This window comes from Saccostrea cucullata, unplaced genomic scaffold, assembly GCF_032062105.1.
Source record: "Saccostrea cucullata isolate Sc308-1 unplaced genomic scaffold, CSIRO_AGI_Scuc_v1 ctg2465, whole genome shotgun sequence".
In the NCBI taxonomy this organism is placed as follows: Eukaryota; Metazoa; Mollusca; class Bivalvia; order Ostreida; family Ostreidae; genus Saccostrea; species Saccostrea cuccullata.
The window spans coordinates 81,519-153,607 of NW_026922292.1; the positions used below are offsets into that span (position 1 = coordinate 81,519).

The following is a 72,089-nucleotide window of genomic DNA, read 5'->3' on the forward strand; positions in this document are numbered from 1 at the left end:
TTATTCCTATTCATTTGAATAAGAGTCTTGCATATTATTTCCTATGCAATGAATCTGTACGAATATGTAAGTAATATGTAAGTAATAAAGAAAGGCTAAATTTGAAAATTTCTTCCTATAAGTATTTGCACATTTTTGCAACATTAAGTTTTTTTAAGTGTAACTAAGCTTCATTCTTTAGCATTGCCTCATGCGCGCAAACAATGCAATCCAAATTCATATAGGGTCCTATCTTACTATAATTGACAAATGAAATGTGACATAGCTCACTCGATTTTCCATTTTAATATCAATTATGATTTATCCTACAAGCTGCTCGTCACGTCACGCACTTTGGATGTGTTATAAAGTATTGGGGACCACAATTTCATTACCGTAAATTTGAGATAATGGATATGGGACGTGAATGAGGATGTTCCCATTCAATGTCCTTATCTCTACATACAACAGACTTCTAATACATGTCTTGGTACCTCAATTAGGTAGTACTCAAGTGGCATAAAATTATAGCCAAATGTCATCATAATTTAATTTCAAAGTTCTGGGTCTTTTTTAACTCATGCTGTTTCAGATTTTTTCTTTGTAAAAAAAAAAACTTTTAGTATTGATTGTTAAGGTCAAGATGAAGTAAATGTCTTGAGACTAACATTTTGGTGCTAGATCCATTATGACGTCATAATCACTTTCAACTTTCTTTTTCCCATACTTTACGGCTTTAACAGAATTATGTAGAAAATTAAGTATTTTCAGGAACTTCAATTTGAAATTACATGAAATTTAGTCCCGTTACCTATATTAAAATTGACATTATTCTAAAGAAGAGGCCATGAACATACAAATTACCGTTTTCTGTAGGCTTGATACATTTTCTTTGTCTGATATGGAAAAAGGTCCCGTATTCATGACTTCATGTTTGGTATGTTTTTTCACTTAGGCTTATATGCAGACGCCACTACTTACCGGTAGTACTTACACGTACTGCGACACGGAACCTCGAAGGATTGGTCGATCTATACGTCTAACATTGGGGTTTGAACCCGCGACGTAAGGATCAACTTATTACTCTGCGACTCTTAGAGGAAACGCTCTTACCAATGAGCCTCGCGGGACACATGTACAAATGAAGCCTACCGTTACATAGTATTATAATTTGTTATATTATGTAAGGGTCTGTTGATCTGATAAATGTTAGCTAGAACGATAGTACCTAAGCACTAAACCACTTTCAACGTATGCATTATCTCTATTAGACAGTACAATGTATGATAAGATTTCAAATGAATACTAGAAATAGTTTATGTAGAAAAATATATGCTTGCACACTAAGTCAAAGCTACTTTTATAAGTTTCCTTCTTTTATTGTATTTTTTTTTTAAATAACCGGGTTATTTTGACAGTGCACAGAGTCTGGCAAAAAATATTTTGTTGCGTTGGCAGATAATGCTTGACAGATAAGAAATCTTGTAGGTCAAAGATCACTCTGTGGACAATATTCTGGCACGTGTCGGGGACTAATCCATTATATCATAACTCTTATGAATTAGATGTTTATTTTGTTAACAATGTACAAGCAATTTTTATTTCTGTTAATTGTGAAGACAGTGTATTGTCAGGACAATGTGTTAGACGTTGCAAAGAATTTGGGAGCAAACCAGCTAGTGAAATTACTTCAAGATGCTGAATTAAGTAGTGTTCTAAAAGGGAAAGGTATTTATGTACAATTTTGATGCCGTTAACCTTTTCTTGTTGTTGTTAATGCTGTTGTTGTTGTTGTTGATGTTGTTTTTGTTGTTCATGTTGTTGTTGTAAATCTTGTTGTTGTAAATCTTGTTCTTATTGTTGTTGTTGTTAATAGTTTTGTTGTTAATATGTTAATTTTGTTATTGTTGTTGTTAGCGTTGTTATTATTAATGTTGTTGTTGTTAATGTTGTTCTTCTTGTTCTTTATGTTGTTGGTGGTGTTGTTAATGTTCGTCTTTAATTGTTTAAGTTGAACAAAATCAACATTAAGACAAGGACATTATTATTCTTGAATGAAAATGGGTTTTTTTTTCTATTTCCAGGTCCATTTACACTTTTTGCCCCCACAGATAAAGGCTTCAGTGCCCTTCCGGCCGATGTTTTAGACAAATTGACAAAAGACAAGACACTCTTAAAACAGGTTCTGTCCTACCATGCAGCAAGCGGAGCCAAGCTATCATCTGACCTGACAAATGATCAGTTACTAGAGTCACTGGACAACTCACAAAAAATCAGAATCAACATATACGATGGCGTAAGACTTATTTTTTCCTATTACTGATTTAATTTGTGAACATGAATTAAGCTATCTGGAAATCAATTCTTCCTGAATTGTAACAAGCCAAGACGTGTAATTTCCTCTTGGAAAATTAATGCCGCAGAAAAAAACAAACTTTATGAGCTTTAAGGAAATCTGAAACTAGTGCGCTGTGTGTAAATTGCTTTATTAATTTTATTAATTAAAAGATAAAAATAAATCTTTTAATGCACCATAATGTTTTAGTGATTTTTTTTACTAAAAGATATGTGTTAAGCACGACACAAAGTCTTTAATTATATAACATCAACTTGTTACAATACTTTACTTGGAAAATGTAACATTGATAAATCATAGAAGCCATTGAATGTATTCGGCTAAAACTACACCTTTTTCATCATGAGACAGAAAAAATATATATGCCTTAAGAAAGATCAACACCGAGAATAATTCAGTTATGTTTTTATTAATATATAGATGTATCTATTGATAATCATCTGTTATCGACTAGGCCATTTAAAGTGCTCTTACAGAGAAGACTATGATTTAAAAATTTAAAATCATGTATTTTTTTAATTTTATACATTAATTGGTCAAAATGTTTTTAAAAATAATAAAAGTTATAAACTACTCAACAAAAAAACAACAATGACTTAATTATCGTTTTTGTGAAGATGATGAAAATGAGATATTTGGTTTATGCTAAAAAAAAACAGAAAACCAAATCACGCAATTTGACAAAACAATTTATTGTTCATCATTTTTTTTTCAGAAAGTGTTTGCCACGGGATCTCAAGTTATCTTACCAGATAAAAATGCTTCCAATGGCGTAGTTCATATGTTGAACAAAGTTATCTACCCTGTCCCTACGGAGAATGTGGTTGCACTGGCGTCAAAAACCCCGGAACTGAGCACCCTGGTATATGCCATTATTCGTGGAAAACTGGAGAAAACATTAACCGGTAAGCTAGGGTTTGACTTTTTAATTTCTCTGGCATTAAAATAAAAATGTCAATATGACCCCAGACCAAGTATCATTAGAAAACATTTCACTGAATTGTGTGAAAATTTTTGATATTTTTCCCCATAATTTGATTAAAACAAATAGATAATTATAATAAACAAGTTACCCAGCAACGCTTGTCACAAATCGCCCTTTTTCTTTTCTTTTCTTTATCGGCAAAGAATTATCGGTTTCACCATTTATTTAAATTGTTTCTTAGATATTCCTAGTGCGAAGAATTTTGTGTCTAAATGTGGCCCTTCCATTCCCGAGTAGGTTAAGATTTGCTAAATTTAATCTTCACTACCTGAGAATCCTCCCATAAAAATAATCATCACCTTGCTGCAATATTAATGTAACCCTCTCCGATTTTTTTTTAATCTGATAAAAAAAAAAGGAGAGGGCTACATTATGACAGCTAGTTCCTAAAAAGAATCAATTTTAAATGAAAATCTATGTAAGTATAAATTCATCATTTACTGTGCTCTCATCTCGTTCTTGAGAAGATGTATTTTTCAAATCTGTAATTTTTTATGTAAAATTTTTATGATCGCTCTCTGTAAACACATACCCTTAGGTTTGCGAAAAAACTTGAATTAACACACTTTGACAGAAAGTTTCATCTTTTCTAACCCCGTGCATATTAAGAAAAATTTAAAATGCCTACATCTAATGCAACATTTGATCATCCAATCTTGGAAAGGGTGTTGCCATTCATTTGAACAAAGATGCATCTTTATACTTACCCAAGAATACGATGTGTCTTCGGCTAAGGCAAGCTGAAAAGAAACATTACAAATATATTTAAATACTATAATAGTAATGTAATACATATAATATTTTATATGCAGAGGGACCATTTACAGTGTTCGCCCCAAATAATGCCGCATTCCAAAAACTTCCTCCCGGAAAACTGAGTGACTTGCTGAGCAATGAGACAGCTCTCGTGGGTAAGCGCCAAGTATATCTTATTTCCGAGTTTCTACTTCTTTTCATGAATTATCAATTTCAATCATTATCTGACCACTAACTTAAAATGTATTAAATCGATACATGTATAGTACAAAAAACATTGCATAGATATACATGTAAGTAACATTTCATTGAACATGTGGGTTGCTCTTCCATAAATAATAGAATGTTTGAGAAAACGAAACGTTTTACGTTAACTTGTGGAGTTTATATGTATTGTAATTCCATGTCCCCCTGCCACATTAAACATAAATATCATACGTTGAAATTTAGAAGGAAATTATTTTCTTTCTTCCATTTCTTGAATAAGTTAAATCGGTTGTAACAGCTATGGGGTTTTTGAGAGTTAATAATGTACATGAATGCAGTCAAAATATTATGAAATTTTCAGATACTATGAAATAAACGCATTTTAATCAATTTTAACAAATTTATATGGTTTATATGGTTTCTTTGGGCGACTTTAGAAGGTCAGCATCTCTGCTTCCATATATTGATTTTTAATTTATAGTATGTCCTTCTTATTTCAGTTGCTGTATATAATTGGAACAAAGTCTCTCAAAGACAACATCAGGGGACTACTTGTCTTCCATTCTGTAAATTACATTTGCATTCTAAGTTACAACCTTTGCATTATAAAAGGCGTAATTTTCAGGGACTGAAAATTGAATTATTTATGAACTGGGGTTTAGCTAAATAATAATTCTGATTTTTTATGACACCTTCTAAGGTTTAATGGAAAGAGAAGTAATTATATATATGCACTTAAATATTTGTTTGCACTCTTTTAAACTTATTGCAATTTGTTAATTATCGTGTGATTTCAAGAAACTTCCAATGAAAAAAAAAACCTTTAATTCCCTCGTCTCAATGATTAAACTGTAATTTTCTTTTTTTTTTTTTAAATAAAACAAACAAAAGAAAAACGTCATTAATTTCATAAATTTGTACCCTTTGATTCTTCCGTTCTGACAGTCGGGCTCATTTAATCTCGGATCTATACATACAAACTTCAATAATATGAAAGCGTTGTTTAATAATAATTATTTTTCTGAGAAGAAATGCATTTCCAATATCCGAAGCCGATACCTGTTTTCTACACAGTTTTGAAGGAAGATTTGTAATCATAGGACTGTGAGTTACATAAAAAACAATCATGACAATAGAATGAATATAATGTGAAGATGACAAACATTCCAAGTTGACACCATAAACAATATCATTAGTATACCAGCACGCAATTCCGAAAACAGAGATGTGATATCAGTTTTGATGAAGGAGTAGCATCCCCTCTCGACTAGTGACGCCTGCTTTGGGTTTCATTTTACAATCAGAGTTCCTATCACAGTCAGATATGTTAAATTGCCACTAATTCACATCGATGTCGACATGAGATACTTTCTCCCCTATGGCACCTGACCCAGCCTATGGTGATTTATATATAGGTCAGAGTTTGCTCTGCTTCCTATTTTTAGTGGGTTTTTTTATAAACTAGAATTTTCCTGAATAAAACAAGGTTTAACTAGATTATAAACTATAACCTATGGAGTACTTCGTGGGTTACGTTTGATGAAATATGGAGATAACGAACAATAATCAAGCTTAAACCTAGTACATTAAAACAATATAGAGATCAGAAGTAGAGCAAAAACAGACCTCTTAAACATCAGGTGGAATCAGATGCCATGGATCGAGTAGTTAACACATCCCTCATGTGGTCATTGTCATGTTGAGACAAACGGAAAAATCAGTAAACAATTTAGTTCGTTAATTATTGATTAACAATTAGTATTTCAAAAAATGTCAGTCAGCATTCGAGTTAATATTTAGATCGATGTAGCTGACACAAGGATGTATTGTTATGACCATAGAACTTGCGAGATTTTGACAATAAACGATACTGTTGATTTCCTTGTTTCATCAAATTGCTCGTCGATACCTACCTCTTTTAGAAATTGTTTGTACGTAGAGCATGCGCATGCGTTTTGAAATAAAGGCATCAATATGTAGTACGTAACAGGAAATTCGGGCAATGGCGCTATTCAGTCATTATATATTGTCTATAATGTGTTAAGAACCATAATGTCACATGATGATAATTATGTGATTCACTCTAATTGTAAATCAAGCCTAAAAATGTGTTTGTCTAAAATAGAATGGAATGATTTCTTTACCTTTAACATGCAACCTCTATTAAATACAAAAGAAAGAAAGGGGCCAATTAGTGACATTAAATGTGGGGGTTTTTTGATCGGAATAGTGAATCTTGTCAGAGTTATAGCTGTAACATTTTTCATTAAATTATTTAATATTTATTTATTTAATTATTTATTTTGTATATTCTGCATGTTTCTAAATCAATGTGCATACTAATACTGAACATTATGATACAAAGTTTGTTTGTTGAAACTAAGAACTTTGAAGTAGCGTCATATCCAGGCAATATTTTTCCTGCATCGTAAATATGAAGTGGGCAAGGGAATTAAGTGCCTGGGTTAGTTATACAAAGGGAAAAAAACATGCTTTTATGTCAATTCACAATTAACAATTAAGTATCTCTAATGCATTGTCAACCGGTATAAATAAACAATAATTATTGGCTGTTATTAATTAGATCTGCATTATATTTCCAGATCTCCTAACCTACCACGTAGTCTCGGGAACGGTTTACAGTGCTGGTCTAAAAGACGGAATGGAAGTTCCCACGGTTCAGAAATCAGAAGTCAGGATCAGCATAAATGGTTAGCCTAATTCAATAAATCTATGTTTCTCGGTCCCTGATCAAATTCCATTTACTTGGATTAGAAACCCTTTTTACGAAGCATAACTTCCTGGCATTATATTATGTTACGCCACTTTAACTTAAAATGATTATTGGATTTCTCCTATCCATTCCTGTCTAAGGAGAATCCATTTAGTCTTGCCTTGGAAAAAAATTCGTAGTGATGTAAACATATCTCAATATTCTCATAGCGCTACAGTTCTTGCTTTTAAATTATTTTTTTTCTTTAATTAATACAGTTTGTTTCTATTTCAAAATTAAAATAATCATTCCCGAAATAAACTTCAACTGAATATAAAGTGTTAATTTTGCGTGTATTAAAATATTTCTGATTGCACTGGAATAAAACCTCACAACTATTTTTGGAAAGGTTAATATCCTGTTTCAAAATTGATTTATTAAATAGAAGCAAAAATGTACTCGTGAGAATAATTTTAAGCTAGAAATACAATCGCAATGGCAAATTTGAAATATATATAACATTTTTAAACTGTCAATCAGTACTTGTATATATATCGTGCTATACTTAATAATCATCGTTCTATATTCCAGGAGGTACGGTTAAGGTAAATGATGCAACCGTTATACAGGCTGACGTCAGCGTTTCAAATGGCGTGATCCACGTCATCGATACTGTGCTTACGTTGCCATCCTAAAATACCGCCATTTTGTGATGCTGTTCTGTTACTTTAAATACATCTTTTTTCTTAATTTTCTGTTCGAGTTTTTTAAAAAAACATTAGTATGACTTCAAAAAACCGAATAGCTCTTTCATATGAAGGTATAAATGATATAGTTTGTGGCAAGGAACTTTGAAAAAATTACGCACTTTGAAAAATTTTTTCAAAGTGCGTTAAAATTGGGACAAAATCAACGCACTTTGAAAAAAATTCAAAGTGCGTTAAATTTTGGGCACACTCAACGCACTTTGAAAAAAATTTTCAAAGTGCGTTAAGAGTGTACATTAATATTTTTTACTATGGAGGCTTTAACGCACTTTGAAAAAAAATATGTATGAAACAAAAATATCTAGACTTAGATTTTAGTAATTAGGAGAATCAATTTGTAATAATTATATCTTTCGAAAAACTTTTTTTTAATTTTCATATACTCATTTAAAGCAATATGAGCTGCATTTTTGAGAATTTTATTTTTCTAGTAAAATGTGTTATTATGATTAATTTTTACGTTATTTAAACCTTTATGATCAATAAAAGCAAAATAAAGTTTAAAAATGTTTCAGAAGAAATATTTCTGTACGATCGAATATACAGTATTATATAAGAAGTCATTATTGTACAGGACGACAATAATGCAATTTTGCTTCAATCAAAGCTTATGAAAAGTCCTTCCAACGCAAATATGAACAACAGAATTTCATAAATTTTCTATTTTTCTGTCATTGAAATAGTTAATGATAAATTTGCAACAAAATTTTCCAATGTCAAACATGCAGCTCATATTGCTTTAACCTCATTGAGAACAAGGAGAAGACGAGTAGAAGGTCTCTCATCCCAACTCTTTTTTTTCTTATACATTGTACATAGCCGTCGGTAACAAATTGAAAGTTGACCCCCCCCCCCCCCCGGTAAGCCCCAATATTTAATGCATACATATTTTATGTATATCTTTGCAAAACATTTGTGTGCCTACAGTACATGTACCCCCCCCCCCCCCAGCCCGGTACCGATGCCTATGCAACACCCAAATAGATGTATTTATATAACTGGTATGACGTTGAAAACTTTCAATAAATTTAATTTTACATAAAATGCATGCAAAGTGGAAAAAATTAAGTACAGTAAAGTATTTAAGAGAGAAAGAATTTTCAAAGTATGAAAAAATCGAAATCGGTCACTTTCACATCCTGAAGTGACCTCATCACAGAAAAGTTATCAAACACTGAAACAGGTTCAATTATTTATCATACACATGTACCTAAGATTTGCAAGAATATTGACCAATCCATACACATTTTTTCAAAGTGCGTTGATTTGGTCCCAAATTTAACGCACTTTGAAATTTTTTGTCAAAGTGCGTAATTTTTCAAAGTGCGTTGTAACATAGTACGATATGATTAAATTCCCCCCCCCCCCCTCAAGGTAAACAACAAATGCATGCAAACTGTAAAAAATTAAGTACAGTAAAACATTTAAGAGAGAAAATTTTTTTCAAAATATGGGAAAATTAAAATCGCTCACTTTCACATCCTGAAGTGATCTTATCACCGAAAAGTTATCCAACAGGTTCAATTATTTATATTGACCAAGCCATACACATTTTTTTTCAAAGTACTTTACTATGGTCGATACTAACGCACTTTAAAAAGAAATTTTATTTTTTCCAAAGTGCATTGTTACAACGCGAAATGTAATAACAACGCGAAATGTAATAAACTGGGAAAATCACATTTTGCTTTATTACATTTTGCATCGTAATCTATGCAAAATGTAATAATGCAATTTTTGGATTATTAGATTTTGCGTTATTACATTTTGCGTCGAAATCAACGCAAAATGTCATAACGCAAAATGTAATAATCCATCAAATGTATCATTACATTTTGTATTGTTACATTTAGCGTTGATTTCAACGCAAAATGTAATAACGCAAAATGTATTAATCCCAATTTATTACATTTCGCGTTGTAACAGTGCATTGATTCGTTCCCAAATTTAACGCACTGCTACAACGCACTTTGAAAAATTACGCACTTTGAAAAAAAATTTCAAAGTGCGTCAAATTTGGGACCAAATCAACGCACTTTGAAAAAATAAAATTTCTTTTCAAAGTGCGTTAATATCGACCATATTAACGCACTTTGAAAAAATGTGTATGGATTTGTCAATATTCTTGCAAATCTTAGGTACATTGTACATGTGTATGATAAATAATTGAACCTGTTTCAGTGTTTGATAACTCGTCTGTGATGAGGTCACTTCAGGATGTGAAAGTGACCGATTTCGATTTTTTCAAACTTTGAAAATTCTTTCTCTCTTAAATACTTTACTGTACTTAATTTTTTCCACTTTGCATGCATTTTATGTAAAATTAAATTTATTGAAAGTTTTCAACGTCACTCCAGTTATGTAAATACATCTATTTGGGTGTTGCATAGGCATCGGTACCGGGAAGGGGGGGGGGGGGGTACATGTAGGCACACAAATGTTTTGCAAAGATATACATAAAATATGTATGCATTAAATATTGGGGCTTACCGGGGGGGTCAACTTTCAATTTGCTACCTACGGCTTTGTACAATGTATAAGAAAAAAGAGTTGGGATGAGAAACCTTCTACTCGTCTTTTCCTTGTTCTCAATGAGGTTAAATGAGTACAGTGCAGGGAAATAATTTTGTTACATAAACCAGCATCAGGATCAGCATAAGTAGGATCAGGATAGAGCTAGCATCAGCATCAGCATTTAAAAAAAGCATTACTTGGATCAGCATCAGCAAGCAAAAGATAGAACTAGCATTGACCTATTTTAAAACCAGCACTGACCTACTTAAAATCAGGATTATCCTGGTTTATTAAAACTACAGATTTGATTTTCACGAAACGAAACCGCAAATAGCCATTCCTATTTCAGTCGGAAATAAATACAAAGAATGTATTTCTTGCTCATAAATTGGCCAATATAATCCTAAGATTATTATTAAATTAATTCAATAGCAATAACCCCGTGATATTTTCAAATCTGAATCAGCTGATCACCAAACGCTATGGAGTCTACTGGTGAGCACAGGGGCTTGTGTAGAGAAAATAAATTTGTTTAAAAAATTAGTACCTAGGAGAAAAAAACACGTGTTTTTTTCTCCTAGGTACTAATTTTTTAAACTGATTTATTTTCTCTACACAAGCCCCTGTGCTTCATCATGTTCATTGTCCATCACGTTTCCATGCTTACACGTTGCACACACTAGCCTAAGGGCTATTCCACCTACTGAAATCGCATCACAAAAAGGATAAATCATCGCATTTTAGCTGCAATCAATATCAAATAACTATGTTACGATAACTTCGCAAGATGAAGATTTACTTCCAACTTCCACTATGTCGCCATTTTGTTTCTTTACGATTGCAATACGACAAAACGAAATTCGTTAAAAATCGCAAAATTTTTCGGTAATAAAGGAAAGTCATTTAATACAAATTACAAGTAAAAATTACCCCAAAAATTATTTTTAATGGCTTAAATTGGCGATGCTGTTTTTGAATTATCCACTTCCGGCAGGATAATCCTACTTCCGGTAGCATTACTAGCATTGACCTAGTTTCAAACCAGCATCAGGATAAGGATCAAACCAGGATCAGGATAAGGATAACTAGCATCAAAATCAGCAAGCAAAGGAAGCATCAAAATCAGCAAGCATAGGAAGCACCAAAATCAGCATTGATGCTGTAACAAAATTATTTCCCTGCACTGTATATGAAAATTTAAAAAAAGTTTTTCGAAAGATATATAATTATCACAAATTGATTCTCTCTATTAATAAAATATAAGTCTAGATATTTTTGTTTCATACATATTTTATTCAAAGTGCGTTAAATGCCTCCATAGTAAAAAATGTTAAGGTTTCGTCAAAGGTCAACATGTCTAAAAAATTATTTTTACAATAACTCCAAAACTATATGTGGTATAAAGTCAAAATGTTTACAGTTTATAAATATGTCATTGATTAATAGATAGAAAGTATCACTTGATAAAAAATATTTTAAAAAATATTCTTTTTCGAGAAAATTGTATCAGAAAATGTGCATGTTTAAAGAGAAATGCACCTGCTTAATTCTGTCCTTTTTGTGAAAACCATCATTGCAGAAACAATATATGTTTATCATTGAAGAGCAAGTTGGACATGGATGGTCTCTGAAAGGCTGTTATTGAAAGCGTGACAGTATAAAGACAAGACCCCTGTGGAACCCGCCATTTGCAATGTACTTTCGCTTTCAAGTCTTAAGGGGAGACAGGGCACATGTCACATGACTAAAAAGACATATTACGTCATAATCGGTGATGATATACATGTTAAACGTTGTTAAAATCAACAGTTCTTGTGGAATTTTATTCTAAATTCTAAAATTGTTGTTTAAACATTTAACATGTTTAATTTTAGAAATTATTATTCATAAAATTTTTAAAGGTCTTGCCATCATTTAGATATTGTGAAGTTGCCCAATCCACACATTTATTTCTCTTTACCCTGCAGTTTGACGTCAGTGACGTCATAGACGTAGTGTTTGAATTTTCAGATTAATCAAGTACACACACCCGTCATGATCAGTTTAATTTCATAATAAACAGGTCACAGTCAATGTATCGTGATAAATTTCTGAAGCAGATTTTTTAAAATTAATATTTTTTCGTGTTTAGTAGCAGAGATTCTCTCTATTTAGATAATTTTGAATGTTTATGTTTTCGTGTGACGTAACAATTGATTTCCCGCACTCGGAAAATACAAACGTGTTCAGCGTTTTTATCATGCTTACGTCTAATTCAACGATGTCCTGTGCGAAATTGAGGTAAGGTTCACCCTGTGATATTTATGCAATAAATAATTACGATAAAGGACTGACATTCAATCGTAAATTTAGAAATATTTATTGACAGAATTTTTTCCCAATGAGGTTTTTGTCGTTGAAGCTGCCTTGAAAAATGCAGAAATTATCCCACCCAAATTCTATATAAAATTAAAACAATTGCTTTCAGATAATTTGAACACTATGAATATTCTGAAATATTTGAGTATATAGTGTTATCCATAATATTTATCGTTTGTGCGTAAAAATTCGCATGATGGACTCCGTTATGGGCCCGTAAACATGAAGTATCTAAACTCCATACAAACTCTACACAGGGCGGTATTTGTGGGGCGATATCTTTTAAATTAGTCAAGAAATCCCATGACAGGACCGTTTTAAAATGTAAAGTACTTATTAAATTAGTAATATAAACAAGAGGCCCATGGGCCTTATAGGTCACCTGAGCATTATGCAACAACTTTCCATTGATTGAATTTGATTCATGTTTTAAGCCAGATGCCATGGCATTCACAATTTTGAAAGAGGCACGATTGATCATCATAACAATACATTTAGCAGTTGCTTAGTTTGTTAACTTAATACCCATATGCAGGGTAAAGGAACAAAAAATGCATTTCAACTAATCAGTAATATTCAGCAATAATCAGTAGTGCCCCTACCACACATGAACCCCTGACCCTTAGGCCTTGATATTTGATTAATACCAAGGAGCAGATTTCAAACCATTCATTCATTTTCAGTATATAAGTACAGCCCCCCCTTCTATGGTACCCCTGACCCTGGGGCCAAACAAATTCACAATTCTGGAAGATGTGGGCCCTTGTCCAGCATAACTATATAGGTAGTTCATCTGCTTAATACCCTGGAGCAGAGAAGAAAATTTTCAAAGATTTAATGTATTTTCACTATATAATCAATAGAGCCCCGCCCTAACACCAGAACCCCTGACCCTGGGGCCATAAAATTCACAATTTTGGTAGAGGCACTCTTGCTCATCATAACTATGCACTTAGTTAGTTTATTTAATACCCAGGAGCAGAGAAGAAGATTTTCAAAGAATTCATGTATTTTCACTATATAATCAATAGAGCCCCGCCCTAACACCAGAACCCCTGACCCTGGGGCCATAAAATTCACAATTTTGGTAGAGGCACTCTTGCTCATCATAACTATGCACTTAGTTAGTTTATTTAATACCCAGGAGCAGAGAAGATTTTCAATGAATTAATGCATTTTCACTATATAAATAAAAGAGCCCCGCCCTAACACTAGAACCTCTGACCCTGGGGCCATAAAATTCACAATTTTGGTAGAGGCACTCTTGCTCATCATAACTATGTACTTAGTTGGTTTATTTAATACCCAGGAGCAGAGAAGAAGATTTTCAAAGAATTCATATATTTTCACTATATATTCAATAGAGCCCCGCCCTAACACCAGAACCCCTGACCCTGGGGCCATAAAATTCACAATTTTGGTAGAGGCACTCTTGCTCATCATAACTATGCACTTATTAGTTTATTTAATACCCAGGAGCAGAGAAGAAGATTTTCAAAGAATTCATGTATTTTCACTATATAATCAATAGAGCCCCGCCCTAACACCAGAACCCCTGACCCTGGGGCCATAAAATTCACAATTTTGGTAGTGGCACTCTTGCTCATCATAACTATGTGCTTAGTTGGTTTATTTAATACCCAGGAGCAGAGAAGAAGATTTTCAAAGAAATAATGCATTTTCACTACCTACTTATTTAGCCCCGCCCTAGCACTAGAACCCCTGACCCCAGGGCCATGAATTTCACAATTTTGGTAGAGGACTCATTGCTAATTACAATCATGCAAACAGTTTGACTGCTTGATGTCCAGGAGTAAAGAAGAAGATTTTTAAAGATTGCATTAATTTTAGTGGTTTTGGCCCCACCCCTCAGGCCCCAGGGGGGCAGGGATCATGAAATTCACAATTTTTGTTCCCCTTCACCCATAGATGCTTTAGGCCAAATTTGGTTGAAATTGGTTCAGTGGTTGCAGAGAAGAAGCTGAAAATGTTCAAATGTTAACGCACGACGCACAACGCACAACGCACGACGCACGACGACGGACGAAAACAGATAGCAATAGGTCACCTGAGTTTACTCAGGTGACCTAAAAATACGAAAAAAAAAATTCATTGACAGAAATGTTTTAAGCTAAAAGTCCTGTTCCTCCTTAACATTTGGACAAAATAAACAGGAAAAACAACTTTCCAGAGGCTATCCATGTCCAACATGCCCTTCATTGATAAACATATTTTGTTTCTGCAGTGATGGTTTTCACTAAAAGCACAGAATTAATTAGGTGCATTGTCTGAAAATATATGCATTTTTAAAAAGATTTTTTCTCAATTTAAATATTTTTTCCAAATATTTTTTATCAAGTGATGCTTTCTATGTTAATTAATGGAAAATTTATAAACTGTAAAAGTTTTAACTTTATACCCCACATAGTTTTGGAGTTATTGTAAAAATAAATTTTTGGACATGTTGACTTTTGACGAAACCTTAATGTACACTCTTAACGCACTTTGAAAATTTTTTTCAAAGTGCGTTGATTTTGTCTCAATTTTAAAGCACTCTGAAAAAAATTTTCAAAGTGCGTTGCCACAACGTACTTTGAAATTTATTTTTTTTTTCAAAGTGCGTAATTTTTCAAAGTGCATGCGTTGTAACACTAGAGCCAAGTTGATGAGAAGTTGATTTCATAAAAAATTTAAATCACAATTCCTTTTCAACATCAATTAAAACGCGTTTTTTATTGACAATATAGAAAGCTGATTTTTAATAAATGGGAATTTTCACATCTAGTTAATTGCTGGGTGCAAATTACTTTGTTAAAAATCAAGTAAACTGTCTAATAGATTTTCTTCTTTTCAAAGCTGGAATTCTCCATCCAAAATATTTACATGTATATAGCCTTTGGAGATATGGTCTTTAGACAATCGATATATATTCTAATGAACTTTTATTTTGCTTTATATGTCAAACATTTTTTTCTCAATTGTTATTTAACTCCCACTTGAATGGGTCTATGTTGAATGCAATTGTTTGAAGCCAATGACTGTTAATTACTAGTAGAGCAAAAAGGAAAAACGAACATGTTTACAATTTATTAAATTTATTTTCTTTTTCAATTTTGCAACATAAAACAGTTTTTTCTTGTGGTTTTCTTCCCTAAACATTTTATTACCCATATGCATCATTGTATAATAATAGCAATTCTTTTAATCATGAGGATAATTTTATGTACATGAAACAATAGCTCTTTAATTTAAAAAGTGAAAAAAGAACAAAGATCTGACATGACTAAGTGAATATATGAAAAGCCAACTTAATTATGTATCATGTTGACTGTTTTGATCATGATTTAATAGTGTGCCCAAAAAAAATAATTTTTCAATATGTATTGAGATTTAAAGTATTTGAGCAAAATTTAAATCTAAGATTTTTAATACTACAAATAAGTCTTTAGTCAATCCACTTCATAATATAAATTGCTTAAGTAAAAACATTTAGAAATACAGCAAAACTGAATTGAAAATATTAAGTTATTTATTGCATGAATTAAATATATCATCATGCAATAACCACTCCAAACATGTATCAAAAAATTGTTTAATTATCTAAAAGTCAATTAATTCAATTTCAAAATTGTTTGGGGTAGTAAGAGGAACAAAATATTCTGCAAATTAATAACTACAATAAAATACATAAAGCATATAAGTAAACAAGAAATTAGTAACAAAAGTGTATGTAATAAAACAAAATCCCTCACATTCATTACCGGTATATAAAATTCTATCAATGTACAATCATGTATGCATACATGTATTATGGCATTTATCAACTGAAATAATTTTATGCATTACAATTCTTTTTCTTATCACAAAACTAATGCTTAAATAGGAAGAAGAAGATTCAGCAGAGACCCCAAGACATTAAAGTGAGAACGAACTTAAATCAAAATTTACATTTCCAATATCGAAATTTTAATTTAACTTCTTTTTTTGAAGTTGCCTAGGTGTATGACATTTTAAAAAAAAAATCATTCATTCCCTGATTTGTTTTTATTTCAAAAATTATCTAAATTGTGAAACTAATTTGAAAGGTTAATATTAGATTAGAGTTCCGTGGGTATTTCTGACATTTGATTGTACAATTTGATATCAACCTGACAAATTCTTTACAAATGAAGTCATACATCTATATACGTATATATACGTATATAACAACTTATTTAATTTTAAAAAATTGCACATATGTCTCTCATAAGGTACACAATAAACAAACAACTTATAAAAATATTTTGAGACAAAAAACAAGATTCTTCATCCCTCAAAATTGAGATATAAAATGTCTTTCTTGTTCTTAATACTTTTGACAACTAGTCAAATGCATCATTAAGATATATATGATTTTACTGTAGTTTTAAAAAATTATACAAATTTTATATGGTATAAAACTGAGAAATGTGTTATGATTGACTAAATATTGTCAAATCCATGTATTTGTAATAATTTTTTATACACAGTCTACTTGAAGAAATTTAAATGATTAACCAAGTAAACAATATACACTACTTTAAGAATAATTCAAATTTAAAAAAATCAAACAAGGAAAAAATACACTAATTTTATAATAAGTAATATTTATACATGTAATGCCATTTTGTATTAAAAGAACTGAACCAAAAAAATGGATATCTAAAAACATGTCTACAGTAGTCAAAAAAAATAGATATAAAAAAAAATATTTTTTCATTTCAAAGGAATTAAGAAATATACCCATCTGATCAAGAAAAAAGCTAAGATATTCAGTTAAATGTAAAATCGATGGAGGGGAGGGGGGGGTCATTAAATAGAGTAATCCCCCTTCCCTCGTTGAGTTCATTAACAATTACATGTATATTATAAGTACTGTTTTTTTTTAATACATCCTTTAATCAACAATACTTTATTCAACAACAAAAACAATAAAGTTTAACATTAGATTTGAGGATTAGCTCTTCAAATGGCATAAAAATATAAATATACATTGTATATTTGATAGAAGTATTACAATTTGAATCAATTGACAACATTAATAACATATTTTTCAAATAGTTCACAAATCTGCTCATAACATTTTGTTGTTACAGGAAAGAAGAAAAAAATATGAGTTAAATACTGAGTATTATATATCAAAAAAGTTATGTATGGTAAATATATTCATTTAATATTTTTCTAATATATTAGAAAATCAATCAATTTCAGAGTCTATTAATATTTGAGCATTAAAAGGAAATTGTTCAAAATTTCAGACCTTATGTGTCTTTGTGTCAAGTATGAAGGAATAAAAATACTTGAGCAGAAATATACTACAGGTTATAACTAAATAAAGTACACAAATCAATAAATGGAGGGAAAGAAATAAAAATTAAATACATGTCTACATACTTAAAAATAATCATGACAATTAAATCTACATGTAAATGTTCCATTTTTTAACTTTTTTTTATTAAAACAATACAAAAAATGACTCTTTCCAAAAACATATCACAAATGGGCAGATCTTGAAAACAAACCTTTGCCCTCCTTTCTAGTTGCCGGGGTAGGGTGGGGGTTGCTGGGGGTTTGCTGGGTAAGGGGGGTAATCATCATCCGCCGGAGGTGCTACAAAAAATTTAATTATACAATAGAGCTGTGTTTTTAAATGAACATAATCTACTACATTAATTTGACATTGGCCTACAATAGATCTTCTTCGGTGGTATTCTGCTTATGAAAGCCTCCTTTCATATATACATAGTACAGTAAATATTTACATACAATTTGCATACGATGTTTACTTTACACCAGAGAATTTTAACACTCAGGTATCTTTGTTTATGTCAGTCATTTTAGTTTCTTCTACATGTACATACAGAAAAAAAAGTTGCACTAAATTTATATGTACTTTTCACATTAGTATCTGTATGTACAAACCTGTGGGTAAGGCTTTATTTTCCTGTGGGGGATAGCCCGACCCCGTCATGGGGGGTGCTTGCTGGACAGGTGGGTATCCCATCTGGGGTGGGGGTGGGTACTGTACATAGCCCTGAGGGGGGTACTGATTCTGGACCGGGGGGTACTGATTGTAGGGCTGAGGTGGAGGATACTGCCCGAGGTAGGACTGCTGAGCAGTGGTGGTGACAGTCATCTGATTTCCTGGTTGTCTGTATACATGACCAGCTGATCGTCGTCCTAAATAAAATCATCATCAGACTGAGTACATTTGTTAAGGTAAAAAAATACAGGAGAAAAAGAAATATATATAATTTCAAAAAATGTTGTTTATGTCTATATTTGGTCATCTGTCATAAACAAGAGGCCCAAGGGCCTTAAAGCCTACCTCAGTATCATGAAACAACTTTCCAACAATTGAATTTAGTTCATGTTTTAAACCAAAGGTCATATAATTCAAAATTTTGAAAGAGACACTATTGCTCATCATAAATACATAGCAATCACACTTAGCAATTGCCTAGTTTGATTACTTAATACCCAGAGGCAGAGTAGGGGAACAAAAGTTTAATACTAACCTAGCCAGAAAGCTTTTTTAAAATCATATGATTAAAAGAAATTGTCACTGACCTTTCATACAGCAACAGCAAATAACAATAATGGCAATGACAATCACCAGAAATATCAGTCCCGTTATAATCCCAATAATAGAAGCAATGGAGATGGTCGCATTCCTTACTGAATTGAAGCTGGACTCAGACTCAGAGTTTGACCACTCAAAATCTGAAAGAAAAGATATGTAAGTATCAAACAATGAAGCAGACTCCTAGAAAACAATAACAACAAGAGGCCCATGGGCCTTATAGGTCACCTGAGCATTATTCAACAACTTTCCAGTGATTTAATTTGATTCATGTTTTAAGCCAGATGCTATGGCGTTCACAATTTTGAAAGAGGCACCATTGATCATCATAACAATACACTTAGCAGTTGCTTAGTTTGTTTACTTCATACCCATAGGCAGGGTGGGGGAACAAAAAATGCATTTCAAGTAATCAGTAATATTTAGCAATAATCAGTAATGCCCATATCACACATGAACCCCTGACCCTTAGGCCTTGATCCACACATTGCACAATTTTTGAAAAGGCACCCTTGCTTTCCAAAAATATTTGATTAATACCAAGGAGCAGATCTCAAACAATTTATCCAGTTTCAGTATATAAGTACACCCCCTTATGGTACCCCTGACCCTGGGGTCTTGAAATTCACAATTCTGGAAGATTAGGGTCCTTGCTCATCATAACTACAAAGGTAGTTCATCTGCTTAATATCCAAGAGCAGAGAAGAAAATTTTTAAGGCTTTAATGTATTTTCACTATATAATCAATAGAGCCCCGCCCTATCACTAGAACCCCTGACCCTAGGGCCATAAAATTCACAATTTTGGTAGAGGCACTCTTGCACATTATAACTATGCACTTAGTTAGTTTATTTAATACCCAGGAGCAGAGAAGAAGATTTTCAAAGAATTCATGTATTTTCACTATATAATCTATAAAGCCCCACCCTAACACCAGAACCCCTGACCCTGGGGCCATAAAATTCATAATTTTGGTAGAGGTACTCTTGCTCATCATAACTATGCACTTAGTTAGTTTATTTAATACCCAGGAGCAGAGAAGAAGATTTTCAAAGAATTCATGTATTTTCACTGTATAATCTATAGAGCCCCACCCTAACACCAGAACCCCTGACCCTGGGGCCATAAAATTCACAATTTTGGTAGATGTACTCTTGCTCATCATAACTATGCACTTAGTTAGTTTATTTAATACCCAGGAGCAGAGAAGAAGATTTTCAAAGAATTCATGTATTTTCACTGTATAATCTATAGAGCCCCACCCTAACACCAGAACCCCTGACCCTGCAGCCATAAAATTCACAATTTTGGTAGAAGCAATCTTGCTCATCTAAACTATGCACTTAGTTAGTTTATTTAATACCCAGGAGCAGAGAAGAAGATTTTCAAAGAAATAATGCATTTTCACTATATACTTATTTAGCCCCGCCCTAGCAATAGAACCCCTGATCCCAGGGCCATGAATTTCATAATTTTGGTAGAGGACTCAATGCTGATTACAATCATGCAAACAGTTTGACTGCTTGATGTCCAGCAGTAAAGAAGATGATTTTTAAAGATTGCATTAATTTTAGTGGTTTTTGCCCCACCCCCCAGGGGGGCAGGGACCATGAAATTCAAAATTTTTGTTCCCCTTCACCCATAAATGCTTTGTGCCAAATTTGGTTGAAATTGGTTCAGTGGTTGCAGAGAAGAAGCTGAAAATGTTCAAATGTTAACGGACGACGCACAACGACAGACAAAAACAGATAGCAATAGGTCACCTGAGTTTACTCAGGTGACCTAAAAATACATGCCAAAAGAGCATTTTCTCATCAGTAACTTAATTGCTTAAAGTTAAAAATTATTTCATGTACATTGTGCAGTGACATTTATCTCAGTGAATAAATCAAATAATTTGATGTATTTATAAATTTAAATGATAAAAACAATTTTTGATTTACAAAATGATGCATTCTGAAACAATTAATGGTGAAAAAAATTTCTTATTTTATTATACTTTCATGTTAAATACTAAAATCTGATTGGTTTAGACGCAGTTAACAATCCGTTCTATTACCCTCAGCCTTAGCAACGCAAGTGACAACGGGTAACACAACGGTAATGCCACATGCGTAGATATTATGCACGTACAGTTCACCATAGAATTCTCAAAACGTCAGTTGCGCGTTTGAAAGAACTGGAATAAACTTGACGTCAATAAAAGCTTGCGTCCGATGTAGCTTACTTGAAAACAACAAACGACAGACGAAACATGCTTGCGAGTGCAGAAATAACGAAACTTTATATGATAAAAAAGACTCTTAGAGTATCAAACAAACAATAAAAAGGACAGTAAATCTTTTTAGAAGTAGCGAGGAGTTTGAAAGCTTTCTAAACGTGAACGTAAAGATGATCGACAATTTTTTTTTTTTTTTGCTGACTTAATTTAAGAAGACATCCAGTATAATAAAATAAATGGTGCCTGTTTTGGAGGGTAACAGTTGAAATTGACACCCCACGGAAAACCATTGTCAACGCTGACGCGTCGGTTGACAATGGTTTTCCTTGGGGTGTCAATTTCAACTGTTACCCTCCAAAACAGGCACCATTTATATAATATCATCCTGCTAAATCAACAAAAAGTTTCTCAATTTAGCCCTTACCATCCGAGTCACAGAACACATGGGCAAACCAACATGTCATCAAGACCATACACACTTGAAATAACTGGATCCTCCACATTGTGGCTGTTATCTATCTAATGGACCAAAAAATACAGTGATAGACAATGACACAAATGGAATAAATTAAGTATTATTTCCTATGTAGCTTGTAACACGAGCTTTATCTGTGCACCCGACTTGAGCCGGGTGTAAATAAAACGTGACGTCACAATGCATACATTCTCTATGATAAAAACCAAATAACATGATGTCACGATGTATTGTAGTACGTAGTTTTCTAATCGACAGCTTGAGACACACTCTGAAGTTTACAAAGCATTTTTATGGGTACAAAGGAAATAAATTTGTTATCCAGGTCCAATCAAGGGTGTACGGGGATTTACCCCAGGTTGTATTCAATATTGTATGGAATAGTTCAGTTCAGTTCTTCATTCCGTGGGACGTACATCCCATAAGCATCATAAGTACAACATTGTATTTATCAATTACATACATAGTACAATAACATGTTATAAACTTACCAACTAGTGATACATACATTTTATTATATAGCTAATTGATTTAAACATTCCATTCGTAATTTATTAGCATGATATATAAATTTCCCTAACTGAATTACATTTTTGGTATTTGTACTACAGAATAATTGTATTAACTTGAAGACACTTAGAATAAAACCCGGGGTAAATCCCAGTACACACTTGATTGGACCTGGATAACTAATATTATCAACATGATCAAAAAAATACACGTAATAAGAGCACATTCAAATTACAATATAATCATTTTAAATGAAAATTATTTGAAAAGGAAAAGATAAATTTTATGAATTTAAGCATTTTCCCCTTACTTTTATTTGCAGCATTGCCATGCTAATGAACAACAATCATTTTCACTGTCCTTCAGATTACAGAGCATGTGATTGTCAAATGCAAGGAAACAGTTTATGATGTCTCCCTCATCTGTAGGGTGACAACTGCTTCAAATGACAATAAAACCACACACACAAATTCAACTGTGTTAACACTAATATAATAAAGGTTTTATTTTTTTGCTACATCATATTTCCATACATGAGTTTTTAAAACAAAAATTACATAATTTTTTTATTTAAGCATACTTTTTCCCTAATAAAATACTTCCTTGTAAGAAATGACAATGGAAAATCCTGTGCCCAGAAGGCTTTGAGAATATTAATTTTTGGGAAAATTCTATCAATTAGCCAAATAGGGCATAACAAAATTTAATCAAGAAAAAATGATAAACTGAAAATTATGTTTTAGAAATTGTTGAAAAGGTTTACATATTTTGGGATTATATATCATGTATATCGTTATACAATGTTATTAAATATACACACAGTAGGGCTGTCACGGGTACCCGAAATGACCCAGAACCACGGAAAAATTAATTCGGGTCGGGTACGGTTCCGTTTTTCCGGAATTCGGTTCGGTTCCGATTTGTATAATAGAGTAGATTTTACAATAAAAATGGCGTAAAAAACGAGAGACTGGTTAGTACATTGTCGTTATAAGGTGATTTAAATAATTTGGTACAATTGTTGTCTAGTCAGGAGGCTACTTTAAACTGGTTATAATGTTGCAATTTCTAAGATTAAATGAAAATATTCTTTTTATTGTTGAAAATAATGCAAATCATGAGCTTTTTTCCATTACCTACACGACCCGAGAAACCCGAAACCGAACCTAAAACAAGAGGCCCAGGGGCCACAGCGCTCACCTGAGCACATCGGGCTTGAATTTACTCTCCCCCTCCAGGCATTCATCATTTGAACAAACTAGAATCTACACTACCTGAGGATGATTCCATATAAATATCACTAATCATAGCTTTGAAGTACTTGAAAAGAAGATTTTAAAAGGTTTCCCTATATATCCCTATGTAAATCTTGGGTCAGCCATTTTGGCCCCACCCTAACCATGGGGGTCATGATTTGAACAAACTTGAATCTACACTACCTGAGGATGATTGCACACAAGTTTCATCTTTCCTGGCCCAGTGGTACTGGAGAAGATTTTTAAAAATTTTTCCTATATATTCCTATGTAAAACTTGGGTCGGCCATTTTGGCCCCATCCTTGCCCCGGGGGTCATGATTTGAACAAACTTAAATCTACACCAACTGAGGATGATTCCACATGAGTTTCATCTTTCCTGGCCCAGTGGTTCTGGAGAAGAAGATTTTTAAAGATTTTTCCTATATATTCCTATGTAAAACTTGGGTCGGCCATTTTGGCCCCACCCTTGCCCCGGGGGTCATGATTTGAACAAACTTAAATCTACACTACCTGAGGATGATTCCACATGAGTTTCATCTTTCCTGGCCCAGTGGTTCTGGAGAAGAAGATTTTTAAAGATTTTTTCCTATATATTCCTATGTAAAACTTGGGTCGGCCATTTTGGCCCCACCCTTGCCCCGGGGGTCATGATTTGAACAAACTTAAATCTACACTACCTGAGGATGATTCCACATGAGTTTCATCTTTCCTGGCCCAGTGGTTCTGGAGAAGAAGATTTTTAAAGATTTTTTCCTATATATTCCTATGTAAAACTTGGGTCGGCCATTTTGGCCCCACCCTTGCCCCGGGGGTCATGATTTGAACAAACTTGAATCTACACTACCTGAGGATGCTTCCACATGAGTTTCATCTTTCCTGGCCCAGTGGTTCTGGAGAAGAAGATTTTTAAAGATTTTTCCTATATATTCCTATGTAAAACTTGGGTCGGCCATTTTGGCCCCACCCTTGCCCCGGGGGTCATGATTTGAACAAACTTAAATCTACACTACCTGAGGATGCTTCCACATGAGTTTCATCTTTCCTGGCCCATCGGTTCTGGAGAAGAAGATTTTTTAACAAATTTATGATTATCTCCCCTTGGAAAAGGGCGTGGCCCTTCATTTGAACAAACTTGAATCCCCTTCATCCAAGGATACTTTGTGCCAAGTTTGGTTGAAATCGGCCCAGTGGTTCTTGAGAATAAGATGAAAATGTGAAAAGTTTACGACAACAACGACAACGACAACGACAACGACGACAACGACAGACGACGGACAAATTTTGATCAGAAAAGCTCACTTGAGCCTTCGGCTCAGGTGAGCTAAAAATCAAAACCGACCCGACCCGAAAAATTTTGGAACCGTGACAGCCCTAATATATATAGTAATCGTGAAAACTTAACTGACGAAAGGTAGAACTGTAGAAAAGAACTAGTTGGGTGTACATACGTACGTCACTTATTGACTTAATCATCTGATCATCATGAAACTTCAGTATCAATTTTTTTATCGATGGTTTTGTTAATTAAGCATCAGAGAGTTGGGAAAACCATAAATGTGAAAAGCTGAAAACTTTTTCAAGGGATTGGCCCGCTGTGGAGACAGGAAACAAATAACCCTCCATACGTCAACACAATGTTAAACCATTCAAAAAATAAGATAAAAGATTGCTGTATATGTTTACCTAGAAACTGATTTTAGTTCAGCAAAATGAAAAAGAGATCTGTATTCTCTGGTCACCCCAAAATGTTGAAAATTCCTTTGTCAGTTCTCTCTTCACATCTTGTTTTGGAAATTTTTATTTTTTCGTACTTCGAGCCCGTGCCTTTTTTGGAATAATTCGCATGCGCGGATCTAGCGGCAGGGATGTTCAGGGCTTCGCTTTTCACAAGTATTTTAAAATATTAACTTGCATTAGGAAACATAGACCCCTTGTAAATTTTTATGAGTAGTACAAATGTCTATCATTTTTTCTACATATGATAATTTTTTAGGTATATAATACATATGGCAAGCCAATTTTATAAAAACAAAAATAGCTAAATATAGTTTCACAGTTGATAATCTAGGTTTATCGACTGTAAACTATGGTTTCCGAACCCATAACTATATATAGTTAATGTTTCGTTATCTATAGTGTTCATATGTAAAACTGTCTGTCTAATCAAACGTTAACGATCGATTTTGCAGTTGATAAACACAGATTCACAATGACATCTATAAACTATATATAATTTACATTCCTGAACTACACTTAAGAGTTGTTAATTATAGATTCAAAAATCGTGAAACTATATTTATCAGATAACTATTCTTTTTTAACATTCGATAATTAAAGATTTTGGTTGTAAACTATAGTTAACTATCATTTATACTGATAACTATGGCACGCCTGTGGCAACGCACTTTGAAAAAATTACGCACTTTGAAAAAATTTTCAAAGTGCGTTAAAATTGGGACAAAATCAACGCACTTTGAAATTTTTTTTCAAAGTGCGTTATAATTGGGACCAACTCAACGCACTTTGAAAAATTTTTTCAAAGTGCGTTAAGAGTCTACATCAATATATTTTACCATGGAGACACTTAACGCACTTTGAAAAAAAAATTAAATCATATTTTAGTAATGGAAAGATTTTATTTGTTATTTATCTTCCAAAAAGCTTATGAATTGATTAGCTCACGTCGAAAAAAGGAGAAGACGGGTATAAGATCCCTCAGTCCAAATCTTTATCTTTTGAATACATAGGTGTCGGTAACAAACGGGGGGGGGGCAATAAACCCCAAAAGGGTAAGCTGCATTTTCAATGCTTATACGCTATATATATATATATATATCTTTCCAGAATAAGTGGGGGGCTAAACCCCTCCTCCCCTGGCCCATTGCCCGGTCTCGATGTCTATGCTATACTCAAAACATTTATATAATTATGTATTTACCTAACTGGTATGACGTTGAAAACTTTCAATATTAAATGAGTTAATTAAAACAGATGAAAACTAGAAATATTGAGGTACAGTAAAACGTATGAGAGAGAAAGAATTTTCATAGTTTTGAACAATCAAATTGCCCCCTTTTTATTATGATAAATGCTAAGTTGCTTTAAGCTGTCCACTGTTAGTGCCCCCTTTACACCTTTACATATATTATCAAAGACTAGAATTCAAAGAAAAGAAAGAAACGAATTAATGATCTTAAACAATCGTCACTCTTTTTTTCAAGGCCCTTTTCCCTTTTATTTTATCAAAATCTCAAATATTTAAAACTTCTCAGGTCCTGAAGTGACTTCATCATAAAAAAGTTATCCATCCAGGATCTGTTATTTATCAACCGATTATTTGTAAGAATATTGATCAATCTACATTTTTTTCAAAGTGCGTCAATATGGTCGATATCAACGCACTTTGAAAAAAAAATATTTTTTTTCAAAGTGCGTTATAGCTTGGTCCCAAATTTAACGCACTTTGAAAAATTTTTTCAAACTATAGTTAACAACGTTAATCTATATTTTACATATGTAAATCATAGTTAACGCGATAATCTATGTTTCACAACCGTAAACTATACTTAACACCAAAAACAATCATTTTGTATGGCACGCCAAATTCACAAAATTGAGATAATCATAGTTTCACAATCGATAAACTAGGTTTATCGGTTGTAAACTATAGTTTACAAACCGTAAACTATAGTTAACAACGTTAATCTATATTTCACATCTGTAAACCATAGTTAACGCGATAATCTATGTTTCACAACCGTAAACTATACTTAACACCGAAAACAATCATTTGCGATTGCAAAACATAGATTATCTGATAAATACAGTTTCACGATTTGTAAACTATGATTAACAACTCTTAACTATAGTTTACGATTGTAAACTATAGTTTACGAACGTGAATCTATGTTTATCAACAAAATCTATTGTTAACGCTTTATTACAGACAGATAAACTTAAATTAACATTCGTAAACTATAGTTAACAACCGTTAAATATAGTTTTACAGATGAAAACTATACTTAACGAATCGTTAACTATAGTTTACGGTTTGTAAACTATAGTTTACAGTCGATAAACCTAGTTTATCAATTGTGAAACTATGATTATCTCATTTTTGTGAATTTGGCGTGCCATACATTTGCGATCGCAAAACATAGATTATCTGATGAATACAGTTTCACGATTTGTAAACTATCGTTTACAACTCTTAACTATAGTTAACGATCGTAAACTATGGTTTACAGACGTGAATCTATGTTTATCAACAAAATCTATTGTTAACGTTTTATCACAGACAGATAAACTAAGATTAGCATTCGTAAATTATAGTTAACAAGCGTTAAAGATAGTTTTACAGATGAAAACTATACTTAACGAATCCTAGCTTATCAATTGTGAAACTAGGTTTAGCTCATTTTTGTAAATTTGGCGTGCCATAGATAACCGATATTTTAAAACTATACTTATCGATCGTAAACTATAGTTCCGAGAGATAAACTATGATTCACATTTGTCAATCATAGTTTATTATCGTTAACTATAATTCACACTCGTAAACTATAGTTACGAGCTTGTCAAATTTATATAGTTTATGAATCTAAACACTGTTAACTTCAAAATTTCGCAGCACGAATCCCGAGAAGCAAGAATGTATGTGTTACATCGCCGTAAATTCGAGACATATATATATATATATTAAAAAAAAACAAACACAAAAAACCAAGTTCTGCTCCATATGAACACTTCATTGTAATTTCTCTTCTTTGTGATATTATATTTACCAGCCAAGCTTTCAGCAACTCTTTTGTACCAGCAATGCTTAGTCCTGTTGTTAGATCAGTGCAAACGCTTGGGAAAGCATCTTCCCAAGTCAAGAGAGTTTCTGATCCGCTCCGCTCCACATATAGTTTGACTTGGGAAGATGTTGGGAAAGTATCGGTAATATTTTTTCCGTGCCGTTGCTTTAGATAAATTTGATTACAGATCGTCATGCATTTCACTAATTTTTCTGCCATTTTTCTTTTTATTTGCGACTAGAATTGCTTTTTAAAAAATGGAACGTTTACTTTTAATGTCAATTCAGAAATATACATGCATATATATATTTAGCAACCACTGATTATAGTCGCTGAATAGCATAATCTTGTAATGCTGTAACTAAGATTAACCCATCTATATAATTTACGAAAAGAAAACTATCGTTAACTATAATTTTGATCGTAAACAACATATTGTTTAAAGTCGTGTATCTAGTTTCACAGAAAATTGCGCATCTCCAATACAAAATTAGAGATTCTGTTCCTAAACTGTGTTTCTCAAATTTAAAACTATGTTTATCTCATTTTTGTGAATTCGGCGATTTAAATATCTGTAAACTATATTTTACAAATTCTAAATTATAATTTACATTTGTTAAGTATAGTTTAGAGATGTAAACCATAGTTTACAAACCGTGAAACTATATTTATCAGATAAACTATATTTTGCAGTTGCAAATGATTGTTTTCTGAGTGTTAATTTTAGTTAACGCTTGTAAAACATAGATTATCGCATAATCTTAATTTAGTTTACAATCATTAAACCTAGTTTATCAACTGTGAAACTATGATTAGCTCTTTTTTGTGAATTTGGCCTGCCATAAATACATTTGTAGTAAAAAAGTATTATTCACGAAGTATTATCACAGTTCAACCTTGATTCAGTAGTCATCACGCCCCTATACAATTCTTGTTCTAAAAAAATATAACAGTAAAAAGTGCCTGTGATGAAGAGTCATCAAGAAAGCGGCATGGCCATGAGAAGTGAACCCTACAGGATTTTTTTTTTTTTTTTCAAATCTTCTAGGCCCCTATATAAAATTGTTTTTCCTAATGATTCAAGGCTTTTGTATTTTCATACTTTTTAACTGCATGAAGTGACATAGGCGATGGAAGCAAATTGAAAGTGTGTGTTTTGGGGGGGGGGGGGTAAACCAAACAAAAACAAAACAAGGGGTGTGTTAAACCCCAATATTCTATGACTGTGCATGTATATATTATCCCTATCTTTGCAAACAAAAAAGAGGATATGTCCCCCTGATCCCCCCGTCTTAGCCCGCCTTCGGTTCCTACGCCTATCACTGAATATATAAATCAAGTACCCCCTTACTCATATATTAGTCATAAAAGGGGGGGGTATGAGATTTTTTAAATTGTACTTGAATATCACATCTTCTATTTTTGTATACTATAATGTGTCCTGTGTTTGTCAAATATAGTGACTCACTGTCTTTTTTGAGCTATGACCATACTTAGATTCATCAGATACACAGTGAATAACAAGGGAAGTGATACAAGTACATTATTATGACAAGTTAGCCAATATAAGTGAAGGTATAAAACAATAATACTATAATTGATAAGGGAGGAAAAGGTTATAAGACATAATGGTCAGGAAAATGAATACTTTGGGTAAGGATATATTCACATTCCTTGCTACAGTAGTGACGACGTTTCACTGAACTATGAACATACATCGTTAAAAAAAATTAAAAATTTTGATTTTTTTAACTTTAATATTTTATATGAATATTGAACATTATTAATTTGTGGCAGGTGAAGATTACTGTAATGTATATATAACGCGATAACGCTTAAAAGTCATGATTTATACTGAGTATTTTGAGGGACGTACATGTAGCATTATTTTTGAAAGGGACAGCTAGAGAAAAAAAATTGACCTACTTAAAAACTTGACAAGCAAAGAAAAAAAGTAAGAAAAATTCTCTTAGGTCGAAAATCCTATTTCGTGCGGTGGGGTAGGTTCCAACTTCTTTCATGATCAGTACCAAAATTTACTCATACACCACTACATTTCCCATATTTGGTTATATATCCCACAACAAAAGGGGGGTATAACTTACTATGTACACTTTCATTAGTAAAAAGTTGCGTCTGGAAAAAGGGGGATTGAGAGCCCCCCTCCTCCTTTCTTTGATGCTATACGTGTCTGATTATATATAAAGGGGCATGCGTTAGGCCTGTCCAGTGGTTTGAATTGTGTTCAACTGACAAATACCCAAATAAAATGGCAATGGTCTGTATTGCACAGGAAATTATTTTTAAGAGAACAATTTTCATTTATTGATCGTTCTTCATCTAATGATATTGAATATTCACTTTGTTCAGCATCTTGAAATAAGAAAAAGTAATTTCCTGAAAATTTTAAATTGTACATAATACTCTATAATGAGTATATCGATTTTACAGGTTTGCTTTTACTTTTCGCCCTTTGTGAATCGATACTTCCCTTTTCCATACCTCCAAAACTGGAACAGTTCTCACTTCAGTAAGTATAAAATTATACCTCCTCCCCCTCTATTTCTATTATTTAATTAAAAAAAGAAAAATAATTAAATTTCTTTTTATATTTACTATTAAAAATGTTGCATTTTCCTTAAAATCAAATATGCATGAACAATATGAATCAAAAGTAGAATACTGTATAAAATCAATTATTTTTGTGGGGGTTTAATTTTGGACGTTTCCCAATTTCCAGTTATGGAGAGACCCACGAATTTATGATCAAAACGAAATGTAAAATTTAATAATTCATATGCATTACTACTTAACATTTTCCAGCCAAGAAATCAAATCCCCACAAAGAACAATCCCCCCCCCCCAAACCTCGAAAATCTGACTCCACGAAAATATGTAATTTTACAGTAATATACCCCTCTCTCTCTTTCTCTCTCTCTCATTTACTTGTGCTTTTCATGCATCGCTTTAAGAATAATATTTATTATTATGAAACTTCCAATGTTACAGGGTACAATGTACAGGGATAGGTGGAATACGTGGGTTTACTGCGAGGGCTGTGAAGACTTATTTTTCAGTTGCTGGTGAAGAGCCACTAGAGTTTACCCAAGCTTGCACAGGTATATAAATTCATTATGGCAAAGAATATTTAAACAATGTGTAACTAATATTAATATTTTGACTGTGGTTTTACTACATAACGATTTTGTTTTTGACAGAATCCGAACCAGATGAAAAGGAATGTCTGTTCGAAAGATTTGTTCTCTCAATGGCTAGAGAAGTTTGTCAAAAAGACGAAACTACAATTTTGGAAAGATTGAACGTTAATCGCACATTTATAGGTATGAGGCAGCTGCAGCATTGTTTTCTTTTTTTCCAGCTGTCAACATTCCTTATTGCATATTTCAGTTTTCTTGAACACATTTGGTGATACCAATAAAAGGAAAGAGAGAATTCTTTGAAAGTTGAAGCATTAACTTATTTATTTAAGGAAATGTCAAAACAAACTAGATTGATTTACACTATTAAGAATAATTTTATTGTAAAATCAATATAGATATTTGTGAGAGCAAATTTTCGAGGCTTATGGTCTAGGAATGTTTAATATTTGTTCCTGACACGAAAATCTTTATCACTACCTAGTTCAAAGAGAAACACTGAGCCATGGTACTACTGTATTTTGAAATTTCAATGCTGGTATTTCGTAAAGAACAAAAATTCGTGGACCCTTTTATGCTACCAAACACAGCGCGATTTAAAACCTCTGAAAATTATAATTTACTAAATGAAAAAGAAATCAATTTATATTTTATACAATAATGCAATACTTATACAGAATACGTTAAAAATGACTTTTTTGTTGTTCCTCATATATATATAGATGAGCCATTTTCTCGACATCTTATAAATTCCACTTCATCCGTTCCTGTTGAAAAAGGTAGGTTCTGAATGAATGATAAGACAAAAAAAAAACAACAAAACACTATACAATAGTATTTATTATAAAAAGCTACCTGAAAAATTGTCAACATAGAATCCAGTACATGTAAATTGTTTTCTTTTTTTCAGAAAATCAACAGGAAAGTCTTATTAATTCTTTGAAACTAGGAATTGCTCTGGGAACCATATTTGGATTTTTATTTGGTGTCATTGCGTCTTGCGGTATATTTGGGATATTCCGTAAATTTCAAAGAAATATTCAAGAAAGGTATCCAGAAACATTTGTTATTTTCACTTCTACTGTAAAAGTTTCACATTAAGTATGCTAACATTATTATCATTTATGTGTGTCGGTGAGCCAATATAAGCGAGGCAGATGAATATAACACATTGACAGCACAGGTGCTTGACGTTTTTAACCTTTCTTTTCATAAATAATAAAAAAAAAAAGTCCTCATATCATTACATAAATGTATGCAGATTTTTTTTATTTATCAAAAGAACGGTTAAAAACGTCATTACCTTTTTTTCTGAATTCCGTCACCATGACGCTGTACATATACTGATGTGATATAATTGGCATTTTTTAGAAATCCGCCAAACACAGCACCCAAGGCGACAATATTAGGAGATAAAGACATTAAAACAGGACAACAAAATGATCATTCAAGTAATTACATGTACTGTGATATCGAAGACGCCAAAGTAAGTAATCATTGCTACAAGATTTATTTGTACATTTTGTATAGTACATCGAGATTCCTAAAAGTATGTTTAGGTGGATTCAGGAAAAGTATTCCAATGTTTTAAAGACCGACAGTTAATCGAGTTTGTCAGACACTTCATAACTGCATGCATTTCAAACATATGTATTTTCGAATTCGTTTATGGAAACGCAGAAACCCGCTACCATTATAAAGATAAAACAAATTAAGCTTTTGCCATTGGTGCCGTTTTACTTGAAGAAAATTTTAGTAGCATTATTTTTTTTGGGGGGGGGGGGAAGTTTGCCTAAGAAAATATGTTTTTCTTTTATTGCTTTAGTCAAAAATGAACTCTCTGTTTTCAGTATTATATACCCAAAGAGATGACTTGTACAGGAAGCAGCGAATCAGGTGCTTCATATAGCCATGACTGTCCTCCATTTACATACAACCATCTGAACGAAAAGAATGAGGGTGAAGTTAGTGCGAAATATGATCATTTCCGGGAGGTTTCCTCAGGTGCCCGGATGACAAATGGTGACTACAAAATATTAGAGCCATTGCATTCTCAGGATCAAATGAACTTGAACAAAATACCTGGAAAGTCGCCAACAAATAAGGAAGGAGCTATGAATGACCAGGATACTAGCACTGATGCGTATTTTGTTTTAGAAAAAGAAATCAACTAATAAACTAGTTACCAAATTGCAATTAATCATTTTCATGTAAATTTGTATAAATTGTGTAACTTATAATTGAATGGCAGAAAATTAATCTATACCAAAATAATAATTAAAAAAACATTCCCCAACTCGGGATTATCGCTTATCACATCTCATTTTTATAGGTTTATTATATTGTAAAAAATTCTGTTCGGGTCATTTTTCAATGCGAGTGGAGTCGTAGAATTACCGGTCTGGGAGGATTTCTACGATCGGAACAAAAAAATTCAGACTACTTCGACCCCGGGTAATCCAATTAATGCGAGAGATACCATTAATTGTCGAAATTTTGTTGAAGATGAACGTCATTTTGTATTTATTTGTATGCCCTCTTTATGAAAAATTACGAATTTAAGTTTATTTTGTACATTTTTAAACAAATGTATGTATATATCTTATGAAATTCTTAAACCAGCCGATGTTAAATCAGCGAGAAATATTTATAACTTCATGCGTGATGCATTTAACTATACATGCATATTTGTTTACTGTGTGTGTATAACTTGCACTTCTTTTTTTTTTTTTTTGGTCTAATTAAATAAATAATTTTAAAAGCTCACTGCTGGCAAAAAAAGTTGAAGTTTAATGAAAGTAACAATTTTGTATATTCTTTAATTAATCTATTTATAATGACCTTTAAAAAAATTGTTGTAGTATTTCTTTTAGATCAATCACTGTACCTTTTCCATAAATTATACTAGTACACGTGTAGATTAGTGCCGTAGTTCACCCTCTGTATTTATATGTACTGGTCTAATGGTTTTTCAATAGCAAAAAATAAACTTAGCAATTTTTCCTACATATGTGACGGAGGTGTCATTTTGTGAGCTCAATGCTCTAAGTACATTTTTTTTCAATAACGTGATTTACGGAAACACTGAACATCCGATTGAAAAGTATTGAAACGTTTCCTTTGTATGTACTTTGTATGATTGATGTGTGTGAGTAGACCATTTGTGTATTTATTTCACATTACAATACTTCGGAAACAAACTATAATTATCCTATGTATCGATATATCTCAGTGAGTGATTATGATTATGAAAAAAGTAAAAATTTTTGGTTTATTCTCAAAATATACTGAACGTAATTTTTTGCTTAAAGATTTCAGGGATTCATTAAAGTGCTAAATTATTTTTTTGTTTCTGGTTTCAAGTCGGAAATAATAATCAGTTTGATTTTACATGTTTTATGCGGAACTCCGAAGGAAATGTCATCAATTGCGGCTGAGTTTCAGGTATTGTTGTTTTATTATTTATTTAGCTGCAGCTGATATCTTGCTACTTTTAAAAAGCAACAAAAAAAAGAAAGGAAAACAAGATGTGTTTGTGAAACACTATGCGCCCGGCGGCAACAAAGTTAAAAACATATTTTTAGCATATAGGTCACAGTCAAGGTCACAAGGTCATTGTCATTTGAAAGAACTTGTTAAGTGAAGTATGCATACCAAATATGAAGTCTTTATCTCTCATGGTTCATAAGTTATGGTGAAGGTTCAAAAAAACTATTTTTAGCATATAGGACACAGTCAAGGTCACAAGGCCATTGACCTTGGTACCATGTGAAAGGGCTTAATTAATTAGTGGAGTACGTATGCATTCCAAATATTAAGTCTCTATCTTTCTTCGTTCAAAAGTTATGGCGAAGGTTAAAGTTTACCAAAAAAAGGTTATATTTAGCGTATAGGTCAAGGTCACAAGGTCATTGACCATGGTGTCCTTTAAAAGAGCTATATCAGTGGTGTATGCATACCAAATATGAAGTCTCTATCTTTTATGGTTCGAAAGTTATGGCGAAGGTTAAAGTTTGCAGAAAAAACTATTTTTAGCATAAAGGTCACAGTCAAGGTCAGAAGGTCATTGACCTTGGAGTCATTTGAAAGAGTTTTATTAGTGGAGTATGCCAACCAAATATGAAGTCTCTTTCATTCATGATTAAAAAGTTATGACGAAGGTTAATGTTTGTAGACAAACAGATAAACAGACAGGACAAAAACGCCTCGGATCTTTCGATGCGGGCGCTTAAAAATCTCTTTTTGGCCTTCTACAAAAGAAATTTCTGTTACTATATATTATGTCATGATATTAAATACTTTTTAAAAACTAAAGGGGGACTTTTTAAAAAATGTAATATTAATTTGAAAATCGATAACTGTTATTCTGTTATTGACCTAGTCGGTCACCACTTTTATACTGTTGAACCACGGATCTTGTGCGAGAAAGTACGCAACGCAATCGACTATTATACGAACGATTTAGCAAATTTTTGTTTGAAAGTGAAACCGGAAGTTTTCAAAAAAGTCATGTGAAAATTACCAAGATGTGAAGAGAGACTTTGTCTTTGACTGAATATTTCTAAAATTAACATAATGAGCACTGGGGATTATCAGTCTACCGACAATCGGTATAGGGATGCCGCTGACGTACCGCTATTTGGTGATCACCAGCAACCTAGAGTCAGTGCATCTATTTATAGCCTATAGTACTAGTATTGCTTCATTCTTGATTTTAACTTAATGTCAAGTTTTATGCATCATGTGGATGATGATTAAAGAAAAAATAAAGTTTTCCCTAAAAATCAATTAATTTGAATTAGATTTTTTTAATTGTTCACAGTATCCAACAAGGTCTATTGACTACCAGTAAATATAGAGAATCACCACCTGAACTCAAATGAAACTTGAATAAAATTATGTTTACTCAAATAATAATAAATTGGCTTGTTCGTGCTCTTTTCAAATCAACTTCTGATTAGAAGCTGCCACTCATGATATAAGTTTTGAAGCCTGGTTTTTATCTTGTTTATTTTTAGGATCGGATGATTAACTTGGTTGTGGGAGTATTTACAAGTATTGTTGTAGCAGTAAGTATAAGTCGGTGTAAAACATGGCTCAGTTACACAATAAACATGTATTATTGGTATGTATATCATGAACACTGATTTCTGAAATCTTGCCTGTGTAATGTGATGTGAACTTGAAGTAAATTCAGTTGTTTAATTAAAATACTAGAGAAGTAATTCCTAATCCAGACTGTTGTTGTTTAATCCTGCAAAAAAGTTTTTATGTACATAATATTCAAACTGACTGAGATCATTGATCCCAAACGTATCTTTTATAATGATTAATCAAAGTTAAGTTGAATGAATATAATCATTGTATCTTAATTAAAATCATAATTGTGGCAAAAGATGTAAATCAAAGGTGTTAGTTCAACTTAGTTGCCAGTCTATTGTTCACTGGTCTGAAACAAATTGTTGCCCTGTTCACACGGAGAGTTTAATTCGAATTAAACATAAAGTTACTGCGAATAACCTTTGCGTAGCATTCATATGGAGAATTTAATGTGGATTAGTTTAATTCGAACTAGTTTACTGCGCATTAAATTACTTCGCATTAGCTCTGTGTCAACAGAACGCTAAGCGAAGTTATTTCGAATTAAATTCTGACACATGCGTAATGGCAAAATTTATTCAAATACCACTTATCGATGGTCAGCTATGGGTACTTGTGCTATTTTTGAATGAAAAACTAAGGAAAATTTTGTTAATCAATAAAATGTGTATACAGACACTTTGCCATAATGTCAAATGGATCTGCTTCTGCAGAAGGTGACACGATTTGCAAATGACGTCATAACAGCAGTGCTGACATCGGGCTGCAGAAGAAAAATGTTAATTTGCATTAGTTTACTTCGCATTAGCTGTCATGTGAACGCAATTTAATTCGCATTTGTTTGATTCGCATTAGTTTACTTTGCATTAATTTACTGCGAATTAAACTCTCTGTGTGAACAGGGCATGTAATGGACAACCAGAGAGCTACAAATGCCTTCTATTTTTTAAAAAGCCTAACACATTAAAACATTTCATATAACCAATGCTTTCATCAGCATACCTTCTTGGACAAAAATTGAAATCAGAGAATTTATTTGAAATCAAGATTTTATGTATTTAATTTTTTTTTTCCAATGATGCATGTAATGTTTTTTACACAGGTCACCCTCATCAGTGCATTCATTTTCCCAAGTTTCCCTCCAAATGGAATCAATGTCTTCTTTGCCATCATCATTGTAATGATATGTGGATCTCATTTACTTCTGGTAAGGAGAAAGATTGGAATAAAGTAGGAAAGTTCCCAGCTTCTTGAATTGTACAGCTGCTTGCCTATGTTTCTTACTTTTTAGTTCCCCTTCCTGTAGTTAAAATCTTTCAGATTCAAATCTGGAATCTTCCTGGTGCATTTTTAAGCTTTGTTTAATATACATGTGTTGGAATATCTTGCAGATTTTCTGGTACAGACAAGGTGACTTGGAACCAAAGTTTCGTCGAATGATTATCTACAATGCCTTTACCATAATCCTACTGTGTGTGTGTGGAAATCTGTATTTTCATAACATTCTGAGGAAACACAGCTCATGATGTTTGATTTGTTTGTTTGTTTTGTTAAATACAGTCAGAGAAGTTAAAATACATGTAAATGTTGTTCTAATGCTAAGTGTACATCTAGTATCTTTAAACAAAGATATGTCCTTAAGAAAAGAAAAGGGTTTTCATGTGTGCCATACTAAGTATAATTTGTGATATTTTAGGTGAAGGCAGGTGATGTGTAGATCATTTCATTGTCATTCTTTAGCATGTGTAGATGTATTTTTTCTTTCATTTTTCATGGTTACTGAAGTATCAGAAGTTGTTTGGGATTTTTTGTTTTTTTTCGGGGGGGGGGGGGGGGTCTTTCCATTGATCTTTAACCTTAAGATGTTAAAAATAACAAAACTGAAATGATCTTGTGTTGTACATTGTAAAGGGTTTCTTTAGGTGGCATATAATTTGGCATTTTGTTTGTTAAAAGGTACATGTATGTCATTAATTTAAGAAAAATTTTTTTGGGGAGATCCAGTGTTTCTTCTACTGTGCAAAAATTCAAGTAAAACAAAAGCAAGATTAAATTGATCAAAGTTGTCTTTCTTGGGTTCAGTACTTATTAGCAAGGTTAAAGATTTAAGAAGCAAACCACTAAAATAACCTAAAAGGTAGCACCTTGCTGAAAAAAATCCTTCTATACAGTATCATTTGAAACATTTAGTTGCTGTTTGATATTTAACAATTATAAATACATCTAGTTAAACATTAATTTCGGCATTTGAGATAATTAAGTGCTGTGCATGATTTGGATACAAGACAATGCATTGTTGTCCGTAGCTGTTAAACATTTTATGTACAGTGTACATTAATAACCATTGGGATGATTATGATACAAGTTATACTGGGCTCAGCATTACATAAGTTTCTAAGTCAAACTGCCTATCCCGACCAACGTATGTAGGCAAATACATTATAAATAGTGTTACATGTCTATTTGTAACAAGAATGTAACATTCTCATTTTCAATATTTCAAATACAGCATAGTATCCAATTCAAACTCTACATGTGTATTTTGGTAGAAGTAATTTTTATTTTTTAGATTAAAATAGTATTTGTTGATCACTTTTCAGTTGTAAATTAGCTATCAGTCACTCTGAGAAATTCTATTTAATATCCTGCATTGACTTTTTTTTCATGTATTTTGAAAATTCTAGAAAGGAGATAGCTATTGTTTATTTAAAAAATACTTATTCACATTTATTTTAATGTGTACTGAAACGTGTGAATTGTCTGTAAGAAGAAACTTGAAAATAATAAGTACTTGGTATTCTTCTGAAGAGCAAGGAAAAAAGATTCATTTTTCAACATAATTATGTATGTATCTGCATGAAGTTTATCCTATATTTTCATTATTATTTATATTCTTTTGCATGCTTGTGCTAAAGTATATGATTGTTCTTTTGTGTCCAGTATGAAGGATTTGCAATCTCTGATGGTTATCTATAAGGGGAATGTTTCCTCTTCAGTCCACTCTATCAATGTATGTTTTCAAGATTGTCAAAGATATAAAGCTGATATCGTACATGGTGGATTATTTATCTTTAAATTTACTTCATAAGCATGTCATTTCCATAAAATTTTTGATATGTTCATATTTTGTCTGTTCAATTTATCGTATTTTGTTTATTGAAAGTTAGTGATATAAATACTACAGTAAAACACTGCTTGTTAAACATTCAGGTATCACGTCATCAAATATACATTTTGTCTTTTTTTCCTATGTGAGCAGGTGACTCTAATTATTTACCATTGCATGGTTTGGGTACAAGGAGTTTTTTCCAGCTTTTTTTAAGATGACCAGAAGATCATAGGTATGGGGGAATATGTCATCCCATGCCCAATCTGTTTCACATGTAAATAATTTTATGAAAAATGTCTCTACATACAATTTTTGAACTAACTAGAATTGGAAATCCAGTTTCTCTGCAATTAAGCATTAGCAGACTTGTAGCATCTAATTTTAATTAGCTTGGTATAATTTTAGTGTACAAATATAAATTACATGTACAAAAAGGATAACATTTTTAGCTTTGTCAATTTCAATTTTCAAAAATCTATTTTGACATATTTTTTTTTACAAAATGTAGAATAATACAATTGTTTTGAAAGGCTATTTCTTGATTCCTTTGAAGCTTTGTCTTCTTGGACACTGTCCTCATCATTAATTTACTTTTGACAAAGAATGTGCACAACAAAATTTTGTACGATGTGTTTAATATGATTGTATTCATTTTTTACAAATGTTACTCTTCAGAATGTATACATTGTGCATGCAGCGGTTGTCTCATTTTCACTGAAACTCATCAATGTTTGATTATTACAAGGAATAAATACATGTATGTTATTTGAATTTTAATTTCAATAATTTTTGTGCTTTAACTACCAAAGGGCCGTTTCTTTAAAATTATTTGGGTTTTTTTTCCACCATCGGATTTAAATATACAGTGTGGTACATACACATAATACAAGATACCTTTCTTTTTCAATGAACTGCATTGCATCTTGCCGCTGTAAAAATAATTATTATTATAAGACAAATTCCAAAATTTTATAAAATAGTGTTTCCTTGTCTTATGTAAATAAAACTGCTTACTTTTCAAAACAAAGGCAAACAAAAAAGTGCAAGTGTCTTTCAAGTTGTGTTAGAGGTAGAGCTACAGTCTTGTAAAAGATTTCTAGACGTGTACATAAAAGTATTTTTGATTGATTGATAATATGATGATGATTTGAATGCTATATTGTGTATAGGTCTTTGTCTAGATAAACTTGAAATGAATAACACTAATTTTCATGTCACTGAAGTATATTTCGGGAGGGGGAGGATTACTCTCTTTGACGCATCCTACCAACGTACTACACTGTACACAATGGTCTATGTTTTCTACATGGGGACCAATGCCCCGTCCCCTCCATACTAACGCGTGTGTTGCATTGACATCTTGTTATTGTGATGTCGATAGAAATTGATAGCAAAATTCCTTATTAATTGATGGTGTACTTTCTCCGGATCACTCGTATGAAGTGTGATATAGTATGTATGTTATTCATGAGTGGAAACGGAAACAATTCACATTTGAATTTGTAAACGTGCATTCCCGAGAAAGAGTAGGAAGACCTCTGATCTTTGTATATAATCACTAGTATAGATCAGAAACTCCTGTTTCTTTTAGACTTTCTCTTCATTATTTCAGGCATACAATATATACATGTGATATTAATAACGCAAACATCTATGTCAAAATCGATATTTAATATCGGGTGAAACACAATATAGGGCGCATTAAGAATACCACATTGTTATACACGATTTTTAGAAATGTTAACTTCTTTACATGTAATTTATCATAATTCATTTATAGGCATACTTATAAAGGACTTGTGTGCAAAATTTTGTTGATCTAACTTTAACAGAATTTAAGTAAATGCAATAAATGTACCCCAAAAATGACCCTTTTTTAGCGTTATGCGGTTGCGCTTTGCAATTACACCATTTTTCAATTGAAATTATTGATATATATCATAAATTTTCATGCCAATGATCATTATCAGACTTTAGAATTTATTTTAAAAATTATTTTGGTGCTTGAATTTTCAGGATTGAATGACAACTTTTGAAGATATGAAAGAAAATGTAATAGGGGTGCAATGTTATACATTTTTGACATAATTTCATCCCTCTCATTATGCCAAATAAAAATAATGTCCATATCATTTATTTCCTCAGATTTCTATCTAAAATCACAGTATTAATGCTCTGTTACTTACAGAAAAAAGTTGGGTTAATGTAACAATTGAAATGAAATTTCATTATGTTTTAATGTGGAAAATTAAGGTTTTACAAAAAGCTGTAGTGTCCGTAACCACTTTCATTCTGTGAAATTGGAAAGCTCTATAAATATCATTACTAATTTCCTAGATAGGCATCTCATATAAATGCTGAGATGTTTTGTAATTTTCCTGATCATCAGCACTGTTTGTCTATTTTCATTACAAATGTGGTTACGGACACTACAAAACCCTGTAGTGTCCGTAACCTAAATTTGAGGCAGTTTGAAACAGGCAGTGTTAAAACATTAATGCAAATTTGTTCACAAGGGTCAAAAGTTTGTTTAACAAGTTAGTCAATGTACTTTATTTTTCTCCCTCATTTTGATATTGCAACTAATTTGGGAAACCCAGATTGCACCATTTTCATATACAAGATCCTTGGTGTTACATCACCTTGATATTGGCAGATGCTATTGACATCCTAGGATTTAAGTCAAATAGCATGTCATTATTTTTTCATTGTTTAAGTCAACTGGTGTTACATTTAAGAAAATCTTGTTGAAATCCCTTTATTTAAGGTATAGTTTTATCCTATTGTAAATAACTTGTAGAGTGTGTAGTGTCCGTAACCAAAAGTTGAAAAATGAAATATCTTTATTTTTTCTCCATAGAATTTACAGATAAATTTTTGAAACAGTGTATTATTGAATTTAGAGATAAAAAGGTGTTTATTAGTTGGAATTCTTTTAGATCATGTGGTCTTTTTCTTCACTGCAAGTACTAAAATAATGATTGGACACCCACAATGACATATAAAAATAGTTAGAAATTACTATCACTAGCTACATAACCCATATTTTTGTGAATATTGCTTCAATTGTTTAGTTGCTTATTAGGTGAAATCTTAAAATGTGTTAAATGCAAGTAAATTTGCATTCAAAATTTTAAACAGTTGGGAAGTAATTTGGTTACGGACACTACAAACAATTTCAAAAAAGAAAACAACTAAAATTACACCAATTTCATATAAAGTATTGTATATTTAACTGTTTGAAGAAAAATAGAATGCTTCACAGAAAAGAAAAAATAATTGAAGAAATATTAGTGAGCTTTATTCTTCAAGGTTTGACTTTTCTACTTACACATAACACCTGTCTAAAGTTACATGTGTATATATTTATTCAAAGTATATTGGTTATGTTATGCTTGTAACAGATGAAGTTGAGATCTGAAGAATAAAAAAAATCAGGAGAAACTGAAACGAGAAATGAAATGCTGAAAAAAGATAGGAAAAGGGCTTAAAAACAAAAACTTCATCCACAAACCTGTGAAAAATTAAAGTATTGTGTAGTGTTCGTAACCCTTAAATTTGGTCAATTGACTTCATTGATCATTGTACCTACATTCTAAATAGTTTTCATAAAACTTTAATGAATAATAAAACTTTTCTTTTGCACTTCAGTAATAAATACATGTAGTTACGTGAAAGAAGGAAGTTTCAGGATTTCCTAAAGTGGATTTTTTTCTATTGGCATTGGTTCTGCAAGTAAATTGTTTTTACTTGAAATAATATCTAATTTGTATATACTTTGTATTTAATAATCATTTAAATCTGATTTATAATAGTTCAGAAGTTCATAAAATGTTTTTTTTACCACAAACCAAATGCCAATCATAAATATTTGTGTTTTGTAGTGTCCGTAACTTAACGAAGCTATCAAATAATTTTAGAAAATTTATAAAAATGAAATGTCCTATTTTAATGGAAGTATTTATATCTCACCAAACGCATAAAAAGTGTTATTTATAAATAGTTTTTTTATTTATATTGGTTTTAAAGAGTTCACATGAAATGAAATACTACCATTTTGAACAAAAATGTATGAAGTAAGAACTGTTTAAATTTTAAAGTACAATGTCACCTTTTTAGTCATAATTTTGTCCTTATTTTGTATTTATATATGTTCTTTGTTTGAAAGCAGTTGAAAAAATTAGAGCTTATAAACAGTTTTTAATATTTATTTCAAAGAAAACAACACTTGTAGTGTCCGTAACCTGTGAAAATGAGGTTATTATCAGTTTGTAAAAAACAAAGTTCTAATGTGAATTTCACAAAACCGTTTATGCTTGAGATCCTTTAGATACTCTACTTTTTAGAAAAAATGTTTTTGGGGCAAAACGAAGACATTAATTTTTTACCCCCAAGTGCAACCTTACTGTCCCCTATATTGTGTTTCACCCGTATATAAAAAAAATATAAGCATAAAATTATCTTCATTTAGAAAATTAAAACCATCTTTGAACACATTGCTCATTGCTTGTTCATGGATGAAAAGATTTTGAAAAGTTCGAAACACATGTGTTATTCTCAGAGCCTCCGGTATTCATATTTTGAGTCCTTTTATAGTCTGTGTTACCCTCTTGCGACGCGGAAGTTCGATCGTCCGTAGTTAAAGGCGGATCCACGGCCGGTGCGTGCGGTTTTTTTTAAAAATTGTTTTGTACTATCCTAAAATCAAGAGGAAACACTTATTTGTTATATACATGTAATTTCCTCAGTTTTCCGGTGGTTCTACCCCTGGAATCCGGCCGCTGAGGCCTTCAATGCAGCCCCAGACCCCCTACCTTCAACTGCCCCACCCCCACCCCCTTTATGAAATTCCTTGATCCGCCGCTGGTAGTTTTGACTGTTGACCCACAGTATGGTACCGAAGTACTCTGTTGACCGTTGAAAAAATGGTCTCAGTTTCCATACCATGATATAGCAGCATCCTATGGCTCGGAGACTTTTTTCTTATTTTCAAATTTCTTGTTTTATTGCTCATTTAAAAAAAAGTCATTATTTTAGAAAATTCTTAATAATTTTCCTTTCAACTTTAATAATATCATATACATTCATCTTTTATTTCCTCCATTACGGAGATTAGAGTTAAGCATACAACAAATAAGTTACAAAGAAGTGGAGATATATATGTACATAAATGTAATGAAGAGAAATGAATTAATCGAAAGGAAAATATTTACATATATTTTAAATGTGAAAAATTTTTAAACAAATTGATGGAAATGTGAAATTATGTTAAGCAATGAGTCTATTGAAGACTCCACAAGAACTCACTATGTGTTTTGAATTAAGTTTCCTAAACTCGATTTCCTCCGTTCGAGTAAGGACTGTCAGTGTTTGTTTTCCTAGAAGTATTAGGAAAAGGTCATCCTCCGGGAGGCCACTGAGTTCCGCTTCCAGGTGTATGGGAAAAGACCTGGACAAAGAGTTCCACCAGTTGGAGTGCTGTGTTGCTAGTGCTGGACACGAGACGGTGGCATGCGAGAAAACATCGGTAATAATGCGTCCACACAACATACAGGTTATCGGGTTCTGTAGAGGTTTGGAGGCTATGAGTTTAAAAGTAAATTTCAGGTTTTGAATTTCACTGAAGGAGTTGGTGTGTTGCCACATGAGAATTGGATTGGATGTGCAGAAAACAGTATTAAAGCGAAAAAAATCCGGATCGTGATCTGTCCGTTCAATCCGTTGAAGAGTTTGGTACTTGTAGACAGATGAGCGTACAATCGATTTCCAGGCGGATTTTGACGGGAATGATCCATCTGAAAGCCAAGTATTTAGGAAGTCTGAAATTTGGTAGGTCTGGAGAAGATGTAGGACATCAGGAATAAATCCCATCTGGGTCTCACTTAGATAGTACAGAAAGGAGAAGGGGCGTGAGGTAAACATCTTTTTAGGGAGGAAGTCAGGGTTCATCCGGCAAAGTCATAAAAAGAGGAGTTTCCTAGTATCGATTTCTGCATTGATTGGTAGAATGTTCATGTATTGTTCGCAGATATCCGATCTTGTAAGTTTTGGAAGGTTGAAGATCTGCTTGCAGATTCCGTGTTGGAAAGTGTTAAGACGTCTTACGTCTTCCTTAGTCATGTGGTTCCAGGTCTCGCATCCGTAGAGAACAGATGGTAACACCACTGTTCGGTATAGGTGAGCCATCGTTGATGGATTAACACGGGATATATCTAGGTCGGACAAAGCATAGAAGGATTTCCATCCTTTGGAGCATGCGTGAGAAATTCGAGATTTGGATTTCGTATTAGAGCTGATGGGTATACCCAGATGTTCATAAACCGTTCCGTATTGAATTTTGGATTGACCTAAGTAAATGTCTACTGCTGCGGGCTGTTTTTGGGTTCTTGCACGGAATGACAGGATAGATGATTTAGATGCATTGAATTCAAATCGCCATTTAGAGGCATATTTAAAGGCAGTGTCAAGCATTGATTGTAGAGCGGCTGGAGATAATGCGATGCAGGCTATGTCATCTGCGAGCGCTGGTGAATGGTAATTTCTGTCAAATATTATAGGGTGGTTGGAATTCAGTGATTGAAGTTCCTCTAGCAGGTCATTGATGAATACTAGATATAAGAAAGAAGATAACACGCCTCCTTGTCTGACGCCTTGTTGGACTGGAAACCATCGTGATTTAGTTTGGTTGACTATAACTGCGCTCTCTGTGTTCTGATGACAGTCGTCAATGATGTCCCATATTTTTCCTCTAATGTTAAGCTTGTGCAATTTACACATGAGGCCTTTCCTCCAAACAGTGTCGAATGCCTTACTGGTGTCTAGAAAGGTGATGTAAACGTTACTGCCCATTTCTAGGTTATGATATAGAGTTTCATGGAGATTAAATGAGGCAGTGAGGCAACCTAGTTCTTTCTGGAAGCCTTGTTGTTGTAAGTTCGGAAATGGTTCACTTAAGGACAGAGAGGATATTTTGGCTGACAACACCTTTTCAAATATTTTGAAAATACATGGTAATAAAGCTACTGGACGGTAGCTGTTACAAGAGTTTTTAGGTTTGGTGCCACCTTTGTGAATCGGAACGATAAGTCCACGCTTCCATTGAGGTGGGACAAAGCCGATATCAATGATTGCATTGTATAGTTTACATAGACATTTAGCAATGAGATTGTCCGAATGTAAGATGTGCTCGTTTGTGATGTTATCAACTCCTGGCGCTTTCCTATATTTCAGAGAAGAGGTGGCAGTGATGACGTCATCGTATGAAATTTGGACTGTGTAATCTTTATCAACACGGTTTGTTTTGATTTGGTCATAAGTGGAATGAATTAGGTGTTTAAAGTCGTTATCAAAAGAGTCATTTTCGCTGTAACGGTAGATGTCTTCATAAAAGTCTGCAAACGCATTTGCAATTTCATTTGGTTCTGTACGACTTTCCCCTGTTGCATCACAAATTTCGGGATAAAATCTAGAAGATCTTGGACGTCTTTGCTTTATGATTCTCCAAAAAAGGCGCAAGTCGAGTTCGGCGGCTTCATCTATTTCACTATAAACAGACTGAATGAAGATTTCATATTCTTTATCGTGGGCATTTTTAAATGCACGTTTAGCACTTTTGTAATTACGGTAGGTATCGTGTTGCATACCTCTTGGTCTGCCTTCTTGTATCCATTTGCGACGCATAGCTCGTTCTGCTGCATGTAGTTCTTTTACAGCTTTTGTCCAACCAGGCTTAGTATATCGGCTAACTCGCGCTGAGGGGATACAAGATGAAGCTGAAGTAGAAAGAATGTCTATCAATGTTTGATTGTAGACTTCAATGTCGTTTTTTGACGCAATGTTAATTTCTATAAGCTTTTGTAACGCGACGCAGGTAAGTGATTTATACTCCAATATGGCTTCACTACTCGCCTTGTGCCATGCTGGGAGTATAGAACAAGAATCTTTTAAATTTATTCTTTTGGTGTGTGTTTCTAGATTGCACATGACAGGTAGGTGGTCAGATGTTGAGGATATGGATCCTTCTTCAAGAATTTCGTAGTGACATGCAGTTATACTCTGGCTGAACAGTATGTAGTCTAACATAGTTTCCTTGGGTATAAATGAGAATGATTGACCATGAACAGAGAAATCAACAAGGGGTGTCAGAAAATTACATCGCTCTACAAAGAGCTAGGTACATTAGTCGCAAAATTCCCCCCTGGTTCGAAAATCAAAAATAGTACACAATAAAATTAATCAGGATATGTACTTTATAAATATATAAACATATCTTACCCATCTTTTATAGTTAAGTAGCTATAGCCTCTGGAAGTTGGGATGTATAAACTTAGCATTTTGTCTTATTTTAGCATTATGACGTCATTATGAAAAAAACAGCCTCTGCATTGTTTTCAGAGAATGAAGAAAACATAATATATTTTTAAACAATGCATTGCTTGTTTTTATTTTACACGTGTAAAATTATGTTTACTAAATAAAAGATAAATATTACATGTTTTTTACTCTAGGAAATGCATTTTCATAAAATTATCTTAATATTAGAACAAGCATTTCCTTTCATCAATTATTCCTCAGTGACCTCTGTCTCACTGTCACTCTCATCAATGGCCTCTGGGATGTGAGCTGCATCTTCGACTGAGTCCAACCAGTTTCTGCTCATTTGTAAACTCACGTGTTCGTGTCTTGCAAAAGCCAAATACCAGATGACACTTGTTATATGGGCGCAGGCCCCTACTACTCTTGCACCTGACCTGCATCGACAGTACCACGATGTTACAGCGCCATCTGAATATCGTATCCAGCATTTATATTTGCTGTTTGATATGTGCCTGCTCTGAAGTTTCGCAACCAGAAGGCCCGGTAGTTGTTTGTCAATCCAGATTTCATATGTCCCATCTAGGTTAGTGTGTTCTTGAGAGTAGTGCTTTGCCAGTTTCACTTGGTATACTCCAAGGGTTAGTTTTCGAACTTCGTCTTCGGTGAACCTAAGGAAGTCATCTAGATCTGTTGTTGCTTCATCTGACTTCACCCATCTGTGAAACTTTTTATCCAGTCCATGGGATTCAACTTCCTGTTGCAAGAGATTGCTTTTTGATAGCAAATGTCGCATTTTTGCAGCCATATTAAGATCACTCTCTTCGTTCCCAGTGCTAATAGGACATCTGTTTAACAGTGAAGAAGTTGAGAGCTTAGCAAAAACTACATGTAATTTCATTCTTTATGTGTGTGTTATTTCTGCATTAAAAATGACTATAAATATCTATCTCATTATACTTTATAACTTAGTCTCCTTAACATTTTTGCACATTGCTAGATTCCAGGCTGAAGCTAGCAGCCAATAACAGCAGCCACTAAGCGCGTAGAAGCTAGCAGCCAATAAGGAAATTCATCAAAGAACTGAGAGTACTCAGACGCAGTACTGTTTTTAATACGTTATTTTAGATAATTAATGGTTAATGATTAGAAAATTAATGCAACAATTAATTACATAATAAATCAGATACTCAGAGGCAGTGAGGCTCACCTGAACAATTTTTTTTTCATTTTTAAAACCGAAAAATAAGAAATAAATTACTTTATAATTTTTATCCAATTGAACAAACAAGCACTAGGAAATGGTTAACTCCTTCAGGAAGAATTCCTTTTCAACTCCTTCAGGGACCACAAGAATATGACAGGGCCAATAAGCTAACCTGAAATTTGATTAATATATAACGATTGTAAACAGAAATATGGCACAAGTGTAAACTAGGTTGAAGTATGTTTTGAACATTATTACTGGGACAACTTAATGAATCTATAAGACTGTAAATTACCACTATCAGTAATAAGTGGTGGTGGTGCCAGCAAGTGGTTCCAAAAGCATTTTCTATATTACAGGCAGGTATTATACCCATGATTTATAAAATGATCAACATTACTAGGGCAAGATAGAAAGGTCCAAGGATGATTATTTCCTGCTATCAGAAGGGGCTTGAGTGATACCACCAGGTGGTGCCAAGTGCATTGGTCATCTTCCAAGCAATTATTCGTCATCAATTATTGGTGATTAAGTTATGGGTCTTAGGGAGAATCCCTTGTCAACGTTTCAAAAGGTCCAAGGGACCGGAAAGGGCCAGTTATCTACTCTGAACTTTGGCTGTTTTGCATTTTATCCCAAAAACGCCATTAAAGATCAGCTATTACACGCCTAATCTTTGAAGTGTTCACCAAATAACTAATGGGGCAAGGTAGAGGGGGCCTAGGACTATCATTTGCCACTCTCAGAATGGGGCTGTAGTGGCACCACCAAGTGGTGCCAAGTGCGTGGGGCATATTTCCAGCATTCATATTTTATTCATTGTCGGCCTCCTGAGCAAACTAACACTGGGGGTAGTTAGGGGGCCTTAGGGGGTATCCCTTGACAGATTTCTGCAGGGTCCTAGGGACCGGAAGGGTCCAGTTAGCTAACCTGAACTTTGAGGTTTTTCATCATTGTACATTGGGAAACGGGAAAAGGGCAACTATTATACGCCTTATCCTTGAAGTGTTCATCAAATGATTATTGGGGCAAGGTAGAGGGGGCCTAGGACTATCATTTGCCACTCTCAGAATGGGGCTGTAGTGGCACCACCAAGTGGTGCCAAGTGCGTGGGGCATATTTCCAGCATTCATATTTTATTCATTGTCGGCCTCCTGAGCAAACTAACACTGGGGGTAGTTAGGGGGCCTTAGGGGGTATCCCTTGACAGATTTCTGCAGGGTCCTAGGGACTGGAAGGGTCCAGTTAGCTAACCTGAACTTTGAGGTTTTTCATCATTGTACATTGGGAAACGGGAAAAGGGCAACTATTATACGCCTTATCCTTGAAGTGTTCATCAAATGATTATTGGGGCAAGGTAGAGGGGGCCTAGGACTATCATTTGCCACTCTCAGAATGGGGCTGTAGTGGCACCACCAAGTGGTGCCAAGTGCGTGGGGCATATTTCCAGCATTCATATTTTATTCATTGTCGGCCTCCTGAGCAAACTAACACTGGGGGTAGTTAGGGGGCCTTAGGGGGTATCCCTTGACAGATTTCTGCAGGGTCCTAGGGACTGGAAGGGTCCAGTTAGCTAACCTGAACTTTGAGGTTTTTCATCATTGTACATTGGGAAACGGGAAAAGGGCAACTATTATACGCCTTATCCTTGAAGTGTTCATCAAATGATTATTGGGGCAAGGTAGAGGGGGCCTAGGACTATCATTTGCCACTCTCAGAATGGGGCTGTAGTGGCACCACCAAGTGGTGCCAAGTGCGTGGGGCATATTTCCAGCATTCATATTTTATTCATTGTCGGCCTCCTGAGCAAACTAACACTGGGGGTAGTTAGGGGGCCTTAGGGGGTATCCCTTGACAGATTTCTGCAGGGTCCTAGGGACTGGAAGGGTCCAGTTAGCTAACCTGAACTTTGAGGTTTTTCATCATTGTACATTGGGAAACGGGAAAAGGGCAACTATTATACGCCTTATCCTTGAAGTGTTCATCAAATGATTATTGGGGCAAGGTAGAGGGGGCCTAGGACTATCATTTGCCACTCTCAGAATGGGGCTGTAGTGGCACCACCAAGTGGTGCCAAGTGCGTGGGGCATATTTCCAGCATTCATATTTTATTCATTGTCGGCCTCCTGAGCAAACTAACACTGGGGGTAGTTAGGGGGCCTTAGGGGGTATCCCTTGACAGATTTCTGCAGGGTCCTAGGGACTGGAAGGGTCCAGTTAGCTAACCTGAACTTTGAGGTTTTTCATCATTGTACATTGGGAAACGGGAAAAGGGCAACTATTATACGCCTTATCCTTGAAGTGTTCATCAAATGATTATTGGGGCAAGGTAGAGGGGGCCTAGGACTATCATTTGCCACTCTCAGAATGGGGCTGTAGTGGCACCACCAAGTGGTGCCAAGTGCGTGGGGCATATTTCCAGCATTCATATTTTATTCATTGTCGGCCTCCTGAGCAAACTAACACTGGGGGTAGTTAGGGGGCCTTAGGGGGTATCCCTTGACAGATTTCTGCAGGGTCCTAGGGACTGGAAGGGTCCAGTTAGCTAACCTGAACTTTGAGGTTTTTCATCATTGTACATTGGGAAACGGGAAAAGGGCAACTATTATACGCCTTATCCTTGAAGTGTTCATCAAATGATTATTGGGGCAAGGTAGAGGGGGCCTAGGACTATCATTTGCCACTCTCAGAATGGGGCTGTAGTGGCACCACCAAGTGGTGCCAAGTGCGTGGGGCATATTTCCAGCATTCATATTTTATTCATTGTCGGCCTCCTGAGCAAACTAACACTGGGGGTAGTTAGGGGGCCTTAGGGGGTATCCCTTGACAGATTTCTGCAGGGTCCTAGGGACTGGAAGGGTCCAGTTAGCTAACCTGAACTTTGAGGTTTTTCATCATTGTACATTGGGAAACGGGAAAAGGGCAACTATTATACGCCTTATCCTTGAAGTGTTCATCAAATGATTATTGGGGCAAGGTAGAGGGGGCCTAGGACTATCATTTGCCACTCTCAGAATGGGGCTGTAGTGGCACCACCAAGTGGTGCCAAGTGCGTGGGGCATATTTCCAGCATTCATATTTTATTCACTGTGGGCCTCCTGAGCAAACTAACACTGGGGGTAGTTAGGGGGCCTTAGGGGGTATCCCTTGACAGATTTCTGCAGGGTCCTAGGGACTGGAAGGGTCCAGTTAGCTAACCTGAACTTTGAGGTTTTTCATCATTGTACATTGGGAAACGGGAAAAGGGCAACTATTATACGCCTTATCCTTGAAGTGTTCATCAAATGATTATTGGGGCAAGGTAGAGGGGGCCTAGGACTATCATTTGCCACTCTCAGAATGGGGCTGTAGTGGCACCACCAAGTGGTGCCAAGTGCGTGGGGCATATTTCCAGCATTCATATTTTATTCATTGTCGGCCTCCTGAGCAAACTAACACTGGGGGTAGTTAGGGGGCCTTAGGGGGTATCCCTTGACAGATTTCTGCAGGGTCCTAGGGACTGGAAGGGTCCAGTTAGCTAACCTGAACTTTGAGGTTTTTCATCATTGTACATTGGGAAACGGGAAAAGGGCAACTATTATACGCCTTATCCTTGAAGTGTTCATCAAATGATTATTGGGGCAAGGTAGAGGGGGCCTAGGACTATCATTTGCCACTCTCAGAATGGGGCTGTAGTGGCACCACCAAGTGGTGCCAAGTGCGTGGGGCATATTTCCAGCATTCATATTTTATTCATTGTCGGCCTCCTGAGCAAACTAACACTGGGGGTAGTTAGGGGGCCTTAGGGGGTATCCCTTGACAGATTTCTGCAGGGTCCTAGGGACCGGAAGGGTCCAGTTAGCTAACCTGAACTTTGAGGTTTTTCATCATTGTACATTGGGAAACGGGAAAAGGGCAACTATTATACGCCTTATCCTTGAAGTGTTCATCAAATGATTATTGGGGCAAGGTAGAGGGGGCCTAGGACTATCATTTGCCACTCTCAGAATGGGGCTGTAGTGGCACCACCAAGTGGTGCCAAGTGCGTGGGGCATATTTCCAGCATTCATATTTTATTCATTGTCGGCCTCCTGAGCAAACTAACACTGGGGGTAGTTAGGGGGCCTTAGGGGGTATCCCTTGACAGATTTCTGCAGGGTCCTAGGGACTGGAAGGGTCCAGTTAGCTAACCTGAACTTTGAGGTTTTTCATCATTGTACATTGGGAAACGGGAAAAGGGCAACTATTATACGCCTTATCCTTGAAGTGTTCATCAAATGATTATTGGGGCAAGGTAGAGGGGGCCTAGGACTATCATTTGCCACTCTCAGAATGGGGCTGTAGTGGCACCACCAAGTGGTGCCAAGTGCGTGGGGCATATTTCCAGCATTCATATTTTATTCATTGTCGGCCTCCTGAGCAAACTAACACTGGGGGTAGTTAGGGGGCCTTAGGGGGTATCCCTTGACAGATTTCTGCAGGGTCCTAGGGACTGGAAGGGTCCAGTTAGCTAACCTGAACTTTGAGGTTTTTCATCATTGTACATTGGGAAACGGGAAAAGGGCAACTATTATACGCCTTATCCTTGAAGTGTTCATCAAATGATTATTGGGGCAAGGTAGAGGGGGCCTAGGACTATCATTTGCCACTCTCAGAATGGGGCTGTAGTGGCACCACCAAGTGGTGCCAAGTGCGTGGGGCATATTTCCAGCATTCATATTTTATTCATTGTCGGCCTCCTGAGCAAACTAACACTGGGGGTAGTTAGGGGGCCTTAGGGGGTATCCCTTGACAGATTTCTGCAGGGTCCTAGGGACCGGAAGGGTCCAGTTAGCTAACCTGAACTTTGAGGTTTTTCATCATTGTACATTGGGAAACGGGAAAAGGGCAACTATTATACGCCTTATCCTTGAAGTGTTCATCAAATGATTATTGGGGCAAGGTAGAGGGGGCCTAGGACTATCATTTGCCACTCTCAGAATGGGGCTGTAGTGGCACCACCAAGTGGTGCCAAGTGCGTGGGGCATATTTCCAGCATTCATATTTTATTCATTGTCGGCCTCCTGAGCAAACTAACACTGGGGGTAGTTAGGGGGCCTTAGGGGGTATCCCTTGACAGATTTCTGCAGGGTCCTAGGGACTGGAAGGGTCCAGTTAGCTAACCTGAACTTTGAGGTTTTTCATCATTGTACATTGGGAAACGGGAAAAGGGCAACTATTATACGCCTTATCCTTGAAGTGTTCATCAAATGATTATTGGGGCAAGGTAGAGGGGGCCTAGGACTATCATTTGCCACTCTCAGAATGGGGCTGTAGTGGCACCACCAAGTGGTGCCAAGTGCGTGGGGCATATTTCCAGCATTCATATTTTATTCATTGTCGGCCTCCTGAGCAAACTAACACTGGGGGTAGTTAGGGGGCCTTAGGGGGTATCCCTTGACAGATTTCTGCAGGGTCCTAGGGACTGGAAGGGTCCAGTTAGCTAACCTGAACTTTGAGGTTTTTCATCATTGTACATTGGGAAACGGGAAAAGGGCAACTATTATACGCCTTATCCTTGAAGTGTTCATCAAATGATTATTGGGGCAAGGTAGAGGGGGCCTAGGACTATCATTTGCCACTCTCAGAATGGGGCTGTAGTGGCACCACCAAGTGGTGCCAAGTGCGTGGGGCATATTTCCAGCATTCATATTTTATTCATTGTCGGCCTCCTGAGCAAACTAACACTGGGGGTAGTTAGGGGGCCTTAGGGGGTATCCCTTGACAGATTTCTGCAGGGTCCTAGGGACTGGAAGGGTCCAGTTAGCTAACCTGAACTTTGAGGTTTTTCATCATTGTACATTGGGAAACGGGAAAAGGGCAACTATTATACGCCTTATCCTTGAAGTGTTCATCAAATGATTATTGGGGCAAGGTAGAGGGGGCCTAGGACTATCATTTGCCACTCTCAGAATGGGGCTGTAGTGGCACCACCAAGTGGTGCCAAGTGCGTGGGGCATATTTCCAGCATTCATATTTTATTCATTGTCGGCCTCCTGAGCAAACTAACACTGGGGGTAGTTAGGGGGCCTTAGGGGGTATCCCTTGACAGATTTCTGCAGGGTCCTAGGGACCGGAAGGGTCCAGTTAGCTAACCTGAACTTTGAGGTTTTTCATCATTGTACATTGGGAAACGGGAAAAGGGCAACTATTATACGCCTTATCCTTGAAGTGTTCATCAAATGATTATTGGGGCAAGGTAGAGGGGGCCTAGGACTATCATTTGCCACTCTCAGAATGGGGCTGTAGTGGCACCACCAAGTGGTGCCAAGTGCGTGGGGCATATTTCCAGCATTCATATTTTATTCATTGTCGGCCTCCTGAGCAAACTAACACTGGGGGTAGTTAGGGGGCCTTAGGGGGTATCCCTTGACAGATTTCTGCAGGGTCCTAGGGACTGGAAGGGTCCAGTTAGCTAACCTGAACTTTGAGGTTTTTCATCATTGTACATTGGGAAACGGGAAAAGGGCAACTATTATACGCCTTATCCTTGAAGTGTTCATCAAATGATTATTGGGGCAAGGTAGAGGGGGCCTAGGACTATCATTTGCCACTCTCAGAATGGGGCTGTAGTGGCACCACCAAGTGGTGCCAAGTGCGTGGGGCATATTTCCAGCATTCATATTTTATTCATTGTCGGCCTCCTGAGCAAACTAACACTGGGGGTAGTTAGGGGGCCTTAGGGGGTATCCCTTGACAGATTTCTGCAGGGTCCTAGGGACTGGAAGGGTCCAGTTAGCTAACCTGAACTTTGAGGTTTTTCATCATTGTACATTGGGAAACGGGAAAAGGGCAACTATTATACGCCTTATCCTTGAAGTGTTCATCAAATGATTATTGGGGCAAGGTAGAGGGGGCCTAGGACTATCATTTGCCACTCTCAGAATGGGGCTGTAGTGGCACCACCAAGTGGTGCCAAGTGCGTGGGGCATATTTCCAGCATTCATATTTTATTCATTGTCGGCCTCCTGAGCAAACTAACACTGGGGGTAGTTAGGGGGCCTTAGGGGGTATCCCTTGACAGATTTCTGCAGGGTCCTAGGGACCGGAAGGGTCCAGTTAGCTAACCTGAACTTTGAGGTTTTTCATCATTGTACATTGGGAAACGGGAAAAGGGCAACTATTATACGCCTTATCCTTGAAGTGTTCATCAAATGATTATTGGGGCAAGGTAGAGGGGGCCTAGGACTATCATTTGCCACTCTCAGAATGGGGCTGTAGTGGCACCACCAAGTGGTGCCAAGTGCGTGGGGCATATTTCCAGCATTCATATTTTATTCATTGTCGGCCTCCTGAGCAAACTAACACTGGGGGTAGTTAGGGGGCCTTAGGGGGTATCCCTTGACAGATTTCTGCAGGGTCCTAGGGACTGGAAGGGTCCAGTTAGCTAACCTGAACTTTGAGGTTTTTCATCATTGTACATTGGGAAACGGGAAAAGGGCAACTATTATACGCCTTATCCTTGAAGTGTTCATCAAATGATTATTGGGGCAAGGTAGAGGGGGCCTAGGACTATCATTTGCCACTCTCAGAATGGGGCTGTAGTGGCACCACCAAGTGGTGCCAAGTGCGTGGGGCATATTTCCAGCATTCATATTTTATTCATTGTCGGCCTCCTGAGCAAACTAACACTGGGGGTAGTTAGGGGGCCTTAGGGGGTATCCCTTGACAGATTTCTGCAGGGTCCTAGGGACCAGAAGGGTCCAGTTAGCTTACCTGAACTTTGAGGTTTTTCATCATTGTACATTGGGAAACGGGAAAAGGGCAACTATTATACGCCTTATCCTTGAAGTGTTCATCAAATGATTATTGGGGCAAGGTAGAGGGGGCCTAGGACTATCATTTGCCACTCTCAGAATGGGGCTGTAGTGGCACCACCAAGTGGTGCCAAGTGCGTGGGGCATATTTCCAGCATTCATATTTTATTCATTGTCGGCCTCCTGAGCAAACTAACACTGGGGGTAGTTAGGGGGCCTTAGGGGGTATCCCTTGACAGATTTCTGCAGGGTCCTAGGGACTGGAAGGGTCCAGTTAGCTAACCTGAACTTTGAGGTTTTTCATCATTGTACATTGGGAACGGGAAAAGGGCAACTATTATACGCCTTATCCTTGAAGTGTTCATCAAATGATTATTGGGGCAAGGTAGAGGGGGCCTAGGACTATCATTTGCCACTCTCAGAATGGGGCTGTAGTGGCACCACCAAGTGGTGCCAAGTGCGTGGGGCATATTTCCAGCATTCATATTTTATTCATTGTCGGCCTCCTGAGCAAACTAACACTGGGGGTAGTTAGGGGGCCTTAGGGGGTATCCCTTGACAGATTTCTGCAGGGTCCTAGGGACTGGAAGGGTCCAGTTAGCTAACCTGAACTTTGAGGTTTTTCATCATTGTACATTGGGAAACGGGAAAAGGGCAACTATTATACGCCTTATCCTTGAAGTGTTCATCAAATGATTATTGGGGCAAGGTAGAGGGGGCCTAGGACTATCATTTGCCACTCTCAGAATGGGGCTGTAGTGGCACCACCAAGTGGTGCCAAGTGCGTGGGGCATATTTCCAGCATTCATATTTTATTCATTGTCGGCCTCCTGAGCAAACTAACACTGGGGGTAGTTAGGGGGCCTTAGGGGGTATCCCTTGACAGATTTCTGCAGGGTCCTAGGGACCGGAAGGGTCCAGTTAGCTAACCTGAACTTTGAGGTTTTTCATCATTGTACATTGGGAAACGGGAAAAGGGCAACTATTATACGCCTTATCCTTGAAGTGTTCATCAAATGATTATTGGGGCAAGGTAGAGGGGGCCTAGGACTATCATTTGCCACTCTCAGAATGGGGCTGTAGTGGCACCACCAAGTGGTGCCAAGTGCGTGGGGCATATTTCCAGCATTCATATTTTATTCATTGTCGGCCTCCTGAGCAAACTAACACTGGGGGTAGTTAGGGGGCCTTAGGGGGTATCCCTTGACAGATTTCTGCAGGGTCCTAGGGACTGGAAGGGTCCAGTTAGCTAACCTGAACTTTGAGGTTTTTCATCATTGTACATTGGGAAACGGGAAAAGGGCAACTATTATACGCCTTATCCTTGAAGTGTTCATCAAATGATTATTGGGGCAAGGTAGAGGGGGCCTAGGACTATCATTTGCCACTCTCAGAATGGGGCTGTAGTGGCACCACCAAGTGGTGCCAAGTGCGTGGGGCATATTTCCAGCATTCATATTTTATTCATTGTCGGCCTCCTGAGCAAACTAACACTGGGGGTAGTTAGGGGGCCTTAGGGGGTATCCCTTGACAGATTTCTGCAGGGTCCTAGGGACTGGAAGGGTCCAGTTAGCTAACCTGAACTTTGAGGTTTTTCATCATTGTACATTGGGAAACGGGAAAAGGGCAACTATTATACGCCTTATCCTTGAAGTGTTCATCAAATGATTATTGGGGCAAGGTAGAGGGGGCCTAGGACTATCATTTGCCACTCTCAGAATGGGGCTGTAGTGGCACCACCAAGTGGTGCCAAGTGCGTGGGGCATATTTCCAGCATTCATATTTTATTCATTGTCGGCCTCCTGAGCAAACTAACACTGGGGGTAGTTAGGGGGCCTTAGGGGGTATCCCTTGACAGATTTCTGCAGGGTCCTAGGGACTGGAAGGGTCCAGTTAGCTAACCTGAACTTTGAGGTTTTTCATCATTGTACATTGGGAAACGGGAAAAGGGCAACTATTATACGCCTTATCCTTGAAGTGTTCATCAAATGATTATTGGGGCAAGGTAGAGGGGGCCTAGGACTATCATTTGCCACTCTCAGAATGGGGCTGTAGTGGCACCACCAAGTGGTGCCAAGTGCGTGGGGCATATTTCCAGCATTCATATTTTATTCATTGTCGGCCTCCTGAGCAAACTAACACTGGGGGTAGTTAGGGGGCCTTAGGGGGTATCCCTTGACAGATTTCTGCAGGGTCCTAGGGACTGGAAGGGTCCAGTTAGCTAACCTGAACTTTGAGGTTTTTCATCATTGTACATTGGGAAACGGGAAAAGGGCAACTATTATACGCCTTATCCTTGAAGTGTTCATCAAATGATTATTGGGGCAAGGTAGAGGGGGCCTAGGACTATCATTTGCCACTCTCAGAATGGGGCTGTAGTGGCACCACCAAGTGGTGCCAAGTGCGTGGGGCATATTTCCAGCATTCATATTTTATTCATTGTCGGCCTCCTGAGCAAACTAACACTGGGGGTAGTTAGGGGGCCTTAGGGGGTATCCCTTGACAGATTTCTGCAGGGTCCTAGGGACTGGAAGGGTCCAGTTAGCTAACCTGAACTTTGAGGTTTTTCATCATTGTACATTGGGAAACGGGAAAAGGGCAACTATTATACGCCTTATCCTTGAAGTGTTCATCAAATGATTATTGGGGCAAGGTAGAGGGGGCCTAGGACTATCATTTGCCACTCTCAGAATGGGGCTGTAGTGGCACCACCAAGTGGTGCCAAGTGCGTGGGGCATATTTCCAGCATTCATATTTTATTCATTGTCGGCCTCCTGAGCAAACTAACACTGGGGGTAGTTAGGGGGCCTTAGGGGGTATCCCTTGACAGATTTCTGCAGGGTCCTAGGGACTGGAAGGGTCCAGTTAGCTAACCTGAACTTTGAGGTTTTTCATCATTGTACATTGGGAAACGGGAAAAGGGCAACTATTATACGCCTTATCCTTGAAGTGTTCATCAAATGATTATTGGGGCAAGGTAGAGGGGGCCTAGGACTATCATTTGCCACTCTCAGAATGGGGCTGTAGTGGCACCACCAAGTGGTGCCAAGTGCGTGGGGCATATTTCCAGCATTCATATTTTATTCATTGTCGGCCTCCTGAGCAAACTAACACTGGGGGTAGTTAGGGGGCCTTAGGGGGTATCCCTTGACAGATTTCTGCAGGGTCCTAGGGACCTGAAGGGTCCAGTTAGCTAACCTGAACTTTGAGGTTTTTCATCATTGTACATTGGGAAACGGGAAAAGGGCAACTATTATACGCCTTATCCTTGAAGTGTTCATCAAATGATTATTGGGGCAAGGTAGAGGGGGCCTAGGACTATCATTTGCCACTCTCAGAATGGGGCTGTAGTGGCACCACCAAGTGGTGCCAAGTGCGTGGGGCATATTTCCAGCATTCATATTTTATTCATTGTCGGCCTCCTGAGCAAACTAACACTGGGGGTAGTTAGGGGGCCTTAGGGGGTATCCCTTGACAGATTTCTGCAGGGTCCTAGGGACTGGAAGGGTCCAGTTAGCTAACCTGAACTTTGAGGTTTTTCATCATTGTACATTGGGAAACGGGAAAAGGGCAACTATTATACGCCTTATCCTTGAAGTGTTCATCAAATGATTATTGGGGCAAGGTAGAGGGGGCCTAGGACTATCATTTGCCACTCTCAGAATGGGGCTGTAGTGGCACCACCAAGTGGTGCCAAGTGCGTGGGGCATATTTCCAGCATTCATATTTTATTCATTGTCGGCCTCCTGAGCAAACTAACACTGGGGGTAGTTAGGGGGCCTTAGGGGGTATCCCTTGACAGATTTCTGCAGGGTCCTAGGGACTGGAAGGGTCCAGTTAGCTAACCTGAACTTTGAGGTTTTTCATCATTGTACATTGGGAAACGGGAAAAGGGCAACTATTATACGCCTTATCCTTGAAGTGTTCATCAAATGATTATTGGGGCAAGGTAGAGGGGGCCTAGGACTATCATTTGCCACTCTCAGAATGGGGCTGTAGTGGCACCACCAAGTGGTGCCAAGTGCGTGGGGCATATTTCCAGCATTCATATTTTATTCATTGTCGGCCTCCTGAGCAAACTAACACTGGGGGTAGTTAGGGGGCCTTAGGGGGTATCCCTTGACAGATTTCTGCAGGGTCCTAGGGACTGGAAGGGTCCAGTTAGCTAACCTGAACTTTGAGGTTTTTCATCATTGTACATTGGGAAACGGGAAAAGGGCAACTATTATACGCCTTATCCTTGAAGTGTTCATCAAATGATTATTGGGGCAAGGTAGAGGGGGCCTAGGACTATCATTTGCCACTCTCAGAATGGGGCTGTAGTGGCACCACCAAGTGGTGCCAAGTGCGTGGGGCATATTTCCAGCATTCATATTTTATTCATTGTCGGCCTCCTGAGCAAACTAACACTGGGGGTAGTTAGGGGGCCTTAGGGGGTATCCCTTGACAGATTTCTGCAGGGTCCTAGGGACTGGAAGGGTCCAGTTAGCTAACCTGAACTTTGAGGTTTTTCATCATTGTACATTGGGAAACGGGAAAAGGGCAACTATTATACGCCTTATCCTTGAAGTGTTCATCAAATGATTATTGGGGCAAGGTAGAGGGGGCCTAGGACTATCATTTGCCACTCTCAGAATGGGGCTGTAGTGGCACCACCAAGTGGTGCCAAGTGCGTGGGGCATATTTCCAGCATTCATATTTTATTCATTGTCGGCCTCCTGAGCAAACTAACACTGGGGGTAGTTAGGGGGCCTTAGGGGGTATCCCTTGACAGATTTCTGCAGGGTCCTAGGGACTGGAAGGGTCCAGTTAGCTAACCTGAACTTTGAGGTTTTTCATCATTGTACATTGGGAAACGGGAAAAGGGCAACTATTATACGCCTTATCCTTGAAGTGTTCATCAAATGATTATTGGGGCAAGGTAGAGGGGGCCTAGGACTATCATTTGCCACTCTCAGAATGGGGCTGTAGTGGCACCACCAAGTGGTGCCAAGTGCGTGGGGCATATTTCCAGCATTCATATTTTATTCATTGTCGGCCTCCTGAGCAAACTAACACTGGGGGTAGTTAGGGGGCCTTAGGGGGTATCCCTTGACAGATTTCTGCAGGGTCCTAGGGACTGGAAGGGTCCAGTTAGCTAACCTGAACTTTGAGGTTTTTCATCATTGTACATTGGGAAACGGGAAAAGGGCAACTATTATACGCCTTATCCTTGAAGTGTTCATCAAATGATTATTGGGGCAAGGTAGAGGGGGCCTAGGACTATCATTTGCCACTCTCAGAATGGGGCTGTAGTGGCACCACCAAGTGGTGCCAAGTGCGTGGGGCATATTTCCAGCATTCATATTTTATTCATTGTCGGCCTCCTGAGCAAACTAACACTGGGGGTAGTTAGGGGGCCTTAGGGGGTATCCCTTGACAGATTTCTGCAGGGTCCTAGGGACTGGAAGGGTCCAGTTAGCTAACCTGAACTTTGAGGTTTTTCATCATTGTACATTGGGAAACGGGAAAAGGGCAACTATTATACGCCTTATCCTTGAAGTGTTCATCAAATGATTATTGGGGCAAGGTAGAGGGGGCCTAGGACTATCATTTGCCACTCTCAGAATGGGGCTGTAGTGGCACCACCAAGTGGTGCCAAGTGCGTGGGGCATATTTCCAGCATTCATATTTTATTCATTGTCGGCCTCCTGAGCAAACTAACACTGGGGGTAGTTAGGGGGCCTTAGGGGGTATCCCTTGACAGATTTCTGCAGGGTCCTAGGGACCGGAAGGGTCCAGTTAGCTAACCTGAACTTTGAGGTTTTTCATCATTGTACATTGGGAAACGGGAAAAGGGCAACTATTATACGCCTTATCCTTGAAGTGTTCATCAAATGATTATTGGGGCAAGGTAGAGGGGGCCTAGGACTATCATTTGCCACTCTCAGAATGGGGCTGTAGTGGCACCACCAAGTGGTGCCAAGTGCGTGGGGCATATTTCCAGCATTCATATTTTATTCATTGTCGGCCTCCTGAGCAAACTAACACTGGGGGTAGTTAGGGGGCCTTAGGGGGTATCCCTTGACAGATTTCTGCAGGGTCCTAGGGACTGGAAGGGTCCAGTTAGCTAACCTGAACTTTGAGGTTTTTCATCATTGTACATTGGGAAACGGGAAAAGGGCAACTATTATACGCCTTATCCTTGAAGTGTTCATCAAATGATTATTGGGGCAAGGTAGAGGGGGCCTAGGACTATCATTTGCCACTCTCAGAATGGGGCTGTAGTGGCACCACCAAGTGGTGCCAAGTGCGTGGGGCATATTTCCAGCATTAATATTTTATTCATTGTCGGCCTCCTGAGCAAACTAACACTGGGGGTAGTTAGGGGGCCTTAGGGGGTATCCCTTGACAGATTTCTGCAGGGTCCTAGGGACCGGAAGGGTCCAGTTAGCTAACCTGAACTTTGAGGTTTTTCATCATTGTACATTGGGAAACGGGAAAAGGGCAACTATTATACGCCTTATCCTTGAAGTGTTCATCAAATGATTATTGGGGCAAGGTAGAGGGGGCCTAGGACTATCATTTGCCACTCTCAGAATGGGGCTGTAGTGGCACCACCAAGTGGTGCCAAGTGCGTGGGGCATATTTCCAGCATTCATATTTTATTCATTGTCGGCCTCCTGAGCAAACTAACACTGGGGGTAGTTAGGGGGCCTTAGGGGGTATCCCTTGACAGATTTCTGCAGGGTCCTAGGGACTGGAAGGGTCCAGTTAGCTAACCTGAACTTTGAGGTTTTTCATCATTGTACATTGGGAAACGGGAAAAGGGCAACTATTATACGCCTTATCCTTGAAGTGTTCATCAAATGATTATTGGGGCAAGGTAGAGGGGGCCTAGGACTATCATTTGCCACTCTCAGAATGGGGCTGTAGTGGCACCACCAAGTGGTGCCAAGTGCGTGGGGCATATTTCCAGCATTCATATTTTATTCATTGTCGGCCTCCTGAGCAAACTAACACTGGGGGTAGTTAGGGGGCCTTAGGGGGTATCCCTTGACAGATTTCTGCAGGGTCCTAGGGACTGGAAGGGTCCAGTTAGCTAACCTGAACTTTGAGGTTTTTCATCACTGCATATTGTGAAACGGAAAAAGGTCAGCTATTGTAGGCTTATGCATGTCTAATGTCACCTATCTGCATAATCTGTCAAACTGAACGCGACATTTGTTGTAAATTTGTAAACAAAGTGTAGACACTTCAGTTCTATTTCATCCTAGGTTTTCAATTATTAACTCGATTTTTTCAAAGTTTTAACAAATCGAAATAATTTGTTTTTGCAGAAAATCTGCAATTTTATTATACACCAATCATATTTCTCAAAACTATTTAGTACGGATTACTGTCTTGTTCAACCCGGAAGTTGGAACTCTTGACGTAGTGTTTAGAACGAATCCCTTACAAGCAAATAGTCGTTGGTTCGATACCGGCTGGGTGCATTTTTTATTATTTTTTTTATTTTTTTATTTTTCTTATTTCTTTAACCCAAGTGATTTTTTAAAGTTGGAAAAGACACAGGAACAATAAGATTAAAAGCATTTTCTTTTTTATGCATAAGAATTTTTTTTTTATTTTAATGGGAAACATTTGCTTTTGTATAAATATTATATTAAATATTATAAACAAGTTTACATAATGATTACATAATGATTACTAGTATTCTCTTTTATTTTTGCATAAGATTTTTTTCACTTTAATGGAAAATATTTTAACATGTATACATTTTATATTACATACCGGTAATATTATTCATTGGCGTCGGAAGCAAATTGAAAGTGGGGGGCTATGTGTAAAAAAAAAATTTTGTACCTCCAAAAAAACCTGACAAGCAAAAAAAAAACAAACAAACAAAAAAAAAAACAAAAAAAAAGCAAATGTCTATTTCCCAACACGAAAATCAAATCCTATTTCGGGGGGGGGGGTGTTAAGGTTCGAACTCCATTACAAAAAAATTCTTCCAAACACCACAAATTTCCGCATTTGTAACCTAAACTAAGACGTATCAGTGGAAATCGGGGGGGGGGGGGCTAAACTTACGAAGATATGTTCAATGTCTATACTAAGTATATATTTGGAAAAAAAAGTGGGGGGGGGGGGGCTAAGCCCTCCTAGCCCCCCCCCCCCCCCCCCCCCGGTTCCGACGCCTATGTTATTTAAAAATTCACATCATAAGTTTAACGTTTGAAAAATCTTATTACCTCTAAAAAGTGCAAAGTTTCGATGTTAAAAATATGAGTCCATCACAGAATCTTTATTATATATTGTCAGTTTGCACCTCATTATGCCCCCGTAAACTAAGTTTTTGGGGTATATAGTCTTTATCGTGTCCGTCCGTTTGCATCTCTGTCTGTTTGGTCATGAAAACTTTAATCTTGTCCTTAACTTTTGATTTAATGGGGCTATGACTTTCATATTTCACGTGTGTACTCCGTGTAACAAGACTTTTTCTTTTTGACCCACAAAATTTGACCTTTTGACCTTGGAGTTTGACCTACTTTTAATTTTTTTTAGCCTTGTCCATAACTGTTAAACGGTAAAGGCTAAAACTTCCATCCTTTACATACTCAGTATGTATTCTACGTGACAAGATCATATATTGGATACTAGTTACCTTGACCTTTGGACCTTGACCATGGAGATTTTTTATACTCATGAACAAGAAGCGTTTTTTGAAACACTTTGTGCCCAGCGGCAACAAAGTTAAAAAACATATTTCTAGTATATAGGTCACAGTCAAGGTCACAAAGAACTTGAATAGTGAAGCATGCATACTAAATATGATTTTTTTTTTATTTCTCACGGTTCCAAACGAGTTGTTTTTAGCATATAGGACACAGTCAAGGTCACAAGGTCATTGGCCTTGGTGGCATGTGAATGTGCTTCATTAGTGAAGTATATATTCCGAATATTGTCTCTATCTTTCTTCGTTCAAAAGTTATGGCGAAGGTTAAAATTGCCGAAAAAAACTGTATTTAGCGTATACACTGTAGGTCACAGTCAAGGTCACAAGGTCATTGGCCATGGTGGCATTTAAAAGAGCTTAACCAGTGGTGTATGCATACCAAATATAAAGTCTTTATCTCTTATGGTTCAAAATTTATGGCGAATGTAAAAGTTTGCAGAAAAAAATATTTTTAGCATATAGGTCACAGTCAAGGTCACAAGACTTTTGAACACTAAAGGCTAGTGATATCATACTTCACTTATGTAATCCTTCATTGGATACTATGAACTTTGACTCTTTGACCTTGCAGTTTGACCTACTTTTAAAAAGTAAACCTTAACCATTACTTTTGAAAGGTTAGACCAAGTGCTTTCATACTTTACATATTTAATTCTTGTGACAGGACCTTTCATTTGATAGCAAGACCTTTGACTTTGGAGTTTGACCTACTTTTTAACATCTTTAACCTTCGCCATAACATCTAAAAGATAAGGTCTAAGGCTTTCATAATTTACATATGTTTTTTTGTGGCAAGACCTTTCATTGGATATCAATGACCTTGGCCTTGAAGTATTCCCTACTTGTGAAAAACTTCAATCTTGGCCTACTTTAATATTTTACAATTGTATTTTAGTGAGAATACCGTTCTTTTGGTACAAATATATTAAATTTGCACTTAAGAAAAGTTAAATCTTTTCTATGTTGCCATACAGGGGTATCAGTGTCTCACAAAAACATCTTGTTTAACTTTGTGATCCTACAAATATTTTAGGTTTCCCATAGCAAAGTATTGACTTTGCCACTATATTTTTATTGGAGGCGGGGGTATCATTTAACGAACTCATTGCTCACAGAACCTCTTGTTAATTACAGTTATCAATAGCATATCTTTGCTTTGATAATGTCACTACAAAGAGGTTCCTATAATTGGAGCTAGTGCTTTCCTTTGGGTCATACTCAAGTATATCGTGCCTTAATTATACCCCACCTCCACCCCACCCACCCACACATATAAAAGCGGGAGGGTACGTTTTTAAAGGTAAGACAAACCCCGTGGTCAAGGTCAAAAGGTCATGGTTATTGGTTTTTGAACAAGGCCATGTCTCAAAGATTACATTTGGGATGTATGAATGCATTGGTCCTTACCGTTCAAAAGTTATGGCCAAGGTTAAAGTTTGTAAAAAGTAGGTCGAACTCAAATGTCAAAAGGTCAAACGACTTGATATCCAATGAAAGGGCTTGTCACAAGGATTACATATGTGAAGTATGAAATCCCTAGCACTTACTTTTCAAAAGTTTTAGCCAAGGTAAAAGTTATTTCACAAGTACAGAAATCTCCAAGGCCAAAGGGTCAAGGTTATTGGTATCCAATGAAAGGTCTTTCAACAAAAAATGCATTTGTGAAGTATACACATTTAAATGTCCTGGTATCTACTGTTTAAAAGATATGATCAAAGTAAAAAATTAATTTTTTTTTGTTAAAGTGTGTTTAATCGAAGGTCAAGGTCAAAAGGATAATTTGGTGGTACACAAAGAAAAAAAGGTGATGAGATTTTTTTTTTTGTTAAAGTGTGTTTAACTCGAAGGTCAAGGTCAAAAGGATAGATTTGGTGGTACACAAAGAAAAGATTTTTCAGAGGTGATGAGATTTTTCAAACGTTAAACTTGATGTGAACCTATAATTAATATCATACAGTAAAACTAGTTTAATACGAATACGGATATAGCGAATTCATGAATATAGCATAGTTTTTCTGGGTCCCCAGCAAAATTCTTAATAAATCTTTGTAAAATTTTACGGTTATAGCGAACTCTGATATAACGAATTTATAGATATAGCGAACTGATTTTGAGTCCAGTTGAGGTTAAATATAATGAAATTTACATCTTTTATAACGAACTTCAAAGATCGCAAAATTTGATAAATTGAGCAGACTTTATTTTCTTTTAGCATCTGTATATCAAATTCAATTCATAATAAAACCTTTGCTGTCGAAGGTACATGTATATTTTGTAATATTTGCTTCCCAAACGTATTTGGTAGTATTACTTGAAGGAAAACATGCATATAGCAAATTCGATATGTATGGTTATATGAGTTTGTTATACGGATATAGCGATATAAATTCACAGGCTACAAGGACTTCGCTATAACCGAGTTTTACTGTATAATATAAAATGTATACATATGCAAATATCTAACATTAAAGTGCAAAAAAATGTGATTATGAAACACTGATGCCCCCGTATGGCAACATAGTGAAGATTAAACTTTTCTGAGATAAAAAGTTTATATATTGATACCTCAAGTAGTGCCTTCTAACTGGACATACAATTGCAAAACATGAAAGTCCGATCACCATTTGTTCCAAAGTTTTGGTCAGGCTTAAGTTTTTTCATAAGTACAAAAATCTTCAAGATCAAGGTCATAAGATCAAGTTTATTGGTATCCAATGAAAGGTCTTTCCACAAAGATAACATATTCGAAGGATGGAAGGTTAAAAAGATTTTTTTATACGTTAAACTCCAAGATCAAGGTCAGAAGGTCAAGGTTATTGGTATTGAATAAAAGATTTTGTAACAAGAATTACATATGTGAAGGTTGAAAACCCTAGCCCTTCCTCTTCGAAAGTTATTTCCAAGGTTGACGTTTTTTCATAAGTCCGCGGAAATCTCTAAGGTCAAGGTCAAAATTCTTGGTTTTAATGAAAGGTCTTGCCAAAAAGATGTCATATTTTAAAAATGAAATTCCTAATATCTACCAATTAAAACTGAGGGCCAAAAGTAAAAATATGCAATTTTTGTGTAAAAGTGGGTCTAACTTCAAGGTCAAGATCAAAATTTCAAGGTTTTTGGTATCAAATGAGAGGTCTTTTTACAAGAATAAAACATGTGAAAAATAAAAGTCTAGTACTAACCCTTCAAAAATTATGGTCAAAGTTGTATTTTTAAAGTAGGTCAAACTCCAAGGTCAAGGCCAAAGGGTCAAGGTTCTTGGTATCCAAAGAAGCGTCTTCTCACAAGAATTACATTTCTGAAGTATGAAAACCCTAGCACTATCTGTTCAAAAGTTATAGCCAAGTTTAAAGTTTTTTCATAAGTACGTAAATCTCCAAGGTCCAGGTAAAAAAGTCAAGGTTTGTGGTATATAATGAAAGGCCGTGCCACAAAAAATACATACGTGAAGTATAAATGTCCTGGTAGATACTGTTCAAAAGATATGTCCAAAGTAAATATTCAAAATTTGTGTGTAAAAGTGGGTTAAACCTCAAGATCAAGGTCAAAAGGTCAAATTTGGTGGTACCCAAAAGAAGTTTTTGCGGACAAACAGACAGACAGAGAGACAGAAAGACAGACAGAAGGACACAACAAAAACTATATACCCCCGAAACTTCGTTTCCTCACAACTCTTTGCTTGAAAGGCAAACATTCTAGACACTACGTCACGAGTTCCAACTTCTGGTTGAACAAAACAGTAATCCGTACTAAATAGTTTTGAGAAATACGATTGGTGTATAATAAAATTGCAGATTTTCTGTAAAAACAAATTATGTCGATTGGTTTCGACTTTGAACGATCGAGTTAATAAATGAAAGGCTAGGATACAATAGAACTGCCCTGTCTATACTTTGTTTGCAAATTTGCGACAAATGTCGCGTTCAGTTTGACAGATAATGTTAAAGTTATAGGTGACATTAGATAAGCATAAACCTATAATAGATGACCTTTTTCAGTTTCACAATATACAATGATGAAAAACCTCAAAGTTCGGGTTAGCTAACCGGCCCATCCCAGCCCCTGGGACAATTTGAAACGTTGACAGGAGATACCCCCTACGACCATAAGCCCATCCTCGGTAAAAGTTGGTTTAGGTGCCCAATAAAGCAAGACAAATGAATGCTGTAAATATTCCCCACGCACTTTGCACCACCAAGTGGTGCCACAACAGCCCCAAAATGAAATGGAGGACAAATGAATTGCTTGAAATATGTCCCACACACCTGGCGCCACCGGCCTTTTCCAGCCCCTGCCCTTTGAAACTTTGACAGGGGATACCCCCTAAGACCCTTAACCCATCCCCAGTGAAAGATGGTTCAGGTTCCCAGAAATGGAGGACAAATGAATGCTTGAAATATGCCCCACGCACTTGGCACCACTTGGTGGTGCCACTACAGCCCCATTTTGAAGGTGGGAAATGATAGCCCTAGGACCCCTCTACCTTGCCCCAATAATCATTTGATGAACACTTCAAAGATAAGGCGTATAATAGCTGCCTTTTCCCGTTTCACAATATACAATGATGAAAAAACATCAAAGTTCTGGCTAGCTAACCGGCCTTTCCCAGCCCCTGGGGCCCTTTGAAACTTTGACAGGGGATACCCCCTAAGACCCTTAACCCATCCCCAGTGAAAGATGGTTCAGGTTCCCAGAAATGGAGGACAAATGAATGCTTGAAATATGCCCCACGCACTTGGCACCACTTGGTGGTGCCACTACAGCCCCATTTTGAAGGTGGGAAATGATAGCCCTAGGACCCCTCTACCTTGCCCCAATAATCATTTGATGAACACTTCAAAGATAAGGCTTATAATAGCTGGCCTTTTCCCGTTTCACAATATACAATGATGAAAAAACATCAAAGTTCAGGCTAGCTAACCGGCCTTTCCCAGCCCCTGGGGCCCTTTGAAACTTTGACAGGGGATACCCCCTAAGACCCTTAACCCATCCCCAGTGAAAGATGGTTCAGGTTCCCAGAAATGGAGGACAAATGAATGCTTGAAATATGCCCCACGCACTTGGCACCACTTGGTGGTGCCACTACAGCCCCATTTTGAAGGTGGGAAATGATAGCCCTAGGACCCCTCTACCTTGTCCCAATAATCATTTGATGAACACTTCAAAGATAAGGCGTATAATAGCTGGCCTTTTCCCGTTTCACAATATACAATGATGAAAAAACATCAAAGTTCAGGCTAGCTAACCGGCCTTTCCCAGCCCCTGGGGCCCTTTGAAACTTTGACAGGGGATACCCCCTAAGACCCTTAACCCATCCCCAGTGAAAGATGGTTCAGGTTCCCAGAAATGGAGGACAAATGAATGCTTGAAATATGCCCCACGCACTTGGCACCACTTGGTGGTGCCACTACAGCCCCATTTTGAAGGTGGGAAATGATAGCCCTAGGACCCCTCTACCTTGCCCCAATAATCATTTGATGAACACTTCAAAGATAAGGCGTATAATAGCTGGCCTTTTCCCGTTTCACGGTATACAATGATGAAAAAACATCAAAGTTCAGGTTAGCTAACCGGCCTTTCCCAGCCCCTGGGGCCCTTTGAAACTTTGACAGGGGATACCCCCTAAGACCCTTAACCCATCCCCAGTGAAAGATGGTTCAGGTTCCCAGAAATGGAGGACAAATGAATGCTTGAAATATGCCCCACGCACTTGGCACCACTTGGTGGTGCCACTACAGCCCCATTTTGAAGGTGGGAAATGATAGCCCTAGGACCCCTCTACCTTGCCCCAATAATCATTTGATGAACACTTCAAAGATAAGGCGTATAATAGCTGGCCTTTTCCCGTTTCACGGTATACAATGATGAAAAAACATCAAAGTTCAGGTTAGCTAACCGGCCTTTCCCAGCCCCTGGGGCCCTTTGAAACTTTGACAGGGGATACCCCCTAAGACCCTTAACCCATCCCCAGTGAAAGATGGTTCAGGTTCCCAGAAATGGAGGACAAATGAATGCTTGAAATATGCCCCACGCACTTGGCACCACTTGGTGGTGCCACTACAGCCCCATTTTGAAGGTGGGAAATGATAGCCCTAGGACCCCTCTACCTTGCCCCAATAATCATTTGATGAACACTTCAAAGATAAGGCGTATAATAGCTGGCCTTTTCCCGTTTCACAATATACAATGATGAAAAAACATCAAAGTTCAGG

The 72,089-nt window shown here is 36.4% G+C and overlaps 4 protein-coding genes across 5 annotated transcripts; 3 read left to right on the forward strand and 1 right to left on the reverse strand.

The window, feature by feature from the left end:
• Nucleotides 1–1,467: 1,467 nt before the first annotated feature.
• Nucleotides 1,468–7,730, forward strand: LOC134261557 (transforming growth factor-beta-induced protein ig-h3-like). The gene is made up of 6 exons (XM_062743983.1): nt 1,468–1,707; nt 2,064–2,275; nt 3,051–3,240; nt 4,133–4,231; nt 6,887–6,994; nt 7,588–7,730. The coding sequence occupies exons 1-6, from the start codon at nt 1,545–1,547 to the stop codon at nt 7,689–7,691; spliced, it is 876 nt and encodes a 291-aa protein (XP_062599967.1). The 5' UTR covers nt 1,468–1,544; the 3' UTR covers nt 7,692–7,730.
• Nucleotides 7,731–17,958: 10,228 nt separating this feature from the next.
• On the reverse strand, nt 17,959–25,474 carry LOC134261558 (protein shisa-5-like). Of its 2 annotated transcripts, none has more exons than XM_062743985.1 (5): nt 25,384–25,474; nt 21,882–21,972; nt 19,224–19,376; nt 18,576–18,833; nt 17,959–18,263 (listed from the first exon to the last, which is right to left on the reverse strand). In XM_062743985.1, the coding sequence occupies exons 2-5, from the start codon at nt 21,958–21,960 to the stop codon at nt 18,190–18,192; spliced, it is 564 nt and encodes a 187-aa protein (XP_062599969.1). In that variant the 5' UTR covers nt 21,961–21,972; nt 25,384–25,474; the 3' UTR covers nt 17,959–18,189. The 2 variants fall into 2 exon arrangements, with proteins under 2 accessions (XP_062599969.1, XP_062599968.1); XM_062743984.1 differs by having other exon boundaries at nt 21,882–21,976.
• A 95-nt stretch (nt 25,475–25,569) lies between these two features.
• LOC134261559 (uncharacterized) lies at nt 25,570–33,853 on the forward strand. Its single transcript, XM_062743986.1, has 8 exons — nt 25,570–25,590; nt 30,951–31,029; nt 31,509–31,618; nt 31,718–31,840; nt 32,380–32,436; nt 32,568–32,706; nt 33,029–33,143; nt 33,508–33,853. Exons 4-8 carry the CDS (start codon nt 31,768–31,770, stop codon nt 33,829–33,831), a joined length of 708 nt encoding a protein of 235 aa, XP_062599970.1. The 5' UTR covers nt 25,570–25,590; nt 30,951–31,029; nt 31,509–31,618; nt 31,718–31,767; the 3' UTR covers nt 33,832–33,853.
• A 2,270-nt stretch (nt 33,854–36,123) lies between these two features.
• LOC134261561 (transmembrane protein 243-like) lies at nt 36,124–38,580 on the forward strand. The gene is made up of 4 exons (XM_062743988.1): nt 36,124–36,319; nt 36,676–36,726; nt 37,860–37,964; nt 38,149–38,580. The coding sequence occupies exons 1-4, from the start codon at nt 36,233–36,235 to the stop codon at nt 38,281–38,283; spliced, it is 378 nt and encodes a 125-aa protein (XP_062599972.1). The 5' UTR covers nt 36,124–36,232; the 3' UTR covers nt 38,284–38,580.
• Nucleotides 38,581–72,089: the final 33,509 nt, after the last annotated feature.

Bases quoted from the DNA above. Each gene is read 5' to 3' on its own strand.
- LOC134261557 (XM_062743983.1), top strand. From the start codon at position 1,545: ATGTTTATTTTGTTAACAATGTACAAGCAATTTTTATTTCTGTTAATT. The intron at 2,276-3,050 runs GTAAGACTTATT...TTTTTTTTTCAG, and splicing joins GAATCAACATATACGATGGC to AAAGTGTTTGCCACGGGATC. The intron at 3,241-4,132 runs GTAAGCTAGGGT...TTTTATATGCAG, and splicing joins ACTGGAGAAAACATTAACCG to AGGGACCATTTACAGTGTTC.
- LOC134261558 (XM_062743985.1), bottom strand. From the start codon at position 21,960: ATGTGGAGGATCCAGTTATTTCAAGTGTGTATGGTCTTGATGACATGT. The intron at 19,377-21,881 runs GTAAGGGCTAAA...CTTTTCTTTCAG, and splicing joins TGTGTTCTGTGACTCGGATG to ATTTTGAGTGGTCAAACTCT. The intron at 18,834-19,223 runs GTCAGTGACAAT...GATTTTATTTAG, and splicing joins TTGCTGTTGCTGTATGAAAG to GACGACGATCAGCTGGTCAT.
- LOC134261559 (XM_062743986.1), top strand. From the start codon at position 31,768: ATGGCTAGAGAAGTTTGTCAAAAAGACGAAACTACAATTTTGGAAAGA. The intron at 32,707-33,028 runs GTATCCAGAAAC...GGCATTTTTTAG, and splicing joins CAAAGAAATATTCAAGAAAG to AAATCCGCCAAACACAGCAC. The intron at 33,144-33,507 runs GTAAGTAATCAT...CTCTGTTTTCAG, and splicing joins GTGATATCGAAGACGCCAAA to TATTATATACCCAAAGAGAT.
- LOC134261561 (XM_062743988.1), top strand. From the start codon at position 36,233: ATGAGCACTGGGGATTATCAGTCTACCGACAATCGGTATAGGGATGCC. The intron at 36,320-36,675 runs GTCAGTGCATCT...GTTTATTTTTAG, and splicing joins GTGATCACCAGCAACCTAGA to GATCGGATGATTAACTTGGT. The intron at 37,965-38,148 runs GTAAGGAGAAAG...AATATCTTGCAG, and splicing joins GTGGATCTCATTTACTTCTG to ATTTTCTGGTACAGACAAGG.